This window comes from Cavia porcellus, unplaced genomic scaffold (assembly GCF_034190915.1).
Source record: "Cavia porcellus strain 051 isolate PalLab524CR breed Dunkin Hartley unplaced genomic scaffold, mCavPor4.1 scaffold_19, whole genome shotgun sequence".
Taxonomy (NCBI): Eukaryota; Metazoa; Chordata; class Mammalia; order Rodentia; family Caviidae; genus Cavia; species Cavia porcellus.
The window spans coordinates 13,325,889-13,397,977 of NW_026947502.1; positions in this window are offsets into that span (position 1 = coordinate 13,325,889).

Genomic DNA, 72,089 nt, shown 5'->3' on the forward strand with positions numbered 1-72,089 from the left:
GCACAGAGCTCATGTGCTGAAGCTAAGAATGCTCCATGGTAGAGTTACAGGTAAAAGTCTGCTGAAATCTGACCTGGAACTAAATGGAGGCTCTCCAGGGACCGCTTAGTGGTTCCTGATGACAAAATGTTCTACTCTGGGCAGTAAAGAAAGAATACTTAGCACATTTTTTTTTTCTAATGGGAATTTTGGAATCTAGAAGGCAGTGTCCAATTCCTCATACAGCTTGGATCTGACTCTGACCTGATCATGTCATATTCTCCTGCAAAGCACTGCTTTTAATCTTCTAAGCACCTAGCATATTTCCATGTGTATGTAAGATACCAGTACACACATTGTGGAGTAAATACACATAGGAATGGAAACATCCTGTCTGCGTGTATTTCTGCATGTCCTACTATGTTGCCATAAGCTATAGGGTCAATTGCAGGTACATTTTCCTATATTTCTAGAGCACTATGTTCATGCCACTTACATTGCTAAGAACTCAAATTCCATAGTTTGATTTGTTATGTGAGAATCATGCCTCTTGTTTTTAGAGTAAATCCACTCAAAGACATGGACTCTATCTTAAAATTCTTGTGATCCCCTGAGAACATACCGCGGAATTGTGTTAGAAGGTGCCTAGTGGACACTGGTTAAACTGAAACGCCTAAGAAGCAGAAGAGGCAGAACACAGCGGTAAACACAGGGCTTTAGAGAGAAAGACTGTATTAGAACCTCATTCTGCCCACTTACTAGTCTTGAAAAAAGTTATTTCTGTGAATCACATCTTCCTCTTCTGTAAACTGTGGACAACATCAGAAGCTGTGTTGGATGTCAGTGTTAACTGCTAAATGATAGAGAGCCACCCTAAAAACTGTGCTCAACATATGGTCAAACCTCCACTAAGTGGTATGAAAAGAAAAGGGAATGTAGACAATCAGGAGGCTGACCTCAAGTTTCTGACAACAGCAAGGGATGTGGGATGGGGAAGAGAGGATGCAGGGAATCACTTAACTGGATCCAGTAGTAATAGCTTCTGTAAGCAGGGGTCTATTGCAAAAGATGTAGGCAGTACCATTTACACTCTTCCCATAACTTTGATATTCTGTCAGTCCCTCTGCTTCTAGCCCTCATTTGAGGACAATAGGTCAAACCCATACCTGGGTACCTCTGCTGTACTAAAGTCTCTAAGAAACTACAATTCTTCCCTACAGTAAATAAGAAATCCTATTTAAGGATATCCCCCAAAGCCAGTCCTCCCCAAAATGAAGAAAAACACTGTAAGATGGAAGAAGAAAGGAGGGAGACCAAAAATATATGCATCTGGTATCATAAGTGTTTACTGAGGTGTGTACCATACTGCATTTTGTGAAGAAGTGGGATGTTCTAGTCCCACTTTTTCACAAAATGGATTAAGGCAACATTTGAGCAGAGCGATGTAGTCCTGTGGCTGGTAGTGCCCAATGGATCCTTTAAAGTTAGAATTCTTTTTCTTGAGAGACAAGTGTCTCTGAACTTCTTCAGGCCTAGGGCATAACTATTACCCTTTCCTCTTCTCAGCCCAGATTGAGCCCACATGAGTGGACAGAATATGCAGATCTTGGCTCCAGGAAGAAGCTGGGGTCCAATTTTGTTAACACAGGAAGGAGAGAGTGTGGAAAACTACCAGAAGCTGCTTGCTGTCCTATCTCATCACGTTCCCTCTTCTGTCTGCTCCCTTGGACACAATGGCATGCAAGTTGTGGCAAGAGAGGCATCCGTTTCTCTTTGGAGATAGCTTTGAGTAAAGCTTTTTCCTTTTCATCCAACATGGCCACTGGATTTGTTGAGAATAGTGAGAGAATGGATCTGAGCAGTCAGTTACAGTCCTGAGGCAGTGACTCACGCTAGAATCAGGAAGAAGACATTCCAAACAGAGGAGACAGCAAATCCACTGCAGTGACCCACATGGCTGTTGTGACTGAGAAAGTGTAAGGAGGCAGATCTCAGACCAGCAGATAGAGGGAGGGAGTGACAGGAGATGGATGGGACGGGGAGGTCCCCAGGAGCCAGATTATATAGGACATTGTTGATAGTATTGACTTTAGACCAAAGCAAGACTCTTTTAAGTTCTTACCACAGAGGGCATAAGTTTTACAAACAAACTCCTTATGCAGGACTTGCGACTCAGTGCTCTGTGTTAACACAGAAACCCATACCTCTGAACTCTGCTCTTGTGACTGTTCAGACCCTGAGGAACACTTCTCTGTTTCCTGGCCCTGGTTCTCAAAGCAAATGCTGTAAAGGTTTTATTGAGGGTTGTGATGCTGCTGACCCTGGAAACAGGAGACTTCCTAGAGTACTGGAAGGATTTGAGTGGATGAAGGGAAGTGGAAAGACAAAGTGGCTTCATAAATGTTTCCTTTCATATCTCATATATCAAAAAAGTTTGGCATAACGAGCTATTACTTTATAATGGTATTGTTACAGTTTAGATCTCAGATGTCCCCCAAGTGTCTCATGTATTCAGAGGTGGGACTTTTTGGAAGGTGACTGGCATATGAGGGCTCTAACTTTATCAATGAATTAATCCTTTGCAGAGATCATAATTGGATACCATTATTGGGAGCTGTTGGAACCTGGGGCCTAATTAAAAGGAATGGGCATGGAATAAGGTAGTGACCTGGAGAATTATGTCTTCTCACTGGCCCCTTCCTCTGGGCTCTTTCCTTTCCTCTTTGCTTCTGGATGTCACAAGATGAGTGGCTTTCTCTCTCTTACTCTTCTGCAATGATCTTTCTGGCCATCATGAAGCAGTGGAGCATGCTGGTCATGGAATAAACCCTCCAAAACTGTCAGCTGAAATAAATGTGTCCTCAGGTGTCTCATCACAGTGGTGGGAAAATGACTAGTACCAGTGCCAACCACTCATTTTCTCGCTTTGCTCCATATACCAAATATGATTCTGAAAGTTCTCGTGAATTAATGCACATATGGTAACTGAGGAAAATTTGCAATAGTACACTTCATATTATTCTTAAATTTGTGTATGTGTTTTAAATGCTATTTATCTAATGATAAAAAGTGTGAAATGTGGTACTAAATTCTTTTCATTTGCAACTGGATTATCTTTCAAGCCAGGATTATGAATAGCTTCATTTTTATAAAATTATTTAATGTTTTAATTAAAAAATAAATTTAAACTTTATTTAAATAATTGATCTAAAATTTTGGCATGCACTGAGATAATCATCTGTCTTTTAATAGATAATTTGAATAAAAAATTTTTATTTGTAAGAACAAAATAATTTTGTGTCTTGATTTTATAGTTTCATTAATTAAAACCTTTGATGATAATTGATTCAAATATTACATAAAATTGATAAAATTACCTTGTAATGTTTTATATCATTACTGTCACTATAATGTAAATCATGTAAATATCTTGTTTATAATAGCATAATTATTGACTTTGTTAAAATTGAGGCAAGAAAAAATTTGTAGACTAAATAGGTAATAATTTATATCTACACATTTATTTTACCACTCATTCAAATATTGCTGCTCCATCAACAGAATATCCAAGCATGCATAATAATGATTATTAGCTTAATTAGTCATTGATATTTTGCCAATCCTCACACATTTAAAGTTACACTTTTATGTTTTTTGCCATTTGATTCCTGGTTACCCCCCCCAAAAAAACCCCAAAAATCATGAATTGGCACATATTTTTATATTTTGCCACTAGATTTTTGTCAAGTAGATACAGTAAATATTTTTAAACCAGTTTTTAAAAATCTTGATTTAAAATTTAAATGACAATCACAACAGAAAAAATTTAGAGTGCATGGACCTTAATTTGAACTCTTGCCCAATACCCTGCAAGTGTTACCAGCATCTCTCCTGTAGGCTAGGGTCAAAACTGGGTTTTATTATGTGTGTGCAGAGCAGTTATTGCAGAGTTTGGGCAGGAAATAGATGACTCCTTCTCTCTCTCTCTCTCTCTCTCTCTATATATATATATATATATATATATATATATATATTTTTTTTTTTTTTTTGGTACCAGGAATTGGACTCACCACCTCATGCTTGCAAGGCAGGCACTTATGCCACTGAGCTAAATCCCTGGCCTTCTTATGTATATTCTTAAAATGATTTCTCAGGCTGCTGTTGGAGAATCAGTGAGACTAGGGTGAGAGACTAGTTAATGAGTTATGACAGGGTCCAGGCAGGTTGAAGGACTAGGGTGCTTGGAGTTTAATTGATAAGAAGAGTCAGGATCAACTTTTGGAAGATAGAATAAAAAATATTTGCTTATGGGCTGGGTGTGGAACATCATAGATTCCATCAGATTCCAAGGGGTGAACAATCGGCAGGTGATGAGGTCCTTTACCTTTTATCTGTTAGGATATCATGTGTTTTATTTAACTGGAATGACATGTGAAACACTTAGTATAGTGCCTCGTATTATATAATAGTTGCTCAATAAATAGGTGTGAATAGTTTACTATTTCCTTATTTGTTCATCTCTAGAACCTCGGTAGATACTGACATTATACTGTCCCTTCCCACACAAAGGAAATTGGCTAAGTAGTTGAATAACTTGGTTGTGGAGCTGACAGATTGCAAAAGACAGCCCAGTGCTTGTGAAAGGAGTATCTCTCTGTGAGAGGAGTGTTCAGAAGCCTTTGGAGAGCAGCTAACCTGGGACAGGAGCTGGTGTTTGCTAAGTTGGTTTGAGTACCTGAGATTTAATCTTTTTATCTGTAGGTATGTTTTTATGAGGGGTAGGCAAAAAATGCCACTTCCTGGAGGCTGGGGTCAGGATGCTGAGTCACTGGAGGACTGAATCAGTGATGAGGCTCAGTCATCAGGAACTCAGGAGCCTTTTGCTGGAATTCGGCTCAGATAGCGGCTTCCTGTGCTTGCTGGCTTCCTTGAGTTACAGTTGTTTTACCTCGGTAGCACCAGTGTGTGTGAGGTATCATTTTCTATGCATTCGAGGCCACTTACACTTCTATGATTTTTTTTTTATTTCCCCCAAAGTCTTTAGAGGTAAGTGTAGTTATCCTTAGTCCCCATGTCAGTGAATTGAGGCACACCCCAGATAAGTGACTTCCTTAAGGTTATACAGCCATAAAGTAGCAGAGCCAGGTTCAAATTCAAGCATTGCAGCTAACTTACCTTCAGGCTCAGCCATATTGTTTTATAGATACCCAAACTGAAGCTCAGAGAGGTTAAATATCTTGCCTAAGACCACACAGCTGGTTCAGGGTAGAATCCAGAACCCTGGGACCCCGTCTCCAGTCTCTCCCCCTGTACTGGGCTAAAAGAATTTTTTCTTGCCATCAGAAGCTTGTCTTGTTCAGGCAGTGGACTACAAATTTGGCACAGGGCTTGGTTTTGTCTTGCTGTTTAGACACGATGAGTTCTTTTATGTTTTCAATCTGTTTTATGGACCTTGTTGGGGGAATTTGTTTGCAGTTCTCTGCTTGGTTTCCCTATGTAATCAACAGCAGACTTGCAAACAAATGAATTCTAAAAGTTCCCTTTTAAACACTGGAATTGCAAAGTAGTTTGATGGAGTTAGAACTCCCCTTTCTTTCTCTTCACTTAAAAACTACAAGAGAAGGAGATTCCCAGCATAAGGACACAGTAAACCAATTTCCAATTTGCTTCTCCTCAAAATGAACTGCCAAAATGAGAGACTCACAATTTAGCCCCGCCCCTACAGGCCAGGGCTCCACTTCCGCCGCTCCAGAGAATGGAAGAAGAGATTCCAAGGTAACTGGGAGCAGGGCTTGAGGGCTATAGAAAACTCCGAAAGACACAGTCCATAACTTGCAGCAAATATGCAAATTTCCATGCCTTTGTTTCCTAACATGCAAAGGTCTGCTTGCAAGAGCCAATGAGTTTTTTCTTACAAACACGACCTAAATAATTTGTTTAGAAGGAAAACAACACACACTTACCTATTATCACTACTGTAGTATTTTATTGAACTCTCTTGTCAATTTTTGTTTTAACCATGGTGAGATTGAGGAAGCTAATATTTGGTATGGATTCTTTATGTCTACAAAATATTTTCATTTGTTTTTAGATTTCTAGAACACCAGGGAGGATTAAAAACAAAGTATCTATGTTTCAGACAGAATAATCAGCCCCAGCTAGGGCTTCTGGGAGATAAGGGAAAGTACCTTAAGGAAAGTGGTCACTCTTACAGCCTTGTTCTCTGTGATGCTACTGCGTCTTATCTAAGTAAGTAAATGGCAAGTGGTGTCTGATCAGAGATTTAATTTTAAATACAAATATCCAAACTTCAAATTTGGTATTTTAAAGCCTGGTGGATGTGATTGCATCCTGGGGACATAAGATGGGGCTAAAAACTTTCTGAAGTCTCTGTTTGGTGTGTCTAAACTCACAAGCTAGGATCACAGCAGGGACTGCAGACGTCACACCTGGAATCTGGAATGAGCATTATAAAATTGGCAAGGCTGAAAAGGCATTAGTAAACATTATTAAGAATTCCTTGCAGGCAATTAGACTCTAACAATATCTTTGGAGAATGTCCCCCCCCCCTTTTCTTTTCTTTTTTTTTGCATCTTTATTTCTATCTTGCTAATGAGAGAGTAATGAGCCACATACTTGTTACCTAGAAGGAATATCTCTGCAAGGCTCTAGTGAACTTAAAAACAGTATTTACAAACTGATTATTGTTCGCATTCATTATAAATTTTAAATTAGAAGGAATTGTAATAAAAGGCGCCAGGAAACTAGCTGTGTCTCACTCAGAAGTTTCATGGTTCCTTAAATGGTGAACTCCTAGGATTTCTGCCACCAGTAACTGGCTAGGAGATAGGCTTGGACTCTGAAAGAATGTGTCTCCGAGCTCTGTTTCTTTCCCTTGTTTATTTTATAAAATATGATTGGCCTGACCCACATGCAAGGCGATGATGTATGGAATACAGCATGAAAATTTTTTCCTGTGGAAACAGCAGACTTTTGTGGATGTTTCACTAACACACACACCTCCATTCCTTCCTGTTTCTACTTCCACATTCCTTTTTGAGTCCCCTTCTCCGAAAGAAGGAGAACATATGTTACTAACGCCGGCATGATGGCCTTGACTGAGACTTCCCCTTTCCTGCATCTAGGGATCTTCATGAACAGAGACACAAATAAGCTAACTCAGTGACTTGGCCCCTTCCCAGAAGCTCTATCCTGAGCTCCAGCACCTTTAGGGTCAGGAGGAGATGAGTTTCTTCTCTGCTCTCCCTTTTCTACCTTTTAGTTTCCCATATTATTTTCCTTTAGCATGATGGAAGTGTAAGTTTCTGACCATTACCACTTTTGCCTAATCCTTGGCTTACCTTACACACACACACACACACACACACACACACACACATGCGCGTGCGCGCGCGCGCGCGCACACACACACACACACACACACACATGCGCGTGCGTGCGCACACACACATGCTTCATTTTGTGTTTTATTTTGGTTTAGCGTCTGGGTGTTCCTCTCATCTACCCGAGGAAGCCAGTCTTTGTTGGATAAGTAATTTCTGTACTCTCACATCTAAGCCAGCCACAGAGACAGGAGGACCATAGGACTATGGTCACCTGTCCAACTTCCCCTGGGGCTCCTGACTTACGGAATTATAATTCTTACCAGTGCTCCCTGTCAGTCACGTGTGTGCTTAGTTTGGATGATATATAATGTCAGTTTTCTTGTCCAGTGGCCTGAGACAAGTGTGCAGCCTCAGAACCAGGAACTTTGGGACCACTTGGGGATTTGCTAACCTCAGGCCTCATGCCAACCCTACTGAACCAGGAAGTTTAGCGATAGGGCCCATCCAGTGGTGCTTTAACAAGTCCTTCAGGTGTTTAGGATGTATGCTAAAGTCTGTAAACCACAGGCCTACCCTAGGACTTGGCTAGATATTTTACTCATTATCTCATTAGATACTTGTGATAGTGAAGGAAACTGAGGCTTAGTGAAGTTAAAAACGCTGATGAAGCAGAGGTCTTCATGCAGGCCAACTGGAAAGCACCCACTCAAGTGTTAGTTGAATTGATGCAACTCCGAAATGCAAATGCTGGGCATCACCACCATACTGCCAGTGGATTTTGTTCAACTGCTTTTTAAAGGGACTCCACTGGGGGGCAGAAGTAGTGAAAGGTGCATGAAACTCTCGAAAGGGAGCTATCTGGGGTCTGATTATTGAATTTATCCAGAAAGCAGATGAACCCTGTTGACTGAATAGTAGAACAAACAGAAGCAAAACAAAAACCCTGACAGTGTGACTTCTGTGTGCAGAGTGGCGTGCTTCACCCCTATCTGCAAGATTGTGCAGAGTCTTTCCATTCTATAATGTCTGACACTCCCTGCATGGGAATGTGCATGGGGTTTTACCAGTTCTTTTGTGGGACATTAAATCGAGTCACCAGGTGGCACAAAAGTAGGCATCAGCTGTTCTTATATAGTTTCCCACGGGGAATATGCTTGACTTGGGAGTCCAGAGTCCAAAATTTATAGGAGATGCCTGGTAAATCTGTAAGAGTTGGAAAGCCTTCATTCATTTCAGAGAATAAAGTCAGGACTAATGATTCCTTGTAGTATGGAGAACAAGCACACTAGCTAAGAGTATAATGTTTAGGAAACACATAAGATCTGATTTAAATTTTGGCTTGGCCTCTGAGCACGTGCTATGTTGGGTATATTCTTGACCTTGGTTGTACCAACCACCAAATGGAGATTGCATTTCTGTATATATATCACAGAGATATTTGTGAGGATTGAATGAGTAATAAAATGTAAGCTGTTTAGTGCAGTGCCAGGATTATGACAAATGCTCAAATAGGTGGCTGTTTTCCTAGGACTCAGTAGAAATGTTTATTGGTGAGGCAAGTGATAGGAAAGGCTGTTTCAAGTTTTAAAGGATAGGTATGAGACCAATTTGAAGAGCAATGGAAATCATTGGAAAGGACATGGGCAAAAGAAGAGCCACAGGGTCCTGGGTGAAAGGATGTTTCATAAAGATTTTTATCAGTAAGGCAGCACAGTCACCCCTGAGTCTAGCACAGCGGTGGCCTCAGGTCATTTCTAAATTTGAAAGGAACTAGGACCGAAAGCTTCAGGGCATATTGTGAATGTACGGGCCGTCCTGGAAAGGAGTCTGGATTTCAGGTAAAATTGAGGAAAGAGAGAAAGTAAAAGAGAAACCAGACAGAAGGAGAAATTCATGCCTCAAGTAAGACTTCTCATTTGTCTGGGTTGTTACAGGGTTATGAAGTACTTTTATGCTCATTACCATTTTTTTGGTACATAAGAGAGCGGCTAGGTGATAGACACTGGGCAGGCTAAAGAGAAAGCCTCGGCTATTGCAGCTAGAAGATCTGTGAGGAAGAAGTGCATGCAAGGACAACAGAGGACCAGCTGTGAACTAGTAGCATCAACAAAGTGAATTGTGATCAGATGTACTTTTTGAGTCTGTTTCCTCATCTGCTCATTGAGAATAATTGTGTTGTCTGCTTCAGTAGGTTGTCATTAGGATTGGGTAACACAATGCATGCTAAATGTTTCATGGCAAGTATGTGCATAGTTGTGAGCTCCTCAGTGGTGCAAAGGGGTGTTGGATACTTAGTGAGGAAAGGTCCCTGGAAAGAGTCTAAGAACAGTGATTAGAGAAACAGTGAGAGTGGAGCTGAACAAAAACAATTGTGCAATTTGGTATTTTGGGCTTAATTTTGGAATTAGCAAATCTGAAAGTTGGACTTGTCTACCATTCTTTACTCTACATCAAATCCATTCTCTAATTACTGGTTCTCATAACAGACCTCTTTTCCCCTGCAGACAGCCCTCTGGCTTCCATATTGTCTAGGAGTTGTGCTGCAAAACATCGCAGTCTTAAGATGAGGTCCCAGGCTTCTTCAGGGAACTAAACACATCCCTCTGGCTCAGACAGAAGGAGATCTTTCTGCTTATTTCTGAAGTTGGTACTTGTTATAAATACTCTTGAATGGCTGAAGGTTTGGCCAGATCTAGGAGCTGTCCCTGGAAAGCTTCCTTGGAGAATAAGGGCTTATTTATAATTCTGGGCCTTACCAGATTTCTGGTAAATCATTACTGTCCCTTAGCTAGGGGACAGTAATCAGTAGCAATGTTCTCAGCTTCTTTTCATTACACCTTTGAGAAGCCCTTTATTATTCTTGACTGTAGAGCACTTGTTCTTGAGTTCAGATTCATCAACTGTTATAACTGACTTCTCTTCCGTCTACCATCCATCCATCCATCATCCTTATTCCACATGAACATTTACTTTTATTAGACTTTTTTCCATGTTCTGAGTAATTTTCACTCGTGGCTTTCATCACCAATCTATATGGCTTTTTGTGACCATTAGTTCTGATATTTCAGCTTCATTGGGTTAAAAAATACCTAACAGATTAGTAAAGCAAGCTCCTGGGTGTGTCTGGGTGGGTCACGAAGGCATGGCCGTAGATACTATCCGTAGCCCCTTGACCATCCCTCTCTGGCACTATTCTCAATTTCCTAGTTGCCATGTACTAAGCAGCCTTTTATCACCCTGCCTTCTGTCCAGAGATTTCTACCTTGGAGCCTGATGACCATAAACTGAATCTTTTAAAACCATGAGCAAAGTTAAATTTCTGCTCCTTTAAATTGTAGGTGCTGGTATTGTGTTTAGCCATGGGAATGCTGACTGATACAACTTACCAAGTTGCCTTATACTTTAATATTTTCCAGCCCCCGGATTTAGTAGATTTCTGGGTGTCATTAACTCTGTCTCCTATCTCATGGTTATCCAGGCTTATGAGCTAACACAGGTATGCTTAATTTGTAGGAGTGGGGCTTCTTGAGTCTTGAATAAATTATTGAGTTTTGGAAGAAGAATCATTTTAAGTGATGACAGATAGCTTAGTGGTCCATTTGAGAATGATTTTTGACAACTAGGTCTTGATTGTCCTAATCCTGCTATTAATTAGGATTAAGGAAAGAAAATATGCTGGTAATCTTACTGCATATTTCTAGATTCTTTGCCACAATCATGACATTTTAGAACCTCCTTCAAAAAGACGAATTTCCTTTTGAAAGGAAAGCAAGATGATTGACCAAAAGAATGAAAGCCCAATGGCTTGTGGATCACTTTTTTCACCTTCTGTGGAATAGATGGTAAAGACCTTTTCCAACCGTGACTCTCATAGTGCCAGACCCTGTCATGAGGTGCTAAAGAAGACACTTGATTCCTTCGTAACCAAATCATTTTTATTTGGGAGGTTGTAAGCTTCGATCTTTATTTGTGTCTAGGAATCTATTAATACATAGCAAGATGTAAGATTGTTAGCAACAACACAAAAAATTACATGGTCACCACAAGAGCATGTCTGGTTTTGTGAATGCCTTCTTTTTAATACCCATGATGACCACCATGACTCTTGGTAGCATCCAGACCTTCATGGAGACTCAGGTCTCTTACAGCACCAAGTCGTCCAGTTCTCTTTCGGTCACCATCTCTTGACAGTGTTCGGCGGCAAACCCAAGTGTGGCCTTCCCACCTGTTCCCTGGTTTTCCTGCTCCATTTGCGGTTCTCATAAAGACTTTAAGCAATTAGGCTGTTCAGTTGTAGCACATGTTAGTGTAAAATTATGGAATTTAGGATTTTAATGAGTTCAGGTGCTTTACAAAAGAACTCCCTACAATCTTGTCCCACCCCTTGTCCATAAAATTATATGACTTTAGAATTGGGACTGTTTGCAGCCTGGACTAAGCCATTTTATTTAAAGAAAAAAAATTGACCAAAGAGGGGGGGAAAGCCCAACACAATTATATGCAGATTTGTTCATAAATCAGGCACTGCAGCAGCTGTGCTGCACATGTTGGCAATCCGGAGTTTGTTGCTGGAACTTGAAAGATAAACATGAACCTGCTTCCACAGAGGAAAATCTGTTCACAGCAAGGAGCTGACCCTGTCTTTTAAACAGCGCTCATGGTGTGGAAGCCTGCTGTGTCCTGCTCTGTGTTGCTGCTTGCTGGTGAGGGTCACATAAAGAAGAGCCAGGAGCGATTTACCCAGGGCACGAAGGTGGCAGGAACAGACCCTGAACAGTGGGCAGAACTTGACTCTCCCACTCAACATTCCAAGATCCAATTAGTGAGGTCAGTGGAGCAGGCAGATTTTTGACATGCATTTTCCGAGGTGAAAGACCCTGGAGCTAAGTAATGTAGAAAGAACTATGCAATTTATGTGAAAAAGTAGTCCTGAGTCTTGTGTTCTTTTTAATATATTTGTGTCCTCAGATCTTCTGCCGAGCCCCGTGTTTGCCCTAGGTATGAGGAGAAGGGAAGGACAGGAGGAGGGTCCATATGTCGCAGGATTCACTGCTTGAGCTCTGGCCTAGTGTCAACGGTAACTCACTGAAGCACCAGCTGTTTCCTAGGTGCAGGTATCCCTTGTAGAACAGAGTATATTTCTTAGCTGACTTTTTGTGGGAATGGGAATCCTGGGTCAATCTGCTCCTGTGTCCAGAAGGAGAGACACTGTAAGTAATTGTGAGAACTACTGTGTGGCAGTATGGGAGATGCTGATATAATAGTGGGATTAGTTAATTAGCCAGGACTCATGGTGATAGAAACTTTTCCATAACAGACATGGTTTACTTCCTTTCTCTTGCTAAATAGAAGAAGAGGGGTTTTGAAAGCATATGATTATCTTCTTTTCCATATAGAAATCTTACCTGGCTTGGTGCTCCACTGAGAAGAATTCACTGTATGTAGCCATAGGGTACAGGTCTATAATCCTGGGCTGAGCCTAGACAGTTGCAAATTTGAGCCCAGCCTAGGTAACTTGTAGTTAGGCTTTACAAGGGAAACACTTTTATACAGGACACATAATTTATAACATTATTTTATAATAGTTACCCAAAGAGTCAAATGCAAAAGAGTGCAGGAAGTCTGTCCACACACTTAGAGACCCAAAGATCCAGCTGAGAGTCTGGAGCCCACAGCAGTGTCCTGCATGAATTCACATGAAGACCTGAGCCCATGGCAATGTTCTCCACAAGTCCAGCTAGAGGTCTAGAGCCCGTGACAATGTCTTATGAAAGTGTGTGTCAAGGATCTGCACTGAGAAAGCCCAAAGGTCAGTGGCAGAAGCTAGAAAGGCTGCACCAGCAGGATGAAGAATCTGTGCCAGCAGGCTGAGGGATCTGCCCTTGAGCCAGGAAGTGACACTCAAGGTCAGGACCAGAGCTCCTCGCAAAAGAATCATAGCCATCGTTAGCAACAGCAAGATCCTGAGTTCCTCTGATGATGAGAACAACCGAATTCATATCAAGAAAACCAGCACAGCAAGCTTCTCCAGGAGAATCAATGGCTTAATATCTTCCTTTCCAGTTTTTCTTTTATCCTGTTGGCAACAACCCCTACATGGGCCTCCCACACCCAGTACCATGCTGATTCAGTTCAGCTGGGTGTTACAAGTTGACCCTTAGTTAATCTAACACAATAATTGAGCAACTTAGCAAGACCTTGTCTCAAACAAATTAATAAAAGGGCTGGAAATGTAGCTCAGTGTGAAGGCCCTGGGCTCCTTCCCCAATACCACCAAAGGGAAGAAAATGTTAATTGTATGGAGAGGGAGGGCAGCCCTTTAGTGAATCTTGGTTAAATACATTAGACATGTCTGTCTTTCAAGAATGTGTAGTCCTCAGAATACGGGGAGAGGTCTTTTTAGCACTAGATGATTTCCTTAACTTGGTAAAATGTTAACAAGCCAAGAAGAATGACTTTTGGTACTATTTCTGGTGACTTCTGTTCATTCTGTCACCCACAAGAGACTAAAAGAAAACTCATCCTTAAGACACACATATACACATGCACACACACATGCACACACGTGCACTCACACAAGTGATATATCATGATTAATAAATGAATGGAGCTATTTGTTATTTATTATTTAAGCTTTCAATACTGGCTGGCCTGAGTGATACATGAAATATGGGCAAGTAATTTATTTATTAGAAAAATAATGATTTTTTTCCCTATAGCATAACCTCCTCTGACCCAAAACGGCAAGAGCTTTATCAAATACAAATACGATGGCTTGTAATTTTAGAGTCTTCTAGAGTATTGTAACTGACAACCTTTTTAACATAAGTACATTGAGCGAATAATTTATAGGCATATTCTGGGAATATTTTAGGGTGTTTTATTACTACTTCTGAAAGCTATGGCATGTTATCGATTTGGGGATATTAATATAACCTAAAAGGGAGGGCATGTGCTCAACTTCTAATCCGCATCAGCTTTGATGGCAAACAATATATTTTAGTGAAGGGAGCCTTGAACCAAAACAGCAGAGGTTAACAATTACACATCGCAGCCAAAAGTTTAAGATAATGAATTTCACTCATTGGCGAACTCCCGCGTTGGGCACTGAACAAGCTTTCTGTACTTGGGGTTTTGTCTGAATTTCTCAGCTACCATTTATCAGTGTGGGCGTCTCTTTCTCCTGAGCCCGTTTGTCTCCTGCCACTTCCTTGGGATTCATGAAGCTTGCTTTCTGCTGAAAGGATTACTATTATCCCTTTCCCCAAAGCACATTTAAAAGTAGGTTTTGGGGGTCATTTAAATGAGTTGTTAAGTTCTTGCTTCTATTTGCTATTTCAGGTAGTTTCTAGATGATTAATGCTTAAGTTATCATCTTATTCCTAGTTGATATTTTTAACCCTGCCCATCTCTTTGTTTAGACCGAAAGTTTTTTTTTTCTAAACAAGGACATCATTGTTCAAATTCTTGATTTCAGCATTTAAAATCCTCCCTAAGTTGCCCTCACTATCTGAGGCCACCTGCAAGAACTCAGTGCTTAAGCCAAGCGGGCTCTGAAACTCACCCGCCTCACTCCTGCCTTGCCCCTCCCTGCCTTGCCCCTACCATGCTGTTTTGTGTGTGATTTCCTGACCCTCCAACACATAATTATCTTTTCCTTCTCTGAAGCTCTGTACCCCTCAGCAGCTTTCCCTCATGATTTAGCACTTTTACATGAGTGGCCTTGAAATAGTCCTGGTTTCTCTTTCATATGTGTCATAGTCCTATTTCATTTAGGAAGCAGCTGAACAGATATTAGCAAGTCAGTGTATACTAAATGCAGCAGGTATCACATTTAAAGTATGTTGAAATGCAAGCAAAATTGACAACAGCTGGAGTGTAGTTTAGCCTTTCTTCCTCTAATGATTAAGAAATAGCATGTTCAAAAATTTTACATAATTTTGTTGGGATAAATTATTGGGGATTATTTCTCTTTACCTTTATTATTTGTAATTTACATTTTATAATTATAAGTACTTCTCTTAGAAAGATTTGAAAATTTGAGGAAAACACTTAAACAAAGAAATAAATATTCCATAATCCCTTCACTTAGGACAAGCACTCGTATCATGGTGTACACATTTCCATACTATTTTCTGTCTTAGGTGTTGCTCTACGTATGTACACGTACATATTTTTACATATTTCACTACTACCATTCATTAATTCCATGGAATAACTTACCAGAAAAAAAATAGCAGGGACAAAAGCACAGATGTAACAGAGAGATGAGATGTCTACATGAGTGTATCAGTATAAGTACTGTAAAAAAGTATCACACACCATGTGCTCTTTACTAAACGTTTTCTACATGTTAAGAATATGGCATAGTAAGTCTTATATTTGAATGTACTTAATAAATTATTATTGGGTACTTAGGGTTTTAACCTTTGCATTTTTACAAATGGTACTGAAAATGAGCTTTCTCATAGGTAAATATTCTGCAGTTTTCATGATTTCCTCAGGATAGGTTCCTAAAAGTGGAATTTCTAGGGTGAAAGACTAGACATATTTTAAGACATCTAAAGCCTTCTGACAAATTGCTTTTCAGAAAGACAGCATTGGTTTATAGGACTACGGACGGCCATTGAGTTGGGTGTTGCTGGAGCACTGTGAAGTTATTCCTCTTGAACTTGAAAAAACAAGTGTGGGAGAGAGAGCAAAATATGGTTTATAATGGGGTGAGATGGGGGAGAGAGGGCCTGAGTGAGGGGGAGATGGAAAGAGAAAGGGAAAGAGAGAGAAGAGAAAGAGAGACAGACAGACAGACAGACAACAGGGCAGAGAGAGATGACGGAGAGAAAGAGGGAGAGAGAATGCCTAATATACTATCCAAGTGTGCTTGTGCTTCTTCAAAGACAGACTTGATATGCTGCTTACCTGCTAGAAGGCTGTATTGATTTCTAAGGAACCAAGTTTCAGCTCCTCAGCCAGACTTTTTGTAATCTGTTCTCAGGCTATTCTTGAGCCTCACAGCCCACCCTTGTCCTACACTGAGTCGCGTTAAGCATCTGACTGGGCCAGGGCACACCTGATTCCTTTTGCTTCTCTTGTATCCAGCACTGCACTTGGGGCTGTGCTCACCTCCACCAAAGCAAATGAATATGGCTGTGGGCTACTCATAGTTCATGTGCTAGTAACAGTGCCTTTGTCAGAAATAAAGCAACACAACTATAACTATGATAAAGCTTCCATTGCTTATTGTACCCTACATAAGAGGATAACTACTATGCTAAGTAGTTTGTTGTGCACTACTTTGAACTGACTAGACACTTTTCTTTTTTATTTATTTATTTTTTGTCTTTTTCCTTTTTTATCGGTACCAGGGATCGAACTCACGACTGCCTGCTCGCAAGGCAGGCGCTTATGCCACTGAGCTAAATCCCCAGCCCCAAGACTAGACACTTTTCAAAAGAAGTACAAATGGCCAATGATCACATGAAAAAAAAGATCATCATCTTCAGGCGCTAGGAAAATGCAGAGCAAGACTACCTTGAGATTCTACCTTACCTCAGTATCCCATCGAGAATACAGAAGGTAACTAGTGCCGGTGAGGTTGTGGGGAAAAAGGAGCCCTTCAAGTTGTCAGTGGGAATGTAAACTTGTACAACTACTATGGCAATCGGTGTGAAAATTCCTCAAAAATCTAAAAGTGCAAATTTTATTTGACTCAGTTATACCTCTCTTGGATATCTTTCTGGAAGAGTATAGATTTAAAAAGCATGTATAGTGACACATGGAAATCCACATTTATAGCAATGCAATCCACAATAACTAAGCCCTAGAAACAGCCTGAGTGGCCATTAAAAGTGAATAGATAAAGAAAATGTGACATATATACACAATGGAATATTATTCCTCCATAAAGAAGAATAAAATCATTTTTGTTTTCAGGAAAATGGATGGATCTTGACAGTATAATATTAAGTAAAGTAAGTCAAACAAAGAGTTAACTATTGTATGAGTTCTCTTAAGTGAGGAATACAAAATATAAATAAATTAAAGAGCAAAATAAGAGACAGTATGAAACAGAGAGGTAGACTTTTTGGAGATTTGGAAGGGAAAGATGAGAAGATAGAGACTATGGGGATTGAAAATGATCAAGATACGATTTGTGTACCAGTTCCGTGAAATAAACACAGCTATTACATATTTTAAACATATAAAATGTGCTACACACGGAAAATAGGGCTTGTATAGTGTTGGGAACACAGTAAGTACTTAGAAAAGGATAAAAACTAGCTATTTTATAAAGATAGTACATGTAGTATTTCTAGAGCCTGGAATATGATAAATGATGTTACTAGCTTTTATGTAGAATGAACTCTTATTGTGAATGAGCTTGAAATCTACACTAGAAGTTTAAGTAAATGGGAAAGAAGATTTAGTGCATTTTGAATAAAAACATGACACAAAGAAAATATGATTCTGGAAAGATGAGTTTCTTATGAGGCAGATTCAAGTGGGAAGAGACTTGAAGTAAATTATTCAGGAAGAGGATGCAGCACGTAAGGTGTGAAGAAGGGAGGATTGGATAAGATCTTTTGCTTCTGTCTTTGCTGAACTTTAGAATCACAAATCAATGGCATATGCATTCCTGAAACAAACATGTGAACAACAGAGGGCCAATATTCATATTACCAAGCCCCAGTTCTCACAGACATGTGATAAAAAGAATTCAAAGATGTAGATTTTAAATTTCTTTTAGGTTTGTTACTTAGTTTTTGTTGGACACACTTTGATTTCTTTGGATCTTGAGAACAGGAGTCCATTTCATGCCTGTGTGGCTGTGTTTGTGTTGGCCTGCCACGTTTCTTATATCTGGGGGTAATAGATCTTGTCCTCTCTGCTACACAAGATCTAAGCTAAACCTATCATAATGCTTCATCTTTTCAGTGATTTGTGACCTCCAGGCCAGTCAAATTTTTCCTTGAGATTTCACATCTGCAAATGAGAGAGAGAAATCTTAATTTTTTCCTCTGATCATAAGGTGATAAGAATATGAGACTGGAGATGGTTTTTAAATTTTCATTTTGGTTTATTAGTACATGTGTGTGGTACATAATATTTGCATTCCTTATGAGAAGTTGGTCCATGTACATGGTACAACTTAATTCCTTTTTTCATTTTTATTTTAAAGAGATTAAGAGAAAGCAAAACAATAAAAACAAAAAATAAAACCCATTAGAAATGATATAGGATTTCAAAACCAATTGATAGGAAATTAACAATGGTCCTTATATTGCATATTGTTATCTTCAAAATAGTGGCTCAGATTACAAGATACAGGCATGCAAAACAGATCAAGTAATATAACTAATTTTTCTTTCCCCAAACTAATAGAATCAAGAGTACAATTATCTTAGCTACCTTCTGTGTGTGTATATATATATATTTTTTCCTTTTTTCTTTTCTCTTTTTCCCCATCCCAGTTGTTTCCTTTTTGAGCAGAGTCATTCCCTTACACAATATCTATGATATATTTTGGACCTTATTTAATCTTTCAGTTTCTTATATGAGGGAGACAACACGATGTTTACACATGTGACTCTGAATTATTTCACTTATGGGTATGGCCTGTAGTTGTATCCATTTACCCATAAAAACCTCAAGTCTACCCTTCTTTATAGCCAAGTAGTACTCTATTGTATAAAAATGTCACATTTTAAAAATCCATTCCTCAGTTGATGGGCATTTGGGTTGTTTCCAAGATTTAGCTATTACAAATTATGCTACTATAAATGTAGGTGCATGTATGTCACCGTCGTATGATGTTTTAAATTCTTTTGGGAAAATACTCAGAAAGGGAATAGTTGGGTTGAATGGGACATCTAATCTTAGTTTCTTGAGGAATCTCCACACTGATTTCTACAGTGGTTGCATCAGTTTTCACTCCCATTGACAATGGGGAAAGTCTCTTTTCCCCCACAGCCCTGCCAGTATTTGTTATTGGTCTTTCTTGATGATAGCTATTCTTTCTGGAATGAGATGGAATCTCAGTATCAATTTGCATTTCTCAAATAACCAATGATGTTGAATATTTTTTCATATATTTATTTCACATATTTCATATATTTGTATTTATTCATCTGAGAAGTGTGAATTCACCTCAGATGCCCATTTTTGGATTGAGTATTTGAATTTTGGGGGCCTGATTTTAAAAATTCTTTATATGTTCTATTTCGGAGTCCTTTGTCTGAGGGATTTTTTTCCCAATTCATGGATTTTCTTTTCACTCTGTTAGAGATTTCTTTTGACATGCAAAAATTTTTTAATAAGATGAGATCTCAATTGTTGATTCTGGGAAGCATTTCCCATGTAGTTTGATTTTTGTTCATGAACTCTCTGAACTCTCATGAACTCTCACCTCTATGTCTTCAAGATTTCTACCTACTTTGTCTTCCAGCAGATTTAGTGTTTCTGTTTTAATACTTAGATCTTTGATACATTTTGACTATAGTGCATGGAGATAGACATAGGTCTAGTTTTCTAGATCTAATAACCAAATTCAGTAATGCAGCTGGATACAAAGTCAGCACTCAAAAATCAGTAGCATTTCTGTACACAAACAACAAACTCACTGAGAGAGAAATAAGGGAAACCATATCTTCACAATAGAACACCCTAAAATCGAATACTTAAGAATCAATCTAACAAAGGAAATAAAAGGTCTATACATTGAAAATTACAGTACCCTGGGGGAGAAAAAAGAAATCGAAGAGGATTTTAGAAAATGGAAAGACATTTCTTGCTCATGGATAGGAAGAACAAACATGAAAATGGCCATTCTCCCAAAACTGTTATACACATTTAATGTAATTCCAATCAAAATACCATTATCATACCTTATGGATACAGAGAAATCATTCCTAAAATTCATCTGGAACCAGAAGAGAGCTAGAATATCCAAGGCAATCTTGGGCAACAAAGGCAAGTCAGGGAGCATCACAATTGCTGGCTTGAATTATACCACAGAACTACTGTAATAAAATCAGCATGGTACTGGCAAAAAACCAGACCTAGGATCACTGGAATAGATTAAAAGATATAGCCACAACTAAAAACATACTTAGCCATCTTGTCTTTGATAAAAGGGCCAAACTTGTTCACTGGAAGAAAGACAGCCTTTTTAGTAAGTGGTGTTGGAAAAACTGGCTTTCCATATTTTGAAAACTAAAACTAGACCCATGTCTATCACCATAGAGATGGTTTTTAAATTTAAGAGAATGGTTTGAGCATGGTTTAAGAGAATTTGGAAGGTTTTAAACCGAAAAGGGCTCAGTTTTGCCTGTGTAGTAAGAGACTCACTGGGCCATGTCACTGTTGACACTTACCCCCAGGTCTCTGAGTGAAAGTTGTCCTTGCCTCTTCTCTAATTAACTGTTTTGAAAGCACTTTTCACTTCAAGTCAATGAGCAGATTTTTGCCCATTTATTCCTGGGAAATAGAGTCTCATCTGTCTCATCCTCTACTCATCTGCCCAGAAATAGGTAAGTCCCCAGAGACGGCTTCCTGCGGCAGAGCAGGACCCACCTCTGTAAGAATACTCCTGGGAAAACTAGGAAATGAAAAATCTGGTTCCTTCTTTTGGCTTCAGGCTTTTTCCATACAGCAACTCCACAAGTCAAAACCATTTCAAACTGGGATGAAGCCATATGGTTTCCAGAATCATGCATTGTTTTACCAAATTCAATAGCTAAGACTGCCTTTCTCTCCGGGTGGAAATGAACCAGACTTTTTCCATTCGCTCTGGCTCATCACCACATGGAGGTTAATGCATTTGCTACCTATGTAGGCAGCATGCACAGTGTTACAGGGGGGTTGGGACAGCAAAGATGACATGCCATTCTCTTGTCTGGAGTCATCTTGAGACCTCAGGTTTTACTCCAAAACCGTGTTTACGAATCTCCTGGCGGGAGGAATTTGTTGTTGCTGTGGCCTTGGTATTCTAAAGTGTGGTATATTGCATACGCTAAATTAGGCCTCAAAACTATTTCTGATTAAAAATTTATACAGCTCATGACAGCCTGTTTCTAGAGCATAACCCCTAACTAATTCATGTTCACTTACCCTGCAGTTTTCTATTTATGATATTTCACAATTTCTGTGTATTTGTATTATAAATTATTAAATGACATCAAGGTTTTTATTTTGATGAGAGAATTTTTGATGAATTTGACAGTGTAATTACTTCAGATCCTGCTCTGGATTGCTGAGAAAATATTTAATTTTATTTACCTCGATGAATAATTAAAGCGTGCAAGTGGTGGGCTCCCTTGCTGTGCCTTCTAGCTCTGTACTCCTGTTTGCTTCTTGCTAATTAAAATAGTGGCGCTGATATGCATAGCGGCTTGGAGAAATAAAATTACCAGTGTGGTGGGAGGGGGAGCATTGTGGGACAAAACTAGAAAACTAAAAGGAATACGAGAGGAAGGAGGGCGGTGAGGGAAACTTGGCTTTGCTTTCTTTTTTCTTTTTCAAACAGAAAGGGAAAAGCCATCTCCTTATTTATTCAATAAACTACCTTTTCAAATTCCAAGAATTTTTAACTCCTTGACTCAAACAGCAGAAAGCATGCATAGTAACAGCCACTGGCTTTGGGAAGAACACACTGTGTCCACTAAGCCAGGTAATGCTTGTCATGTATGCCTTCCTCCTGGGTCCATAGATCACACCTTGATGAGACCTTCCGTTGGACCCTGTAAGGGTGGCACAAGGCCAACTTGGTAGACTTGAGGATGAGCAAGTTAAGGTTCACTTTGATGCATGGCCTAGTCTTACAATTCATACAAGTATGAGTTTAGAGTTCCTTACACCTCTCCCACTGGGATTAAGGAATCGAGGAATTCTTCCTCACCATCTGATCCTAAGCCGTTCCAAAAAATTAAGCATTTATATCTTCTGCCAATAAATTGTACATATGCATATATATATATATATATATATATATATATATAGCCTGACTATTGGTCAGCATTAGCTGATGGAAAAGGTAATTGTCTGCCTTTTGCTCTAGCTTCTTTACCCAAAAACTGAAACACTGGCAAAACCATCTCATTCCATTCTAAACATTTCATGAGACAGTAGAGCGGACTTCAGCTAAGCCCTAGGTATTCCTGTTGTTAGGTAGCACACAGTTAAATATGGGTCCTGAGGTCCTTGAGGACAGGTAGAGACCTGTCCTCATTTCCGCATTCAGTTTAATGCTTGAATACAGACACTGCTAACATACAGGAAAAGCCTGCTGGGTTTTAGTGAAATGGAATATTTGGTATCATTCACACAGGGATGCAAAGGTTTGGCAGAAGCTTTTCCCAGAGTGTTGCCTGAGGCAGGGGCTGTAAAAATCCTGGAAGGATTTTTAAGGTGGCTGAGGCCACCTTAGTAAAGAACAGAGCATTGTTTGGGAGGAGAACCCCTGGTGAGGGAGGTCTTTCCCAATCAAAGGCCTAGTCACTGGCTTGTGTTCCAGGAGCCCCTTGGGTCCAGCTCTCATTGTGTGGTGGAGCCACAAGGGGCTGGACGCCTGCCTCCCAGACAGCATCGATCAGCTGCTCCATCTGCCACTTTGCAAACAAGCTGCACAGTCCCTCATTGGAGGAAAATGTCACCCATGGTAACGGATCCTCACAGCTGGTGTCTGACCACAGGACCCTTGGGGAGAAAATAATCAGATCCTGAAAACCAGTCAGCCACACGAAGCTAACTGAAAAATGAAAAATAAATAAATGTCTATTCTAATCTCCCTCCCTGCTCCTCCATAACTCCAGTGAGACAACTCAGAGCACCAGACATTATTTGCAATTTGCACTATCACAGAAGGGTGGCGACCCCCAAGGCAGGTTGCTTGAAGGTGCTAAATATGGTCTGTGAGCAACACAACGCAGACACCTCCTCCACAGGTCCCTGAAGCTGCAGAGAACGTACCTAACCAGGTTCAGGTTCTTTCCTTGGGTATCTCAGGACCTCTCTTTCCCTCTCCTATCTCTCTATCTCTTTCTCTCTCCTTCCCTCTCTCCTACTTCTCCTCCTCCATCTGCCTCTTTCAGATTTTTTCTCTGTCCAGGGCATTCTTCCTCACCTCTTCACTTAAATTATTCCTTCTTTTTAGCCTCAAGCTTAAAGATTCTTTATTTGAATATTCTGACCTGGACACTCCCTCAAATCAAGTCAGATGGCCCTGATAGTATTTCCCATTACACTCAGCTTCCCTCTCATACTTAGTCCTACTGGGCTAAAACCACCTGAAGGGCAGGCATCTTGTCTGTCAACTTTTATTCTCAGCAACTAGCATGGTACCTGACAAACAGCAGGTGATCAATAACTATTATATAATGAACCAACATTCCCAGGTGCAGAGCAATCTTTACAGGGCTTCTGTCTTTGTAAGATTCCAAAAATGTTCATACCTTAAGTTTCTTCATCAGATTGAACTAGGCTAAATCAGAAGAAATTATCAGAAGGGCACTTGAGCAGCTTATAAAACAAGAAAAAGCCTTGAGAACAAGACATTTCCAGAGAACTCTTGAGTGGGGAACTCTGCAGACCTCTGTGTTCTCCTAGGCTGTCCTCTCCCCTTGGCTCTCCCCTCACTTTTCCCAACTCCCTTCTTCTTTTGCTTAGGGTGCAGTCAAACTCCTCTAATAAACATTTGAAGGGCCCAGAGTTTCTGTTCCGGTCTGTTTCCCCAGGGTAGTATCTCCTCCCTCTCTGCTCCCAGGTCCTGGTTCTCTCTGCCCTTCCGTCCTCCTTGAAGGAGAGGCACATTCTGTTCCATTTCCTTGCTGCTCTGTTTCTTGTCTTTCAGGGTCAAATTTAGATGTCTTCTCTTCCAGGATGCCTTCCTTCATCACAGATGTCATAAGTTGTCTTGATAACCCCCCCTGACATCTTGTACCTCTCTTTTATAAAACTGCCAGCGCTTCTGGATTTACAGTAAACTGCCCACAATATTGTACTTACCTGTTTCTGTGATGACTAGACTCTCAGTGAAGGGGAAAATCATATATGTTAGGGATCCTTCTCTTGGTCCCACAGTGAGACCTTTTGTGATCTCATCTGTAGCACATACTCTCACGCTTACCTCTCTTCTCCATTCTCTGAACTCTGTATTCCTCAATTTATCCATTGCAATTGAGGTCTTCACCACACCTGACCAGCTTCCTTGCCCACTGGGGTCTGTCTCTGCAAGTCTGTCTCCACAGATGTCTGCAGGGCATGTCCTTCCTCTCTCTCTTAGCATCACCTTCACCTTTACCTTCTTTAGATTTCATTTTCCAGGAGAAGTCTTCCCTTTTGTGAACTCTAATCCATTCCCACCCACCCACACTCTGATTTCTCTTTCATACTTTTGTTTTCATTCTCCTTAGCGTTAAGCACCACTATATATTTTATTTGTTTACCTTATTTATTATCTGTCTTTTTCCTCAGATGCAAACTCAATGAGGCAGGGATTTTTGTCTGTATTATCTGTTGCTATGTCATCAGTGCATAGAGGATGACCTGGTACATAGCAGACGGTAGGTATTTGTTGTAAAAATGAAATAACTTATCATTATATGCAGGAGAACACATGAAGGACTCTTATCTTCACCCTGTTCTGAAAATGTTGGGGCTTGGAGAAGATGCTGTGGTGGCTGGGGTACTGGGGTTGGGGATCTCAGAGACAGAGACCAATTGGGCTCCTCATAACTTTCCAGGGTAGGAGGCCCAAGCCTGTGTGAGGTCTCAATGCCTATAGCTTTGTCTGAGAAAGACTCAGGGTTGGTGGGATAAAGTTGATCCTACAAAAAAGTTATCTTTGGGCAGGAAATGACCATGTGTTATTATAGACCAACGATGACAAATGGACTTAAATACCAGTGCCAGTTCCAATTGATTGGTAGTGGTTTCTGGCAAGGCTGTGTTAAGAAGGATTCGGAGGCTATTTCTATGTTTAGTGGAAGAGTATTGTGATTAATTGATGATATATTGAGCTTGGAAGGGGTATGTGGCAGCAAGTATATTATGCTCAGACTAACTCAGTCATTACCAAGGGCTATGAATCCATCTGATTGGCTTTGATCTGGTACGATTCATTCCCTCTGGGAATGGCCATTCATTCTTTTTCTGAAATTATGGTTGTTTAGCAAGTGATTGCCCAGCTAAAACAGAGGCTTTGTCATCAAGGAAGAAGATGTTGGAACTAATACTTGATCTGTTTCAGTGACTTTATGGCAGTATATTTCCTTTTTGGGCTCTAGTTTTCCCATTGATAAACTAAGGATGTCAGGTAGGATGGCTTCTAATAAAGAGATTATTGTCATAGAACTTGTGGACATTGTTCTCTGATGGGATGAAGTTGAGATTTCCTTCCAGGGCCTGAGTTGGGACCAAGTTATTATCTGTGCTCTAGGGTGCCACTGGCTTAGGTCACCAAAAACCTTATTTCTTCAGTTTCCTGACAGGCAGATCCATTATAGGTTCTGACTCCCGTAAAACTTCAGGTCTTGAATTTTACATGCCCGGAGTGAATGTGGTCTAGGTGAGGGATATATGTGTGCAGCTTCGTTAGCTTTTGGTTACATATCAGATTGACTTTAAAAGTGCTTTCAAGACTTATAAAGTACTATATGCTTGGAGGTTTTCCCAATAGCTCCCTCTTCTCGCATGCACCATGGTCCCAAATCTCTGCATCCCCTCACAATTTGCCTTGACTCAAGAAACTTTATTGGCCAATTTAAAGAAAGCTAGTCTCAAGGGCTCTTGGGCCATGAACTTCAAGCATAATTTATTATCCTCATTATTAAAAATAATAGAAATGATGTGGAATTAGGAGTTACAAAGCCAACTGTGTAGACCGTGAGGGACTGATGCTGAGGTCGCCTCTTCTTTTGAGGCCCCAGTTTTCTTCTGTGTAAGCACTGGTTGCAGACTGCCTAGCAGTGAGACGCGCTCATCTGAGGAAAGTGCTGGGAATCTTATTTTACTAGGCCAGGGAGACACATATGTAGTCAAGGTCTGCACAGGCAATGGAGGGAGGCAGGGCAGGGATCTGTAAAAATTGATACAGTTGAAGTCAACCTACATTCCTTGTCTATTGGGATCCCCTTAACAACAATCTCCTCTGCTCTGCTACGTGCCCTCGAAGGGTTTTATGAATGATTTGTAGCTTTTCCTTTTGCTTATGACTAAACAGAGGAATCCTAAGTGGTGTGGGATTTCTTGCTTGGCTTTGATGAGACCTTTTTTTAATCTTAATAATGTGCTGGGTTGCTGAAGTCATCTTCCTGTTCCTAACAGCCACACAGCTACCATCCTCTCTCTCTTCAGAAGGAAAGACTATTAAAGGGAATAAGTTTAGCTTTCACACTACTATGTTCCAGAGTTGGGTTTATATTCCTGAAAGGCTTTTTTAGAAACATTGTTTTGGAAAAAAGTGGTCCCTAAAGATATTAAGGGTAGAACCCAAATCATCAAGTTAAAGTGGATACAGGCTGAGCTGCTATGAAGTATCTTGCCATTTGGTAGTGTTAGAATGATTGGTAGAATCTGCCATACAATGCAGGAAATCCTCCCTAGCGTCTTGTACCAAAGCAAAGCAAAGCAAAGCAAACTGAACCAAACCAAACCAAACCAAACCAAACTAAACCAAAAAGAATAGATCGCTTATTCTGCATAATTTTGATTGTTAAATCAAACAGATATTTTAAAAGTACACTGAATATCTCTACAATTTAATGAGTTATAAGTTAACACCCTTATAACCACCACTGAGACAGATAAAAGTCCAGAAGGCTCTCCACATCCCATCCCACCTTACCCTGTGTCTTCTCCCAGAGCAGCCATTATCCTGGCTTTCTTAGAAATCACTTCCTTGCATCCAGGTGTACATCTCGGTATATGCTAGTTGACTCTTGTCCATTAAAGAATGAATATATCATTATTCTATGATAGATACATTCCTCAGATAGCTCCTCTCCCAATCTTTCTTTCTTTCTTTCTTTCTTTCTTTCTTTCTTTCTTTCTTTCTTTCTTTCTTTCCTTCTCTCTCTCTCTCTCTCTCTCTCTCTCTCTCTCTCTCTCTCTCTCTCTCTCTTTCTTTTTTTCAGAACAAGTGGTTTAACCCAGGCCTTCACTCTGAGCCACATCCCCATCCATTTTTAAAAAGTTTTTATTTTGAGATAGGGTCTAGGTAAATTGCTAAGTTCCCCAAGCTAAAGTTGAACTGGAGTTCTTCCTGCCTCAGTCTCTCCAGAGTGCTGGGATTACACATATTCACTACCTTGCCAGGCTCTCATCTAGCTCCTGCCTTTTTCTAACAGTTTCTCTTTTGACCTATAGAGTTTTCCTTTAATATGGATATCACTGATTGCACACTGACTACATAGTTCAACAGGCTCTCTGTCCTCTATATTTTTGGCAGTTTGGGAGATGTATTCAGAAGTTTAGTAAATTCATTTCAGTCTATTGAGTAGGTGGCATTGAATTCTTTTACTAGGAGGCACACAGTGTCTGGAGTTTGCTTTTTATTTTGAAGCTAACATCACCCAATGCTCAATATCTGGGTCCATTAATTCATTGGACATTGCTATCTGGTGATATTTGATTCTATTATTTCCCTTTAATTTATTATCTGGAAGAATTTTCAACAGATGTTTCCATTCATCTATGCTTTGATTACCCAGTGGTATGGTTCATATAGGAGCTACATGATACGTGTTTGATTTTCTTCTTTAATAGCTTTCAAATTAATGAATTAATTTCTATTATCCTCTGAAGGCAACTAATTGTTTTTTAAAAAGTTATTATAAATTCAAAGACTTGCATATAAATTAATGATTTTCTTGAGTGTACGTTTAGTCTATGCCTCAGGTATCTATAATGGTCTGGATGCATGGGTCAGCATTTGTACTTGTGAACATGGGTAGTTCTTCTTCCAAATTACCCAGAAAGAAAGCAGTGGGAGTCTGCGAACTGCTCAAAGACCAGTGGTGGAGGCTTGGTTCTGATTTCATGTCTCTATTTTTTGTCTAGTATAAAGATAGGGTTAGTACGGTCACGAGTATAAGGTGTTCTAGCTGGAGGTCTCTGAACATTTGTGGTTCCATTGTCAAGATTTTGTGTCTGTGTGGTGGATACTGTTGAATATCCTGTTTCTCCCATTTTCCTGTCCGGATTCCATATGTATCTACCCCCTGTCTGAGTTTCCCTGACAGTACGGAGAGTGTCCTCATCATACTTGTACAGTTATTTTCTTTTAGCCCAATGGTGAGAATTTTCAGTAGAAATGAGTAAATCGACATTTTTCATCAAAATGATATTTTATATTCTTAATATTTTTCCTTGTAAACTGGTTCTGTCCAGTTTGTGGATAATCCTACACTTGACTGTCTTTTTTTTTAGGTTTAATCCAAGAGATCATTTTATGGATTTGAGTTAAATGAAGAAAAGCACACTCTTTTCAAGTCGACTGTACTCACCCACATGCCTCCAAGCCAGGCAATTGATTCTTCATTCTCTTCCCACAGCCAGCAATGAGATACCACTGTTAGAAACCAGGTACCTGTCCTTAGCAACAGCAGCTGCTAATGAACAAGTGGGTCACTAAGTAAAAATAATGTTGGTTATGATCAATTGCTTTCTAATCTTAAAAAAATCACTTCACCAAAATTTCCACTTCCAGAATGATAAAGAATACCTTTCTGATTTTTGAATCTGTAAATAAACATTTAGAATCCACAGATGACTTAAAATATGCTTTTATTTCATCTCCTTATAGGTGATAGAAACCAAAACTTTTGTTTCACACTTACGCTATTTCTTAGCTTGCCCTGGATATACCTAGACTTTAGTTACAAAATTGCTTACCACCAATAATAAATCTAACTTTTCTGTTATCTATGGGGAATTAGTTCATAACATTTCAAAGCCCTGTTTTCCTTGACTGGGTGAGTCATGAGAAAAATAAAAATTAATGAAAATAGTAATAAATGCTGATTTTCTATAGCCCAGTAGGAAAAAAATCTAAATTAAATGCCTTTACTTTGGTGGTAGAGACTTGATTAATTGAAAACACCAGGGAGAAACAATTGACCATCCATCTTTAAGTATAAGGATAGAGTCCATATGACATTCCACTGAGAAAGAAAAATGAACAATTGCATGGATCCTAGATGATCCTGATTTGACAAGGCACCCTGGAGACTTTTAAAAAATCCCCCTTTTCTTGAGACATATGGACTCTACACCATTGTCATACTTAATCTGAGAAACTGGTTCCCATGCATTCTATTTGTTTATTTCCTTGCTTGAGGCCTGTGGCTGGGTGTTTGTGTGTCTGTAGCAATTGAAATCAGCTTTTGTTTAGCTTTAACATGAAGTAAGACAAAAATCATAAACATGCTACCAAACACCAGAATAAAAAAGGGGGATTATTGGAGCCATAATTAGAGAACTAGGGGGTTGTTATTCCCCTTGTCCTTTCTCTCTCCAACTACATGCTTCTTTTAGTCCAGAAGAAAAGACATCTAAAACTCAGAAAGCCCTCAGTTTATTTTAATTGGAAATTTCTTTATATTGAGCATGATTGGAGAGCATTTAATTGGTAAATGAAGAATGTCTTGGGGTTTTAAAGTTCAGAGAAGCATTAAAATAAACCAATCTCAGATAACTAAACTCTTAATATCATGTTATGCAAACTTGTAAATTATTTGAGAAAATATATCTGCCTTTATGTATATATAATCCTAAATACCTTAATGTGCAGGACCCCTACAAACCCCATTACAGAACAGTGCAGCTACAGGGAACTAGTTTCTCCAGAAGTTAATTGTCTATCACTAGAGATACTTAACCAGAGATTCAAGAGTCATCTATCTGGGATAGTATACCAAGGATTCATTTACACCTGAGGCAGATGTTTGTATGAGACTAATCTTAAGATGTTCTCCAACTCAGACATTCTGTGTTAAAATGCAAACATTCTGTGTTAAAATGGAAAAAGAAATTAAGGAAGTCATAGCAAGCTCTTCTAAGAAATATGTTCCCAGGGGTGTACCAAATAATTGCTTTTGGAAACAAGAATAGAAACAAAACTAGAAGCAAGTGTAGTTCTATTTAGATTCCATTGGACACTAAATCATCTAAGTTTTAATATTTCTGTGTAACTCTTGTTCTGCTACTGTCTCTCATGCTGTGTTGTGGCCAATTGATAACGTGTTGGCATCTGACCTTCAGTAGAAGCAGAATACCAGAACAAAAGAGACACACATATTGAAATCTGAGTTATCTAGTCTTGGCTCTAGGGAAAACGGAAATGGGAAGAGGAAGTGTGATTGCACAGCCAGATGCTGATTTTTCTACCCATTGCTCGAGAATTTATCTGGAAGAGAAATGCAGTATCTTTCTAAGACATCCAGAATCCTTTCAGGATGCTGCAGTTTACCATAAATTACTTTAAAAGGTACACTGAAAATTGATTTAAAACTGGCTAGTTAGAGTACAGAGTTTAATTTTTAAAAAGTCCTTTCCCTCTGAAGTATATCACAATATTAAAAAATCATGAGTTTACTGAAACAATGTCATTTGCATTGATAACACGAAGAGGTGTATTAAGAATCTAGAATGAATCATAATATTTTCAAGCAAGAATGGTAAATGTGTTACATATGCTATTATTTCTCTATCTATACTCAGGATAGACATCACTAATTTAAGACAGCTATCTTTAAATTTGGTTAACTTCAGAATGTTTTCAGCACAGATCTCCAGGCAATCTTGTCATTTAACTAATCTTCTCTTGCCATCTTTCAAATGAATTCATTCAGGCTTTCATTCCCTCAGAGACAAAACCAATTCTTATCCAGATTGCCAATGATTTCATTCCATGTTTCCAAGTTCAAGCACCAATTATTAGGAGGCATCTTAGTTAATTTATTAGCAGTTGGTTTTTCCCTTTTTCTTATCATAGTTTATTCATTTGGTTTCCAGAACACTAGATTCACATGGCTTCCTCCTATTTCATGTATGTTTCTTCTCATAATTGAACAGAATAAAACCAATGAAAAAAAACCAGTGTAAAAGACACAGGATTTCAAAACATTACAAAATTAACAATAGTTACCATAATGCCTTTTGATGTCTTTAAAATAGCTACAGATAACTTCAGACATAGTAAAAATCAAACAAAACAGAATAGAATAGAAACAATAAAAGCAAAACAATGAATGCAATAAAGGACTTCAAAACAAGCCTTTAGTAAATCCAAAACTGCTAACATAAATATCTTGCCATCCTCAAAATAGCTGCTCCTGTCATCGGATTTGACATAATCAAACAAAACAAAAGAGAATAAAACCCAACCCAACAAAACAATGGAAACAATATAGGATTTCCAAAACAAGACCATAGGGAATCAACAATGGCTGCCACCCTCAGAAGGAGATCCCGCCCCCCAGATGTCACACTGCCTACTGCTATCCTCTGAACCTGTGATCAGACCATTGGCCCTAGGCGTACAGTGTTAGTGAAACACCAAAGCACCACAGGCATCCAATTGTATTTCACCTCCATAGCTATCATTACAGCCTGTGTTTCTATGGATAAGCCTGTTGCTTATGGTATGTGGGTAGGGGGAGGTTGGTACTTCTTATTTGCCAGCCCACGCACTGCAAGGGGCTGGCATCTGGCTGTTCCAGGCTGGCGGCCCGCATGGGGGCACTGGTTCCCAGACTGGCCTTGCTTGCTGGTGTGGCTTTGTTTTCTCTACCCCTGGTCCACCTGATTTGTGGTTTCTTATCATCATGATTTCTAAATCCTTAGAGGGTCTAAGGTCCTGTCTCTTTGTCTGTTTTTATACTCTTTAGGCTTTCATCATTGCCCTTGTTGAAATGCTTTAAATCAAAAGCAGGAGTACAGTCCTGGACAGTTTATTTCCTGGCCTCTCTCCTTCTCTTCTTTCCCTCCCGCCTCTATGCCTTCCATCTTTTCTTCCTTCCTCTCTCCCTTCCTCCCTTCTGCTTTCTTGTTCCTTTTCTCTCCATCTACATAGCTAACCCAGTAGTAAATCTTCCTGCCACTACCTTAAATATGTACCTGGAATATAGCTACAGGGCCTCCTACTACCTTGATGGCATAATTTGAGTCTCAGGTTAAATATGTCTCATGGTGAACAGTTCAGTTCCTGAGAAAACAGTGTTGGATGGAGACTTGAACATTCAAGTTAGTGTGTATGTGCTGGGAGGCGGTGGAGGATAAGCATGTAAGTCGGTATGTTTTCTTACATAATATAGATTTGCATAATGGACCAGTCACTTCTAGAGATGGACAGATGGACAGTTCACTTCTGAGAAGATAGCACCCTCCAGCGGTCAATATTCTGAAATTAGAGTTGAAAGGGGACACGGGCATTGATGTATGTTTATGGACAGTGGGGAAGGTGGTAGCTAGGTGGGTATGGTTTCTTCGGTAGCATAGATTTGCGTGACAAAATGCTCAGGTTCTCTGGCTGTCTGGTGCTTATCCCATCTGATTATGTCTTCCCAACTGGTTTTCACGCTGCCTCCTTTGCCTACTGTCCAAATGTAGCAGCTAGAATAATAATTTAAAAGAAGATTAAATGCAACTTACGTCTCCTTTCTTTTCCTCTGTCTACCCCTCTCTGACTCTTCACTATTTTGAAAATTCACCACACAAGGCTTTTCCTCAGGCCTTCCCTCTTGTTCTTTCCTTTGCCTAAAGTATCTTTGCTTGGTGTTGTCAGTGTCACTCACTTCATTCAGATTTCTGCTCACCTTCCTTTGTCAAAGTGACCTGTCTGGATGAGACTATTGAAAATAGCACCCCTTTATTTTCTATCCTCCTTAATTTGTTGTATTTGTCTTTGTAGCATTTATTGCCACCTAACATACTATATCTTTAATCTAACCCTGCACTACTAGATTGTGAATTCCATGTGCATTGTTTCATTCATTGCTATGTCTACAACACCTAAAATGATGCTATCTTAGTCAGATGTCCCGAAAATAGATATTGCAGGACAGGAGGTTTACTGGACTTGTCTGCTGGAGAAACTCCTGTGAGGAAGTGCCGACGAAGAATTTGGCAGAAGTAGACAGTAAACTGAGTGGTAATTGCAATACAATCTGCAGATTTATAACAGGGAATAGCCCTGGAGTTACCTTGAATGGAGACAAGAGGAGAACTCTGTATTCCAAGAATGAGCAATCCCTAGGTGTGAATGGCTACCAGAGAAGGAGGATAACCTTCTACAGCTTCTTTCTGCTAAGAGTGATCCTGAAGAGGACCTCAATTTAAAACTTTGGTATCCTGTGCTCCCAGTGCATGGGGCGGGGGGTAAGTGTGCTAGTCTTAAGTAGGGTCATGGGTGATGTTCCCTGGCACCCTTTATGAGGGTTTGGCATGTGAATGGCATTCAGAAATATTTGTTGAGTGCCTGGAGATTAAAAGCCTGAATACTGCCCTGGTTCTGACATTACCCCGTGGGTTGAGGTGTTTTGCTCTCCTATCCCCTTCTCCGACCTTAATGCCTGTTGCATTCTGTGATCCTTGCTCTCTATAAACCAAGAATTTTCAATGATTTTCAAGTGGGGATGGGGGAATAATCTGCAGAGAACAGAGGCCAGGTCAGAGATCAGAGTGGGTCTTTCAAATCTCGAAAGCTCATGAAAGTGAGAGGCATCTCTGTTTTGCATCCTGGGATCAAGAAGGGAATGTTTTCTGGGAAAGTAGCGCATTTCTTTGGGGCAAATGTTACACTTAAAGAGTCTTACACATGGAGGAGGAATCATTAGTCTTAATATGGAGAAGCTGAAAAGTTTGTAAAGCATGCAATGCTAGAAGTTATATCAGACCTCAGGAATAGCTCATTTTGGGAGCCTTAAGCCTTACATTTCCTGAAATTCCCAAAGCATTGTAAAGTTGTTATTCATTAATTCTTTTGTTCTAAAATTCATCTGGTTTTTGTTAAATGTCGGATGTGTTCAGGTAAGTGGTAAGTATACAAAATAATTGCCTTTAAAGGAATTCTTATCAAGTTGTGTGTGGTGGCACATGCCTGTATTTCCAATATTCTTGGAGACTGAGGCAGGAGGATCATAAGGTTGAGCCCAGTGTAGATAACTTAGTGAGGTAGCAAGATCCTGTGTTAAAGTAAAAAAAAATGATGGAGATCTAGGGAAGTGTGAAGAGCCTGGATTCAGTTCCCATCACAGCAAAACAAAATGAAACAAGACAAAATCATTTACAATATGCCAGCACACTGTGCTAAGTAATTTAGTTTTATGAGTTCATTTCACTACAATTCCTTAAAGTAGGTGCTGTTTCCCACACAACTAGTAAGTGGCAAAAGCTTGATTCAGTCAGGATGTTTGAGTTGGTAAAAGACTAATTTTTTTATACATTTTGTATAAAAGAACAATTTCACATGTGTCCTGTCCTCAGAAAGTCACAGTGCGTTTGGGAGACAAATAGAAACAGCTGAGCTACTGTCAGGGGAAGGAGCACATCTTGGTCCAAATCTGCAGATTTACTTTTTCCTATATACTTTGAGGGTGGCAGATTCTAATATCCTAGTGATTCCATCAGGATGCTTTCACCTGCAAGTAACACTATCTGTTAGAAATTGATTTACACAATACCAAGAGTTCTGTTGATGAGGGTATCCGGTTTGGTCGGTGCAATTGGGCATTGAGGTCAGGGCTCTGGATCAGATTCCCCATGACACTTGCCCCAACTCTGTATTCAACCACCTTGAAGGACAGGCTCACACTTCCTTGAGGGGCAGTACAGAGGATCCCATTCCCAGACCCTAAGAGGGCTGGTGTGAAGCTGCATCCAGGAGCTGAGTGGGACCAGTTACCTCAGTTACTTTACTTTTTACCAAAAACCTTCCCTCAGAAAGCCACAGTCCTGGAGCTACCAGTACATGTTCAGGTTCCATACGGTTCCATATGGACAGATTTGGGGTGGCACAAGGGCTGCAGAGTGGCCGGAGTGAGGGACAAGCAGAGAAGCTGACCAGAACTGCAACTAGGGGCCAAAAGTGGTTGACTTTGTCTATGTTGGTGTGGGACTTCTTTGATTAAGGCCCCTTTCAACAGCTAGGAAAAGGAGCTGAAATAATCCAGGCACAAATAGAAGAAGGAAATAAAAATAAGAACAACTAATAAGCACGTTCTCCCTTTCCTGCTCCAAATAGTTGCCTTCAACAACTCTCCCTTCCCATCTTCAAATAACTGTCCTCAGAATACTTGAATTTTGTTCTTAAAATGTTTGGAATTGTAACACAGATTGTCCACTAAAACATAATATTTTTAATGGAAAATAGTTTTTGGCAAAATCTGTGGGGTTAGGTAACACGACAGAAGTCTGCTTTGTTTTTGTATGGTCCTTATTTTATTAGTACATGCTTGCAGTGCATAATGATACCATTCATTGTGTGGAGTCTGTGTGTGCACATCACACAGGTCTTGATGGAGTAAGTGAGCACTAGCCCATTAGTTCTGTAATTACACTGCACTCAGATTCTTGTACTTAACGGAGAAAGTTGCCTTGTATTTCTTCTTCCTGGAATAAAGTGTTACTTACCACTGTGAACATCTTTCACTGGGTTCATGAACAATGTAGCAGAACTGAGTAATAAACAGAATGCTGTCAAATATATATCTTCCTATAATAGATCCTATACCTTAAAATGCCTACAGGGAATCACTTTTTAAAGTCTATAACGCACAGTAGTTTTGATACGATTGGTTGAGCCATGCAGAAATGATTAAAAAAAGAGTAATAAATTCAGACTTTACACCAGGCACCAAGCATTAAGCCAAAATGAAACTACCATACTCAAATCTTCTACAGCTTAGAGCTAATTAGACCTACATTTCCAAATGGCATGAGCATCATGCAATGCAGCAATTGTTATAATAACTATATTCTCATCTAGTGCCACGTGGTGATTTATACCAGTTATGCCTGCCGGGGTAATGGACGTTCTAGGGGGAAATCTCTGGGGTTTTGGGACAAGAATAAGAGTTTTGCCCCAGGGCATCTCTCCTCAGTAGACTCTTGGTGACTGTACTGATTGTTGGCAGGGCAAGGATACAGCACAGGGGTTAGTCATGACCCTGTGAATTATAATTACTAGTGAACACAGTGCTTCAGGTAATGACTGAGTTTTACAGATTTAAGGAGAAGGTATAATTTGTATTATCTCTGGGGTTATTGGGAGGATCAAGTATTAAGTTCTTGCTGTGGTACCTAGCACATAGCAAAAGCTCAGTAAATGGTAGCTCTCTTAAAAAAATTTTTTTAAAAAAATAATACTCCATCTAGGATTGGAATATATGGTTGGTCATACACTGACTTTTGGTACTACAAGGAAGCCCTATTTCAACTGATGGAGTGGCTAATGATTTTAATGTTCTGGATTTCCCTAAAAGATTACATAAGCAAAAGTAATCCAGAGCCTTTGTTGATCCTGGCTGATGTTTCTCATGTGTAAATATGCTCAGCTCTCACCTGAGAAATATACTGTACAGGCTCTCAATTCAGTGGTAATTGTGTCTAAATTCTCTAGGTCTCCTCTCTTTTCTTGAAGAGAGCCTAGTGTGCTAGTGGGAAGAGGTCCAAATTATCTACAAACGGGGTGTTGGGAGTGCAGAGTATTTTATAGTAGGGTGGGCATGTTGGAGGCCAAATGGGATTCCTGGTAAATGCCTCCAAATATATGATCCAGGGGAGATGTAGTATAGACTGTCTGTGTTGAGAAACCAGATTTCTACATGATGATGTCAATAACAGTAGCAACATTATTAGGACTTTGTAAATTCTTCTTAAATTCACTACTAACATCTTAAAATGAATCCAGAATCAATGAATATTTCTTTTCTGTCAAGTTTAGTGGTAAGCCTTTCATAGGTGTGATTTTTCCTGTCAAGTTTCATGGTAAGCCTTTCATAGGTGTGATTTTTTGTTTCTCTCAACAACCCTGTAACAAGGATATTATTAGTCCCACGTTTGGCGTGTGACACAGTGCAGCCATTAAGTCACCTGGCTAATAGGTATACAGGAGTCTAATTCAGTTTGTCTCACATCAAAAATCCTCATCTTGCCCCCGTTCCCATGTTGCTTGCTGTGAAGATTGTGGGGTTGCATTTGTTCCTCATCCATAGATGCTCTTGCGTTTGTAGTACATGACCTCATGCTTTTTGGCTACCAGTCAAGGAATGAATCAATCCTTCCACCAGCCTTGATTGATCCCTTGTTTTGTGCTTAACACCACACTAGTTAGAATGGGCATAAATAAAAATCATGAAACATGGTCCTTGGTTTCAAGGAAAGAACTCATTTGAAGCATGTAGTGACTAATACAAGGTACCACAGAGTCAGACCCTAAAACAAGAAGATCAGGTGGCTGCAACAGCAGCACCTTCCTGCACTCCATACCCAGCATCTTTCCTTCTGTCTGGCACTCTTTCTTGACTGCTCTGGATACAGTCTCAGAATTTTTCTCAGCATAGCACCCCATTGAGTCATAACTATTGGATTTAGTTACACTTTCTCCTCTAAGGTTGTTGTGACTCAGAAAATCATGAGATTAGGGGAACCTCCAGAGATCAGTGATGGCTTTGTTGGAATGTTGGGTCTAAGTCCAGCCCTGAAGGAGGACAGTTTGGTTGTAGGGCTGCACAAAAGGATGGTAATGCAGGCAGAGAGAAGTGCACTAGTAAAGCCTCTGAGATGAGAGTGAAACTGTGGTCTCCTGGGTAGGGAGAACTGAGTAACTTTCCTGATGTGAATACTCTTGGGGGCAGGAATAAGCATTTTTGATTTGCTTTTGACCTATTTGTGAACAACATAGCCTATCTCAGAGATAATAGAAGAATAGCAATATTCACTTTTGTTTATTGAGGTTATTGTGCTAGTTCTACTGTTTGCTGTATGCTTGTATTGCTTTCCTTTATCCTCAGAACAACCCTAAAAGGTAGGTTTGGATACCTATTTTTACAAATAAGAATAACTAACACCTAAAGGGAAGAAGTTATATAACTAGTTACGCAGTTGATAGGGAAGGTTGGCACAATTTGAAATCATCTCAGTGACCTTACCAAAAAATACCTGATACTGTGGAATTTGTCTTCCTAAAATGCTGCTCCCTTGCATATGGGCACAAATATGTGGACTTGGAAACTCACAGTGCCCATACATCTTCAAGTACAATCTCACAATATAGACTCCCATGTATATAAAGCACAGGTGGATGCTTCCATACACAGTGCACATGTGGTACACACATATATTTTCATGCATACATATATAGGCATGTACCATATACCCAGCGTTCTTCTGGGCAGAGTCATGCTCTGGGATTCTAGGGGTAAATACAATGACCCAGAACAGGCTCTTCAAGGTTCTTTCAGTGTTTGGATTTGAAACAGAGATACATAGAGTAAAAGGAATCAGAGTCTTCCAGTAGGAATACTCTTGAGAAAATACCACAAGTCACTGATAGCCCTCAGCCATCCCTTGCTATTATTCTTTTTGTGCTTGGTTAACTAACTTTTTTTAAAAAACTTCTTCAGCTGGTATGGAGGATTTCTGGTAATTGCTTTACCACCTTGAGTCAGTATCTGATGCTTATCCCCCAAAGCTCTAATTGATATAAATGATTTCTTTATTATAACAGTACAAAGTTGTTGTAGGGATGAATCCATTCCAGTGAGAATTGTGGCCAGTGATATGGTGAAGTCAAGGAAGGAAACTGTGACTTTGTTTAAACCATCCATGGAGTGGGGTCACAAGGTACTGGGGATTCGTGTATGAGGGTTTTCTAGAATTTACAGTGATATTTGCAGAAGGGAACTGGGACAGATTGCCCTTATTCTAAATCCAGTAGTTATGAAATCTGGTCTGATGTTAATTTTCTTGGTTGTAGCTTTCCTTATGTTTTTATTTTTCCTCACTGCTCTTTCTTTCTGGGATTAATATGGTGGCAAGATATATTGCTCTTTCTCCCTTCAATTCTTCAGAAGATATTTACTGGAGCACTCCATGTAATAGCAGATACTCTGGGGAATACAGAAGTAGTTCAAAATACAGAGACTGATTAAGAGCTGGAAGACAGATTTAAAACAGTATGGTTCAACACTTCTTATTTGAGGGTTGAAACAGTTTGGGGACTTATGTAGGATCATAGAGCAGGGTGCTAAGTCTGTGATCACTTAAGTCTTGAATTCTTAGGTCAGTGCTATTTACGGTTCCCCATTAGATGCTTGGAATCCAGACGAGGAGATAAAGCATGCAAACAGAAATTAGCTGGCAAACCCAGCCATGCAACAAGTGTAGGGCAGTGCTTTCTCAATAGAGTGGTTGGGCAGAAACCAAAAGACCCCAACACAAAATCAATAGTCTCAAGCCTAAGCTGGAAACTGGATGCTTCTCAAAGTCCTTCTGTAACCTCATGCATGCTATTTCCACTATTAAGTTGAAATTTTGAAGGTGAAAATCACACAAGAAGAGGTTGAGGACAGTTGAACTATGTATGCAGACCTTCTCACACTTGTAGGCGTGGACAACACAAACAGATAAGAAAAAGAGATGAATTCTGTGAACACAGTGTCTTTTAATACACTAATTCTGCCCAACAAAGAAGTGAGATGTCATACTCTTGCCAACTTTTCAATCAGATATAAATCTTAGCTTTTAATTACTACTGAGAGTTTCATTGATCCTGCAGCATGACATAATGGATCATTTCTTCTTTCCAGAAAGTTAATTTTTTTTCTTGACTTCTGTGACACCACAATGACTTGATTATCATATTTCTAGTTTTTCCTTCTCAGTAAGTACTCTGCATATTCTTCTTCATTTACATTTCCTTGAAATGTGGTGTCCCATAAGATTTTATCTTTGACATATCTTTCTTCTTGGTTTATGAGTTTTATACTTAACTTATTATGGTGTCCATCTGATGTCTTACTCTATCATTCTATCCTTTTCCTTTGCTTTCCTCTTCTCTCCTCTTCTCCTTCTTTCTTTCCTCTCCTTCCCTTACTTCTTTCCTTCCTTCTTTGTCAGTATTGAGAACTGAACTCAGGACCTTTACACTGACCTCCATCTCTAGCTGTTTTTTATCTTGAAACAGAGTCTTACCATGTAGCTAAATTATTCAGGCTGGTCTCAAACTTGTGATGCTTCTACTTCTCCCTCACAGTGTACTGGGTTTGCAAGCATGTGCCATGCCTTCTTTTAATAAGTGTAAATTAATTTGCCTTGGTGGAATCAACAAGGCCTGTGCCACTCCTAGTATATGTGATTCTGGTGTATTAGTAAGTATTTAGCAGCAAGTTTCAGGTGCAGGTGAAAAAGTCATGATTTGTAGCACTTCATTGCTAAACATACTCCTATTATAGTCAAAGCCTATTCAGTAACTATTTGCTGTGTGTCTAATACATATCTGCTGGCATATACTGTATCAGACATCAGGAATCCATAAGATAAACAGAACCATAGGTTTCAGATATTCATGGATTTTGTATTTTAATTTTTAAAATTATATGCTCCCAAATTTTGCATTCTAGGTATAGAGATAAATAATGAGCAAATAATTGAATACATAAGTTAATAACAAGATAAATTCAGATAATAAGAAGTACTATAGAAATGCAATAGGATAAAGGTGACATGAATGAGGTAGAGAATTATCTCAGTGTCTTCACTGACAAATGGGCCTTTGGGCCAAGACCCAGATAAGATGTGAACCATGTAAGAGCTGGGAACAGCCCAAACACTATTTAAAATGGGGAGTCTTTTTTTTTCCCAGGAGTTTGTTATATTTGTAGGATGTTAGTGTAAAGATACTAGTGTCTAGTGTATTTGTCCACCTTGAAGGGAAGGAAATGCTCAGAGAGGAGATGGAGAGAGGCTGATTCCCACTGATGACATCTCAGCCTTTGGACTTTCTCCATTTCTATCTAAAGCCAGAACATTCTTGTATCTTTATATAGATGAGGCAGTAAACATCATCTCCCTCTTCTTTTGGTTAGGAGAGTTTATATTTTAACTAGTGTTTTAACTAATACACAAGGGACACACAGAGGCACAGATGCGTTGTATATGTGAGTGACTCCAAAATCTCTTTAGCTACTTTATCTCTGATTCTTAAATCCAAACACATATATAGAGTAACCTATTAGGCTCTGTGTCTTCATGTTTTTATGCAAATACCACAAATATAATATGTATGAATTTTAATTAATCATCTTTCTACCCCAAACTCCTCATTCTTTGTTTTATTTCTATTCATCAAGCCAAGGCAAAACCCTGGGTGTCTTCTACAGTCCTTTGTCACTTCCAAACTTCTTAAAATTTAACCACTAATTCTTATGGAATATGGCTCATCAATACCTTGGGAACATACCTTTCTTTCCCATTCCTACTGTCCAAGTTTAGGTACTAGCTTGTCATCTGGATTACCATAGTATCCTACCCCCTGAGTCTTGTCTTCCTTCCCTTTAATTTTATTTTCTACTGTATGACCAGAATGAACATTTTATTCTTATATTAAGAAGTTTAATTAACATTAAACTTGACTCTACACCTCGTATTAGTCAGGATTTTCTAGACAAACAGAATATTGTGTGTGTCCATTCACTTGTACATACATATAAAAACAAATTTTTATAAAAAAAGAATTAACTCATGCAATTATAGGGTCTGGGAAGTTTTTCAAGTTGGCTAGCAGGATGGAATTTCAGGCAGTATATCTACATTTATGGTGTTGTAGTACAATTTTTTCTTTTTATGTAGTCTTTGCTCTTAGGACCTTTAACTGGTTGAATGAACCCCACTTATATTATGGGAGATAATCTGTTTTGCTTAAAGTCCACTGATTATACATGTCCATCATATCTATAAAATGCTTCATAGCCACTGAATTAGAGTTTGACGAAACAGCTTGGCTCCATGTTCAAGCCAAGTTGACACAGCAGTTGACTGTCTTGGACTTATAGCAGACATCCTGCAGATGGCTACCTCTAACACTGAGAGTTCTTGAATGATTTAAGTAATTCCTCTGAAGACAGGTGCTGAGGGTCCATGCATAGTGTAATATGCAAGAGAATCAGTTGAGTGTTTATAGTTATAATTGTTGGTTTCTAGACTTTATTCAGGGGGGATCCTAACTCCCAAAACCCAAAATGAGCAATGAAGTTAATTTGGTGGGTCTCTACCATGATTAAAAAGTAGATGGTAGAAAACATCAAAGGGCATCCCATGTGGCAGAAGTGAGTACGGTTTGAGTGATTTTTTTTGTATCAATTATGTGTATGTTCAGGGCATATTCTACAATGTATTTCCAGCTGTGAGTCAGAGTTAAGGTAAAAAACTTGAAAGCTCTGGTGAAGCACATGGTCAGTTTTGACTGGTGATATAGTGTGGCAAGTCATTCTTTCCTCTTTTTTATTACCACTGAGAGTGCCAACTGGACATCTCTTCATCATCTGGTCTCCTCGAGTCCAGTGGTTATTGAATAATGAAAAGAAAAGACAGAGTTCAAATGAGGATATTAATCCCCATTTCACAGTGTCCTCCTGCTGCCCACCAGTTTCTCCTCACCCATCCCTGGAGTCCCTCTTTGCAATTTGTTGGATCTCTGTTGCTTGTTCTGCAGGGACAGCAGAAGCCTGAAGTCAGATGTAGGGTCAAGCACCCCACAGAGCAGATGGCAACAGCAAAGTGTACTTTAATAACTCTCAGCTCTCGAACCAAACTCAAGATTTCTAGTGCCATTTCTTTTTGGCTTCCTGTCCTGAGGGGAGATCTGACTGATGACTTTGAATATCCATCAACAAATAATAAATAATAATAATAATAACCTGCCTGCCTCGGGGTTGTTGGAGCCAGCGAGGCTGGAGTTGCTGATGCTTTCCTGCTTCTTAATATAGCCTCAAAGTCAATTTTAAGCTGAAACCAAAGCAGCTGTGCACGGCATGAATTTCTCCTTGCTACAATCTGTAAATCTGTTTCTCAGGGTTGGAACCCATTGTGGTGCTGTTGTGACATGAATGGTTTGTCCATGGTCACCCTGGATTCCAAGGTCTGGATTCCTGAGGTCTTTCCTCCTCAGGGACACCTGTCTCAAGCATGTTTCATGCTCTCAAATGTATTCTTGTCCCTCTTCTCTCTCACATTATGACTTGAAAGAGACCCATGAGTGCCAGAGGACATCCTTTCAGGGACACCCTCCTTAGTGATTGGGCTCTGAGGTCAGAGCCCCTGGATTTGAATTTGAATTTTGCTCTTCCATGTGTCTGGGCACCGGCCTGTAAGCATATTACTTAACTCGGAGTTTCAGTCCCTCATACGTGAAGAAAGAATAGCATCAACAGTGGTTGTTATAGTTGATGACATACATTTAGTACTTATTATGTTCCAGGCAGTGTTCTAAGCCTTATCTGCCTTATCTCCTTATCTCCTTACCTGCCTTATCTCCTTAAACCCCATAACACTTCCCTAGGAGGCAATACAGGTATCTTCAGTTTACAGAGTTGGGCATCACTGAAGTGAGAGATTAAGGATTATGCTGCAAGCCACATAATTCGTAGAACAGGACCAGGATTACATACAGGGCTGTCCCTAGTTTCGTCCAAGCTTCTGTACCAGATCACCCGGACACTAAATGGCAGTAATCATGGGGATTATTCCACCTAGGCTGAGAGATAGAGAAAATTTCTTTCTAAGATTTTGATTAGCCCAAAGTAAATACTTTTAATTCCAAGTTTCGCAGGTAATTAGCTTAACACTGCCCGGAGCTACCTGGACAGCTCTCTCCTACTGTGCTCCCCTGCAAACCAACTCCATACCTCAGAGGCAGCTATGGGGTTTGCCTCTCCCAAATGTCAGCTCATTGAAGAAAGCCTGCATTCCAATGGTCTTTATAGCATTCAGCATGTTGAAAAGCGTAGGGAGTTTCAAAGCCCCCTCCTAGGAATAAACTACGTGAGGGACCTGGCACCCAAGCCCCTCTCCCTGCCATCTCTGCGAGGTGAGATTTACACCTTGAAATTCTCTTTTCAGTTGGCAATCCTCTTGACTGGGGAAACTCTGAGATACCAACTTAGAGAACTTTCCCTCTCCAGGCTGGAATTAGATGACTTGGGTCACTACCCTGGGCTGTCCTGCAGCAGGGATCCATGTGGAGAATTGCTCTGGCAATTGTGGCTAGGAGAGGTGTTTCTTTCTCACCCCTGGTCTGTGATTGAGCGCTTTCTCCTGTACGTTGTACAAGAGGGGATCCAGCTTGAGCAGATTGCCTTTGCAGTTTCCACAAACTGTCTGCCACCCTATTGCTTGTTTCTGAGCTTCCAAGAGATGAATAATTTAGCTGGAATGGAGTAAAAGTACCAGCACTCCCATCTCACTTCGTTTAGGCTTCACATTTGGCAGCAGAGTGAGCAGGGACAGGGAGAGTGACTGAGAGAGACCGTAAACTCACGATATGTCACAGCTTTTATGGCTTCCCTTGTGAAGGAAGTTTGCTGGTGCCAGACATAAAATGGCCAAAGCCCCAACCGTGGGAAGCACATTCCAGTAGGACTCCTGGAGAATGATTCAGCCACACTTACTCTTAATCCAATTTAATGGTCCTATTTTGATAACGTTACATATTAATTTGCTGATTAGGAGAAAAACCACCGCACATGGTTTCCTTGCAGGTGTGCTCAAAACAACAAGGCTACCAATGAAGCTGCCCCCCCCCCTTCCTGCTCAGGTCTTTCATGTGAGAATGGAGCCTCAGACCTGCTGGGCTATTTGAAAGACCTGGGACCAGGGATCCGGGTGGCAGGGCTCAAAGTTCTAAACAGGGCAGCTGGGGCGAGAGTGTGGCACATTATCTGGTGTGAATCTTTGTTTTCACGGCATGGCCTCCTATTTCTCAGACCAGCAGAATTGCCAAGCTGTAAACGGCACACCTTACAAATCAGCGTCCCCCAACGTGGCTGGAGCGTTCATTACCAGCTGTAAAGGTGCCCCAGCAAGAGAGGTTGCTGTTCTGTAGCCCAATTTTCCATCGCAATAACCCAATTAACTGGTGTGTGTGTTTGTTTTACAAAGCTCCAAGCTACCATAAACCATACAGATACGCGGGCTGCAGAAAGCTCTGTAATTAGGACAAGGTGTACAAATTAAACTACTCTTTTTAAACTTCAAACCAGCTAACTTCTGACATACTGTACTGCTGGGGCTTCTGGGACTGAACCCAATTAACATTTTAGTATTTTATAAGCATCATTTTAATTGCATTTGTACGCAATCTTCTCTCCAAGTGCCTTTCAAGGTGCTAGTCCTTGTGCAGCCTTTATTACTTTGGTGATTTAAATCTTCTCTCTTGGAGGTTCCCGTTAATAATGACTGCTGCTACTTCAAATGCTGGTCCAACATAAAACTCGTCTCTCAGAAAAATTATGCTTTAAAACAGTTACATTTAACTTTATTATTAAATTTTAAATTTTTTGTCTGTTTGAACATTAAGCCCTTACACGTTTTATCAACCTGCCAGCTTTGGTAATGGCTGGAAAGAGAGATTCTCTTTAGGAGTCAGGATGATAGTTTAATTTTTCCTCTCCTCTGCTCACCTTTCTTGTGGATTAAAGATATTTGGTGCCATTTTATATCATGGTGGTGAGGCTGGATTTGAAGAATAGAGTTGGTGTTTTTTACTTTCTCAGTGAGTTTTGGGCCATTTCACAGCTGAGACTGGCTTCTTCTCTCCTGTGTAAATTTTACAGGGCACTGAAAATACATAACTCAAGATCAAGCATATTTATGTACTTATTTAATTTTTTTGGTGGTCCTTGAACCAAGAGTCTTTTCACAAACCTACATACCCTGTCCTTTCTATAGTTTTTATTTTGAGACAGAGCACTGAGTTACTAAATTGCCCAGGTGAGTCTCAAAATTTTAATGCTTCTGCCTCATCTTCTCCAACTACTGGGATCACAACTATTCATCATCATACCTGGCAAGATAAAAAAATATTTTAATGTAACACTTAAAAGACATGAATAAAATCCATGCACTATGTTCCACAGGCCAATTGCCGTTTTTTTCAGTAAAATCATTTTGGAACCATAAGTAGATCTGAGTAGGTACAGGGAGAGCAGAGTGCACAAATTAGAGTTAGTTCTCGTGTTTATTTGTGATGTTCTACTCATCATGGGTTTTTGAAACACATTTCTATTTTAAAAATTTTGCATTAGAATATTATTTGTGTTGATTGCTGAGGTTTTGGCAATCGCTTGAATTTTTCACCCAAGTGAGTGCCTCATTTGGTTCTCTTGTCTGGGCCCCACTACCTAAGAATAAGGAAGACTTTAAAGGGAATTGAAACATGTGGGGAAGCCCTGAAGGAAAACTTTCACTCAGGGAATATAAGTCTGGGGACTTCCAGTTCTGCATGTGCTGTGTCTAAGTACAGTGTGTACAGAACCCTCGCTGGCTGCTGTGAAGCACCTGGCGTGGTCTGAGCGTATGGGACATCCAGCTATGACTCTTCCTTCATCGCCCTGCACCACAAAGTATTTTCATCACTTTTCTTTAATAGTGCTTGTTGCAAGAAGAAGTTAGGAAAAATGACGACTAATGTTGTATGCAATTAGGATCTCTGTTATCTGGATAAAAATACACAGTCTCGAGTAGGCAGTGAGATCCTCCTGGAATATTTTAAACCTTTTTGCTTGATTGAGTGTCTTGTCAAACAAAACTGGCAGCCTCTCTCCCAGAGCTGCCTGAATCTATGCAGATATGATTTCTATCATGCCTTTATTATGTGTAGTCTGTAATAAGGATGAGCACATATAAATCATCACTGGATGGCAGTTAGGATGCAATACTCAAAGGAGAAAGACATTTCTGCTTTCAAATGTCTAGCGATCTTGGAAATTATATAGCAAGTCCCCCCCCTGAACTGCAGAATCTTCAATTCTACTGAATCCCTTCTGTGGGAGAATAAGACTTTCATATCTTTCTTTCCAAGAATCACTAGCAAGATAAGAATTGTGTTACTAAAACCAGGGCACCAAATCTTTTTGGCTGGTCTGAAATCAACATTGCAACAGAAAAGAGGAGCTTTCTGTAATTTGATTCAAAAGGCTGACATTGAAAAATGGTGAGTCACTCATAAATATCTCATCCTCTTCTCTATGACAGAAGTGTGGTTTGGTAGGAAAACAAGAAAAACAAGACAATACTGAAAATCCTATTTGAGAACTTCATGCCTGGCTATTAATATTAATAAATTGTACTAAACACTTATGGGCCATGCAATGTACATTTAATACTCAATAGAATCCAACCATGTATATATTACTAAAATACCCACTGTATAAATAAGAAAAAGTGAACACGTCAGTGAGTCCATGGTCACAGATTTAGTAGTCAGTATCTAAACCCAGGCACAGTGATGCTGATCTCACTTCTCATCTACTCGATTTGCACTTACTGCCTAACCTTGGGTGGCATCGTGTCTCTGATCTCAGGAGGACTCAAACAGGAATGGAGTGGGTGATATCAAAGTAAGCAAGTGCTCAGATGATCTCAGAAACTCACTTCAGTCATGGGTGAGATAGAGTCATGGAACTTTTTTTGGCTGGGTTGTGGTTGGCAGAATGGTGGTGGGAGGGCAGTGGGAGTGAATCCCAGAGGATTGTGAGCTACCATTTGTTTTTGGTTTGAGTGTTTGCTTTCCTTCAATACCTCCCCTTCCTTTCTCAAAAGCCTTGGATTTGACAGATGCAGGTCTGTTAGAGCAGCGTGCAAGCTGTCATGATACAGCACATATAAAATTGACAACTGAAAGCTTCACTGATGGGTCAGAATCCTCAGGGTCCAGTTAACCTGAGGGCTGAGGGGTCTGCATGATGCACTCCTTCAGCAGAGTTTGAGAAGCTCTGTATCTGCCCATGGGTGCCATGAAGCTTGGGGCTACGTCTCCCTAAGCCTAGCACAGTTATTGGTTGGATAAATCACTAGATCCACTGGTAGTACAAGAGAAAACATTCTGATAAAATACTTCCCACCAAGCCTGAGTCAGTATGGACATGTGAGACTGTTCTTCTTTTGGGGTGTTTTTGTCTTTGAAAATGGGAGATCTTTTGGGGCAAGGAACTTTTCTCGCTATCTGTCATCATTCCAAGCAGCTTATTTGCTCTGACAGTGAGAGGTGAGAGGTGAAGCTTGGCATGCCCAAAGGAGAGGCAGCAGAAGATAAGGGAGGAGGCTTGGAGTGGGACAAAGAACAGCAGAAGACAAAAAGGCAGGAAAAGAGGAGCCTTTCATGACTGGAGCCTTTTTAAACGGGACTGAGGGGGAATGGCTGGCTGAGCACAAACCCAGGAAGTTGCTGCAGAATGCACTATCTTCCGCCTTATCCACAGGCAACTCCTGCTAGATAAGACTGTCACTGTGATTTGTCACTTTTGGCTGCCGTGGCCTGAGTGTCTGTGTATGGACTTCCCTGGGCTTTCTCAGAAATCCAAATGGCTGGCGCTGGAATTCTCAGAACTGGGAGCTGAGTTTCTAAGAGTTGGGATCAAGCCAGTAACATGCATGAAGATTGTAGTTCAAATCCTGTCTCACTCGGTTACTGGCTTTGAGGCATTGACTTTACTTTTCACCTGGAGTTGGACTGGTCGTGGTGGCGCACACCTATAATCCCAACCCTCGAGAGGCTGAGACAGTCAGAAGTGCATAATGAAACCCTGTCTCAAGAAAGAATACAATACAAAAAATCTGAATTTCTTCTTGAACTCCTTTCCAGGATTGTCAAAAGTGATCCAACCCTTGTAAAAATCCTTGAAGGCTGTAAAGAAGATTCAGGGCTCACACATTACTATTTTTCAAGATAGTAACATAATGGAGAAGGGGAGGCTGAGTAGAGGTTCACTTGTCTTCTCTTTGTTCCCAGCAAGATTATATGACCTTTAGCAGTTGACATTATGTCTTTCAGTTCCTACCATGAAGCCCTCTAGGGGTAGACATGCCACAGCCTCATTCTATCTTGTAGTCAGGATATCCTTATTCACACTTGGCCTAAAATTTTCTTGTTGCAGTGGGATCTCTTACTTTTCTTTACTTTTGATACAGATAGAAAACCACAAGTCTGAATGGTCAGCATCAGTACATCCCTTTATACACCTCTACCTTCTTTTCCATAGGAGTAGAGGCTCCTGCCTCCAAGAAGTCCTTTCACCCACCCCTCACATCTTTTTTCCTTCAGTCATTTGAGCTCTTTGTGGATGGGGATAAATGTTTCAGGTCCTCGTCTCTTGCCATGCGCCACAGTTTAGGGATGAGGACGTAGCTTGCCCTCTCTTGAGAGAGACAAGATGTGGTTGACAAAATCCCATGGCCAGTACTTGGCGACAGAGGAGGGTTGGTTCATTTGTAGCTGTTAGGTAATCATATTGCTAACTATTGACATTCGAGAGTCCTAGTGGCAGTCCTAGACCATGTTTAGCTCTATCTTGGTAGGTGGAAGCCCATGGCAGGTGATATTTGCTGAGTTGATTAACTTCTGGTTTGATGCAGACAGACCCAAGAGCATGGTCTACATAGGCTAAACTTGGAGTGCGCTGATGTCTGCATGTAGCAGGCCTTTAACGTGATTCTGTAATTGCCTCAATTGCAGCCTGACATCAGTAAAACCATACTAGGGAAGCAGATTGAATTTTAGGATGCTAGCGTTGGACAAACATTGTGACTTACGCAATTTTTTTGACCTCACTGAGCATTCATTTTTCAATATAAACTGAATATAGTATCTTATCTCCATGAATTTCTTTTGAGGATGAGAAGAAATCATGTATATGAAGATGGGAAGGACAGTTAAATTTGCAAATCATTCAAGACTATTTATTATTTTATTACAGTATTATCACATTGCAAACAAATTTATCTACTCCTTGGACAGCAGGAATGGGTAGGATACATTCTTAGGACTGCAGATGCTCATAAAAGTCATTGCGTCAGGTCTTCCGTTCAGCCTCTCCTACCCTCGACTGAGCAGGGTTATTGCTTTTCTATAGTGTGGACTATGGAGTCCAGAGAAGTTTCTTGTACAGTTGAGAAATACTTATGAATTAGAATTTTGTGTGCTATCCCGGGCTGGCTGAGGGCCCATCCTCTTGGAAACTGTGTTCATGAACCTTCCATTAGTTGGGTGAGGTGATGCACACCTATAATCCCAGTACTCAGGAGGCTGAGGCAGGAGGATTGCCATAAGTTTAAGGACAGCCTGGGCTACAAAATGGGAACAAGTCCAACCTGAAATGCACAGCAAAACTCTGTCTCAAAAAGACAAAAAACGAAACACAACAAAAGACTTCCGTGGTTATTTCTTTATTTAACAAACAGCTTTTGTGCCATGGATTTCCTGAAGCTGGATACCAAATTGTATGTGCTTGAGTAATTTTTCCATGTGAAAAGTGTGACTTCGATTGTATTTTCAAAGGGGCCTGGGATCTCTCCAAAACATAGCCTTGTGGGAAAGACAGTTCATTCACATGAAAAAGGCAGGAGTGTATTGTAGAGAGGGCACAAGAGAGACAGAAAAGTGGCAGTGATTCTTGTCAGCTGAGGTGTTTAGGGAAAGCTTCCTGGAGGAGGACATGTTTGACCTGATCCTAAGCAGATGAGGAAATTCAGGCCAGTGTCTCCTTATTGTATTAGTGTATTAGTGCATAGTATTGTACTAATGTATTATTGTATAGAGGACCATTCACAGCACAGTTCATGTGACTAGTGTTGCTTGGGGTTGCACACACAGTGTGCCGTTTAGGAGGCCGTACACAGTGATCTTGATGTAGTTAGAGGGAAAGAAACCATACTGTCTTTGTGAGTTATGGGTCACTTGCACAAGTGTTCTCAGCTGCTTGTTGGTAATACTGTGCCAAGGGAATAGAAAGACAAGTAGTAATACCAGGGAGAAATTCAGTACATTACTGCTCTTGGAGTAGCCTCAGTGTGCAGATAGGGTTTGCCTTCTTATTTTTCCTCTTAATTGCCTGGAATCTTCACATACCTGATTAAACAAAGCTCAGACTCTTCTGACACCCTTTGGAGTATTCCAACTTGAGGTGCGTGCTTAAACCAAAGGATAGCTAGTGCTTACTCGATACCCACTAAGAGAGATTTGCAGTACCCTGGGGGAGGGGGCCATAAGCTTAGAGTAAGATCTTGGGATTGGCTAGTGTGCCAGACCTTGGTGAGTTTGTTTAACTTTTGTTGAACTTCAGTTTCTTTCTTCCTACTATCTTTATAATTGTCTCGTAAAATAATTACACAGATTAAATAAGGTGATGCATGTAAAGCACTTAGCCTATGCTCAGCGTAAATGTAGCTTCAATAAATTTTATCTAGAAGTAGAAGAGAAAGAAGAAGAGAAAAGAGGAAAAATCAAATTGGACAGAGGGAAGGGAGCTGTAGCCAAGCCAGGTGAATAGCCAGCCCCACCATCACCTTGCAATCCTCGTTTCATGCAACAGTACTCCTTACCCTTCAAAGCAAAAGAAATTGGGATGAGGGCTTTCCCCTATCTGAAGGCCATTCATTTTTACTGGAAGCTTTGAGATTTCTTAATAGGTAAGTCTTTGAATGCCCTGAGCTAACTCTGACTAGCTGAGAGCTCCATTATCCCCAGGCTCTAGACACATCCCTGTCTTCCTCCCACCTGGGCCTTCTCTGGGAGTCTCCCACTCAGCTTCTTACAAGTAGACTCTTCTACCTATGCCTTGGAGGCACTGATGGCCCTGGAATTTCTTTCCCTTAACACTGTTCTGACAATGCTCCTTGAATGGGATGGGGGAGCTCTTCCTAGGAGCTTCCTAGGAGCCAGGTACAATCTAATAAAACTTGACACTTGCATATTAAGCTCTTTTTGGCACCCACTGAGCAAAGAGTCATGGACTGTGTCATAATCACCCTGGTGAAAGACACAGGAACGCTCTCTAAATTTCTAGAGTTGGAGAGCTGGACTGAAGCAGGCCACACCCTGCATTCTTTCTTTAGCTCAAATGTCATCCTCTGCTTCCTCAGTTTCTCATCTGTACAGTGAGGAAATTAGTCTATTGAAACCTAATCATAAATAGAAAGCAGCTCCAGCAGCTCTGGGGTGCACTGTCCCTTATCTTCACTTATACCCCAACAGGTATGCTATCATCTACTAGCTGTTTTCATTTGAGCAAATTTGTTCTCTTCTGGAGCAGGCTTCCTCACCAGTGAAACGGCAATAGTCATGGTTGCTGTGCTGAGAAAATGCTTGGAAACCCATGATGCAATGCCTGCAAGGATCAGGAACTCTGTTCCAAAGCTTTTGTGTACTATTATTTAAAATTTTAAGCTTCATAGACCCTCTTCACAGGGAAGTCAGTCTCATTTAACAGTTGAAGAAACTGAGGCACTGAGAAATGGGGTGCTTGGCCTGAGGTGACACCTAAAGCCAGAGTCAGATTAAATCTTCTGACTCTTGGCTGCTCCTTCTTGGAAACAGGGACTGTGCCTCAGAACAAATCCAGGGGCTTCTTCAACCCCTGGTCTGCTCCCCTGCTCAAAGTTTCCACAGTGAAGGAAGCTTTGTTCCTCTTGGGCTCATGTTGACCCTTTGATGAAGACTTGTGGTAGCATCTTATTCTTTCTGGGTCTCACTCAAGTGTTAGGATGTTATAAAAGGAACTTGCCCAGGTACCCAGCCTGAATTATTCTTTTTTTTCTGTGTTTTAGTCATGTACTTCATTTGACACTTGATGTCATATTGACTGAATTGTTATTGACTATGGGTTTTGTAAAGTGAAGGACATACATATCTTTGTATCCCAGCCAGCTTATACTAAATGTGCCCTGAATAGCTCTTGAATTAATACTAATAGTAGCTAATACTAATAGGGCTGATAGTCCTTACCATATCCCTGGGAGGTAGGTATTACTATTCTCCCCACTGCTTTTAGTGGAAAAACTGCAGTTCAGAGGAGTTAAATAATTTGTTTGAGAGCCATATAGCTACAAAAGTAGAAAGACAACTATCTCAACCTCTATTTGATCAGCTCCACAGCTGAGTTTTAAACCAGCTCTCCCATCTTCTTATATTAATCCACATGGAACTTATTCTTCCAGGTGACAAACACATGCTCTTGATGTTCCCCGGAAGCCGTTCCAGGTAGGGTGGCCCACAGGGAAGAGTGAGCAACTGATTGGGACACATGAACCTGAACAAGGCTCATTGCCTTTGTTCCACCGCCTGTGTTCCATTGCAGACATATCCAGCTTCTCAAGTGTATCTGTCCTGTGTGTCATCCATATGCAAGGTGGGGCATGTTGGAGAGATTTTGAGAGATATTGTCTCTTCTCTTGTATTTAAGCTCTTCTAACATCCATGGGCCAGCTGAACTTTACATGTTCCCTCACTTGCAATGGCCGAGAAAGACTTGGTAAATGCTTGATTCCTATTATTTATGTCGAATAAATGAAAGTTGCCAGGGCTATGCAAGACTTTGAGTCCGAATCTTGCCTGGCTCCAGAGAGGACCCTTATATCTGGGGAAATTCCCCTGATAACTTCACTGGGCCTGCATCTATGGGTCCATGTGAAACTGGGAACTGAAACTTATGGGTTAGGAAGCTGCAAAGAAAGAGATTGTACCTAAAGTTCATGGAACAGATCACATAACTGTGATCATCAGGATTATCATAATGTATTCTCAAACTTGATTTTCTGCCTTAATTTTAAGAAAGAAACTGGTAACTTCTGTCCAACGGACACACTACAAAGTCTTAGAATTGGAAGGCAACTAATCCAATAAATATAGAATATTTTTCCACTCTCCAATTCTGTGTCCATAATAGTGGTGGTCATTACTCATTAATGGCAGTGTTCTCTCTGGAAAGGCCCAGTGCAGCCTCAGGATTGTCTGGTTCCTAGTAATCCAAGTTGGCCATATAACCTTTAGCTTAGCTACATGCACATGTGGGAGTGGGGGATTTTGAGTATCTTGTTTGGGCAATATGGGAACTTCTGTCTCTACTGATTGTCACTGGGGCAATCTCAACCTGAGGTCTTGGAAAGAACCATAGATCAGGAGAGATACAAAGTCAGGTTCTTAGGTTAATGTCACAAAGAAGGCAACTGATCCTAGGCAAGATATAATCTCCTTGGATCTTAGGTTGCCTCATGTGTGAACCAAAAGGACTGGGAAGACCGTGGGATTTCTGTGTAGACCTTCTTTCAAAGTGTGGCCTCGGAATGTTTTTGTCATGTTGAGATCTGTCCTTGCTTCTAGAAGGAATCGTTTACATTGCACAAATTCAGCTAGGGCATATATACAGTAACCATGCTGCTATTCTACACATCCAAACCCACAAGCAGTGGTTCACAGCAGTCTTCCAGACCCCTGATGGACTTGATCTTAGACTCTGTTTACCTTTTCCAAAGGGATCCAAATAGTCACTACCAATTAAAAAGGTTTTACCAAAGGAAAAACAAAATATTTGCCACCTGGTGTAGGATGAGATGCATTTGGGGTAGGAGCTTGGCAGAGATGGTGAGAAATAGTGTATAGAATGGAGGAAAAGAATGGTAGAAAAAGAAGTGAGCAGAGATTGCCACATAACTTCCAGCAGAGGCTAAGTCGTCCTCAGACAGTTTTAACGTTTTCCTTTTTCGTTTTGCCTTGGGAAAGAAGCCTCTTTGAATGCTCCAGAATCAGGCTAATCCTGAAACTTTGGCTCATCTAGAACTTCCTTGCCTCTTCTAGGAGCTAAAGTCACAAATGAAATCTAGATCAGATACAAGAGAGAGAGAGGGGTATTAGAAATGGGCTTAGATCTCCCATAAAGCCAAAGGTTATGTAGTCATTTCAGAACAGTTGGGGTTTTTCTGGCTGAGAGCGAAAAAAGTGAAATTGGCAGCCCAGAAGCCTGGGTTTTCTTCCAGACGCAGAGATTTGGGTTTGCTTTACCTGCTAGATGGCGCTGTCCTCTAAGGAAAGGTCCAGGCTCCAGCAGAATAGGGGCCCAGTGACAGGAACAGAACAACTGAGGTTGAAAAGCACGGATGGGCAGGAGACAGACCTGACCTTTCCCTAGCTGTAACATCTCCTCCATGGAGGCACTTCTCACTCCCTTTCTAGTTTTTATTTTGCCGTGTGGGAGTTTTGTACACTACATCTAAAAAGTTACAGTGCCTTTTATTTTGAACAAAAGTAAAATGTGTGTGTGTGTGTGTGTGTGTGTGTGTGTGAGAGAGAGAGAGAGAGAGAGAGAGAGAGAGAGAGAGAGAGAGAAAATGTTGTGGAGGGGTCAAGAATCGGGGCTGGTCATTAGGACACCTCTAAAGGATGCAACTTAAAAGTAACGAGTCCCAGCCTGGTCATGACTTATGAGATCAGTGAGACAGAGACAGTCAGCCCATCTTGCTGAGCTGGGTGCTGAGACTCTTGCTAGCTTTACTCTGCAACCTCCTAACTCACCTCCATTCAGGAGCATGCTGCACGTAGGCACTGAGATCTTTTCTGTGCAATTTTAGTATTAGGCTGACAGGCTGGCTCCTGGTCTGCATGGGAAATCAGGGATACAGCCGGCAAGGACTCCCACTGTATCAGCAGCCAGAAGGAAGGAAAACAAAGATAAGAGGGAGGGAGTAGACCGGAAAGGGGCCCCATGGGAAGGGAAAGGAGGAGGGAGAGCTGAAGGAAGAGAGGCTATAGGGGGGCAAAGATTCACAGTGAAGGGGGAATGGGAGCAGGAAGGAAGAAAGAGACCAGGGGGACCAGGTGTCCAGGAAGAAAGGGCGAAGCAAGGGGGTGAGCCAGGGGAGGCGGGAGAAGGAGGAGGAGGAGTGGAGGGCGGAAGAGGAGGGCAAGGAGAAGGAGGAAGGGGAGGAGGAGTGGGGGAGAAGGGGAAGCCTCCAGGAAGTGGAAAGAAGTGGGAACTGGAGTGGAGCCTTCTAATGTGTGCTAAAGCTTAGCAACTGAGTGAAAATCCAGAGAAAGGACACACTGGGAAGCAAAAAGAAGGGCACAAGTGAAGAAGTCTTGTAACGAGAGAAAAGCTCACCAAGTACCACAGAGAGGGGACAGCCACTGTGATAAGGCAGTTGCAGCATAGCCAGGAAGGAGTTGGGCGAGGAAGCTTTAATGTAGGAAGTTGTAGAAAGAAGAGGGACAGAGAGCAGAGCTCAACTCAGGACAGAAAATGGGGAGAAAGAACAAGCAAAACACAGCACAAAGGAGAGCAAAAGCATAGGGAGAGAGCAATTAATAGAGTGCTTACTCCATGGTCATAAACATTGGAATGTGTGTATTTTGGCCTGCAGCCATTGTGCAGGAAACACAGTGTGGCTTTTAAGCAAGTTGTGGAGTGGTAGGGTCCACACCAGTTAGTAGATCACACTGGTCTGCTTCTTTTAAAGGTGCTGCTCTGAGTTGCCTTCTTGTTGGCTGGCGGTCCATCTGGGGTGGATGACACCCAGGGGGGTCTATGGTCTGAACAGGGTAATGCTTACTCTGTTTATGGTGTTCCATGTTCAGAAGCACCAGCTTTTGTTGCAGGACAAGCCTTGAGAGATGGTCCTTTTGGGGATGTTTTTGGTGAGACTGGGATAGAGGCTTTGAGACGCTTGTAAGGGTGTATGTGTGTGTGTCTGGGGGTTATAATCAAAAGCAATGTAGGGTGGAGGCTAAGGAACAGGTCCCAGGAGTCAGATGGCCACATTTCCATTCTAAGTTTGACCACAGAACTATGTAAACTAGCATATGTCGCTTCTATTCCCTGAGCCTCTGCAAGTCATTTATAAAACTGAGATCTTAATCAGACCTCACAAACAGTGTTCTGGTGAGGCTTGGATGAGATGATCTACATGTCTAGCAGAGTGACTGCTATAATTAATGTCCATCCAGTGTTAGCTGTCTTTCAGCATGATTATTAAGGACCAGACAACTTGTGGGTGTGTGTGTGTGATCCAGAGGGTCACTCCTTGAAGACAGAAGAAGAGGGACTTAGATTTGAAGATATTTTAGCAGTGGTATCGACTGTACAAAGCCTCATTTAGGACAATGAATGTAGGCTGCTTGAGGTAGTAAGGGAATAGAATATACAAAAGAGAATTGCATGCTGGACTAAGGGTACAGCATGCTTAAAAATGCAAAAGGAGGGGCTGGGGATTTAGCTCAGCAGCATAAGCACCTGCCTTGTAAGCAGGCAGTCGTGAGTTCGATCCCAGGTACCGATAAAAAGGAAAAAGACAAAAAAAAAAAAAAAATGCAAAAGGTGGTTCATGAGAGACCTCTGAAACCCAAGGAAGCTGGTGACTAGATAGTTGGATGATAGGAGAGGGAAGTTTCAAGCATGACTCCAAAGTTTTGGGACCAGAAACTGGAGTCAGATGGAATTCTCAAGCTAAGAAAGTGTTTTATATTTTAACGGACTGAACAAGCCAAACACAGAAACAAAGAAGAATAGGTAACAAAGGCTATTATGTGATCTACTCTGCCTAAAACATGTATTATTTGGTCCTTTATAGGAAGTGCTACTCACTGCCTCTTGACCTGACCTAAGGACTCAGAAGAAAGCTGTGCTCTGTTTGGCATGCTGGAGAGGCAGAGTGTGGCATCACAGAAAATGAGAGTCATGACGCTACACCTCGAGTGAGGTTTGGGTGAATAATGTCCCACTTGATGAGTTACACATTCATGTCACATGTAATTTTTGAGTGTGGACACAGGAGATAAACAGATCTGTTTTAAATCCTGGTTATCTGCAATCGCAGCCAACTTACCAATTTCTGTGGGTCTCAGTTTTCCCATTTTTAAAATGAAGATACTAATAATACCTACTTTGAGGATTAAATACAGTGAGACATGTAAGATGTTTAAGCTGTGTCTGGCAACAACACACAGTAAACACAGCTATTATCATTGTTACTGAGGACCTAGAAGCCCACAGAGGAACATGAGCATTGCGTATGCTGAACAACAGCAAAGGATGCATTGATCTGCTAACAGTAGACAAATATCAGTTGTCATTATCATCATCATGTTTATGCTACTCTTGTACTTTTTGAAACTTGGTCTTGGAACCATACTGCTCACACTGTAAAGAACTAGGTTTGTTTTGACTCCTTCCAAATATATTTTTAAAAATTAAAAGAATTGGTTCTCTGCTTTTCCTTTCTCTTTTTTCCCGTCCTCCTTCCCTTCCTCTCTTCCCTCTATACAGTTAGAAACACTTTGAATATTCCTTGACACTTCTAACTGGGGTGTCTCTCTCCCATCCTCTTTAAAAGTCCTGACCCATGAGAGGGGATTCTGTGCTCTCCCTCACCTCCTAGAAATTCGGCTTCTCTTGCAGCCCCTCCCTGCTGAGCGGTGCTTCCCAGCAGAGTCCAGGCATCTTTCATTCAGTGTCAGCCCACCGACAAGCTCCCAGGCATCTGTCCTGTTTCTCTAAGTGTCGGAAGTTCTGTCTTCCCACTAGGACTTTCTGACAGCATGGAGTGGACCCCAGAATCGCTAACCTTCCTGCTGCAACTTAGCCTCTTCCCACACTCTGTTGGAGAAACAGAAGGGGCGGGGGTGGGGGAGTTGGGAGGGGTGGGGTGAGAGCCAGGTGCCCCCAGAGGCCTGGGCCAGGCACAGCCCAGCTAGTTTGCTCTGCAAGAGGAGGATGACACAGTCGCCCCTCTGGTGACTTATCACTTCCTTGAGAGGCCAGGAGGGGAGACAGATTAGGGTCATCCAGATAAGGCCGTGAATATTCAAACTGGAATCAGAAAAGCGCTGTTTTTCCAATAGTAAGTAAGTAATCAGGGACTGGGAGGATGTAATTTGCAGATTAGGGAAGTGAACAAAGAACATAAAATTAACTTTATAGCAAAGAAGAGCACAGGCCCTTTGAAGAAATAAACCTCCAAAAGCATTATTGTTGATACGATCAGACTGTTGATTTAAACTAAATAGGAAATATGACCAAATCAGTGAGAGGAGGGGGGCTCAGTGGAAGTTGAGCTTGAAACTTCAGCGGGGTGTGGAAGGCTGGGATGGGCCTGAGAGAACTCAGGGGCTGTGGGGCATTTGAAAAGTTACATTTACTTTGGTAAATAGCAAATATGCTCTTGTGCATGCACAGTGCTTTGCCTGCTTGCTCCCCACCCCATATTTTAAAATCTCAAATGCCCATAAAAACTCACCCTAAACACCAACAATCTTCCCTCAAGCTCAGTGCTGACTTTGGTTCCAAAGCAGAAGAATCCTGAATGATGCTTTGAATCTGGAGGCAATCAAGGCAGAGCTTCTGTCCTCTGACCCCTTTTACCAAGATAGGTTGACCAGATTAGGATAACAGGGCCTGCAGTAGACAGTGAGAATTCAGCTTTATACTATGAGAAGCTCTTTATTTCCCAATGCAGACCAGGGTGGAAATTCTGAGAGGGTTCCTATGCAATAGTCCATCCCACAGACTTTGTTATCTGCCTCAGCATCCTGTCCTTTTGCTATTGTTCAGGACCCTCTGGAGACTGCAACATGGGAATCTTTTACCTTCTGACTTTTTGTGGGATTTAAGTGATAGAAGCACTTGCTGTAGGGGGCACAAGGAGGGAGGGATCAGGGGTTTGTTTCTTCCTTTCTTCCCTGCTAGGCTGTAGGTTAGCTTGACTTTCTCACCAAAATTCATAACTTTCCTATAACTACAGCTACATTTTCCCTGGAATCAGAGCCCTGGCTGTGTCCCTTCAGGTGCAGGGATGTTTTGCCATCCTTTGTTGCTTCCTAAAATGTTTTGCATCTAAGCAGTCTCCATTAAATTCTCCTCAGCGCTTCCATCCAATGTATATTTCATACAGGTCCCAAGTGGACACCAGTGAGGATACCTCCTACCTGGAAACCAGAAGGCCTGAGCTACAGCTGTGGGCCTGGTACAAGCAACCATGAGCCCTTGGGCAGGTTGTTTATCTTTTGTGGATTCAGATTCTTCACCAGTGGAAAGAAGATGAATGATGACAGTATGACTCTTCAGCTAAAACATGCTATGATTTGGTTTCTGCTAGTGGTGTAAAGGGAATGGCCTTGGAAGAAGCTAAACATGGATTTGAATCCTAGTTTTGACAGTGACTGGGTACATGCACTTGGCTAAATCATTTAATCTCTCTGAATCTTGGTTTTCATAATCAGTAAAAACAGGAATGAAAACCATTTCCTTGGAAGTTAAGGAAGGGGATTAAATGAAATGCCATGTATGGCAGCAGCTAGAATAGTTCCCATGACATAGGAGGCATGCAGTCGAGATCAGAGTCTACCACTGTAGTTCTAGTTTTCCTGGAGAGGAGATCATTTAGCACGACAGACATGAATTTCATTTCTCTGAAGATACTATGCTTCCCATCTCTAGTACTGTTTGTTTATTTATGTTGGTGATGCCTCAATTAACATATTCCCTTTCATTTATTGTTTCCAATCTATCTGGTCCTTTCGAGCTTCCCCCAGAAGTCAAAAGGATGCAGGCCTGTGGTTAGCTGGAGGAGAGAGCCAGAATATTGCTACTCAGCTGGCACTCAGCTGTAAAGAGCTTGGATCAGGCTGGGCATTTCTTCCAACCCAGAGCTCCTGGACCAGTTGGCACATCTGAGGGACTCTAACTTTATTCTTTATACAAATGTCACCTTCATAACTGAGTGAAAGGGCCTCAGATTTTTCATGGTATTTGTTCATAATACTTCGATTTTCAATCTCTCATCCACCTAGTCCTGTTTGGCACTAAACTTGCCATAATTGATTTGGTATAAGTTTTAAGTACATAGAATGGAATTTTTAAAAAATTTTTGCTTGAAGTTTCAAAATTTAAATGTATGATCTGTTGATAGGTTCAGGTATTGACAAACCTATGAATGAAAGGAAGTTTTATCAGTAGCAGTCTTTGACTCATGATCAGAGTCCTCTTTTGTTACTGCAATAACTCAACCTCCAAATGCTCAGCATTTGTATCTGCCCATAGTTGGCCAGAGATTCTCTTGCAGTGACTTTACCAGAGTCAAAGTGGAGGCTTACAATTCTGCTGTTATTGACTATATACATGCCTTTTTGTCTCTCAGTACCCACCAAATACCCTCAATTATGTGATAATTTATTTCATTTATCCATCCACCCATCCATCCATCCATCCATTCAAATCCACTTGTGGAAAACTATCGCAGTAATCTTTCCTTAAAATTTCAGAAAAATGTCAGCCACAACTTCAGACTAAAGAAATATAAAATATGCATATGGACCCAAAACAAACATGCAATGTTCCCTCAAAATGCCATTGAGATATATGTGTCCAGTAGTGATGATAGACATTATTGAAGTTCAAAGAAAGAGAAAGCACATAGAGGCAGTATAATATAGACTGATTTTAGAGAAGAAAGGGGAAGAGTCATACCTAAAAGGATGAATGAAGTTGATCTGAGTAGAAAGAAAAGGAAAAGCCCACAGGAGAAATCATGGGTAGGGGAAATGAGAAAAGATAACAAAGAGGAAGCCAGAAGCAGACCTGCTTGGCAGGTATGGAATGTACGTGAAAGTAGCCAACTGGAAAAATTGGAGAAGTTGCTTCATTATAGCGATGGGGAAGAGACAGGAAAGCTCAGAGTTTTATAAGTACTAGTAATGTGAAAGTGAGGAGCATAAGGTTTTATTATAGGTAAGAGAGACCTCCCAAAGATTTGCCAAGCCAGGAAGAGGCATTTTGTAAAACAAGTGACTTAATATATGGCAAGCTTGGATTATTCAATGACTAATTCACAGATTCACTCAAGGAGAGTTTAGTGCACTCTCCTATATGCTTGATTCAGTAGACATGGTTGGCCCACACTTACAATGTCCTGGTTTTTCCAGAAAGACACGGAGACTTTGCTTTGGGGGCAGCATCCTAGTGAAGACCAAGGGGCTGGGGATTTAGCTCAGCGGCATAAGTGTCTGCCTTGCAAAGTTAATCTAACGATAGAAAGCTATTGAGTAATTATTGGAATGAAGACTTTAAAAATATGTTATTGTAAAATTAATATAGAAAAAACAATACAAATGCTTAGCTTAATGAGTTAGTATACAGTAAATATTATTATTAATAGCACACAAAGCAATAACTAGGATTACTGGCCACTCAGGAAATTTCTACACAGGTCCTATGCTAACACATCCCTTTCTCCCTCTAAAAGAAACCCCTGTTCTTTCATAGTTACCATTTCCTTACATTGATCTGTGGCTTTACTACTCCAGAATATATCTCTAAACTCTTTAGTCTTAATCATATGTGTACTTTTACATTTGTTAAACATTTTACGACTCTTATTCTGTTTTCCTCATAACTGCTTTCTTTTTCTCAGTTTATCTATTGACAGGTCTGAGCCTTTTGACTTGTCAAGTTTCCTATGGTTGGATTTTTGACTGCTCATTCACAGAGAAGTTCAACACATTCATTCCTCTCTCTGCAATATTTCCTGCAGATTGAAAACTGAATCCAGAGGTTTGATCAGACACAAGTTTGATCCCTCATCAAATGATGTGTGTCTTGTGCCTTTCATCAGGTGGCATATAATATCTAGTTTGTGTTCTTTTCTGACATTAGCCAGAATAGATACTCTGTGAACTCTGGGACCTGAAAAACAGGAACGTTTTAATTCTGTAATCTGCTTTTATTGCCTGCAATAGTTTCATAAAGACACTCTTTTGTGTACTATATTGTTATCTTGCATATAGAATAAGTAGGATATTTATTAATTTATCTAATCGCAAGAAAAATTATGCTATTGTTTCTTCAAGAAGGCACTAAGTATTGTTGTTATGGACTCTTGGATTTATGTATACTTGATGCATTTCAATCAATCACAAAGCTCAAATCTCCTATCAATGGAAACCTGTTTAAGGTCCTTCCTGACTCCTTTTTACATGATCCTTGTAGCTTTTGAGAGCTTCCTTGTACTTCATGTCAACATATTCCAAGCCCACCATGAAGAAATTTTGTCTCAGCCCTATAATCAGCCATTTGTCCAAGAAATTCAAATTAACTCAATAAATGTCATATGAAAATCAAGTCCGATGCAGCAATGCTCATTGCCATAGAACTGGCCTTTGTTTTTGAGTACTTTTAATGGAAAGAGCTAAAACATAAAAGTATCTTAAGGGTTCATACTAGTATTTGCAGTTCAGATTCAGATACAGTTACTTAGAACCTTCTATATTTTTTCAGTATCTCCTTTCTTTCACCTGAGAATTCACAGAGCCACAGGAAAAGACAGAGAATGGAGGTTGAGAGAATTAACCTATCTCAGAGCCAGAATTTACTATTCCTACTCTACAAATACCACATTCTCAGAGTAGTAACACTAGTATTGTCAGAGGCATTATTATTATTGAACGCAAATAACCCAACCCTATTTTGTATATGATTCTATTTTTTATAGTTGTACTATATTTTCATTTAAATAATATAACCATTATATATTAGAGTCTTTTTCTTTTACCCCTTTGTTTGTTACTTACAAGTAATTATATATCTAAATTTACCAGCAATATGTATCTGAAACTTAGTCTTTAGTAGATGCTTTGAGAAGGACTCATGGGAACCATATTCTCAGAGTCTTTGCACGTTATTAACAGTTTACGATTTTCTGGCTATAAAAATCCTTAGTTCACATTTTCTTTCTTTAAATATTTTAAATATATTACTCTAATTTCTTCTGGCATAAAAGCTTGCTGTCAAAAACCCTGAAGATTATCTAATATAATTTCCCTCAAAAGTTATGTTCTTTTTTTTCCTAACTCCAAGTTTTTCTTTTTAAAGATATATTAATTTCTCTAGATTGTCTAGGTTTCGGTTATTCTGGGTCACTGTTCTCAGGTACATCCTATGAGATATCTATATCTATCTATATTTTCCAATCTTTTTTTATATCAGGAAAATTTTCTTGAATTGTATTTTTTGGTACTTTTCTGGACCCCTGGTGCATCCCTTTTCCCTAGTTTTCTCCTGTTGGTTGTGTATTGGATCTTCTTTGCCTATCCTCTAGATGATTTTTAAAATTTAAGTTCTTATGCAGACTTCTTTAATTATTCATCAATATTCTGGGACCATGTGTACCAGTTTCCAAAGTACATTTATAATTTGGAGTAATAACTGACTGGCTTTTTTTTTGTATTATTTTCATCTTATTAAGAGGCACTGGAAGGGGCTAGGGGTGTAGCTCTGGGGCACAAATGCCTGCCTGGCAAGTGCAAGGTCTTGAGTTTGATCCTTGGTTAAAAACAAACAAACAAACAACCCCAAGAGGCTCCAGAGAAGCTGAGCTATGATTTCCAATGAACATGATATATTTAGAGTAACAGAGGAGAACAGTAGAAAAGACAGTTTGGTGCATCTCAGATTATCTGGAGGCAAGAATCTCCTGCTTTTATGGGATTAAAAATGCTTTAATTTCATTTTCTAATTAGTAAATTTTAGCAGAGACAGAAAACCTAGCTTTCATGAAGCATATAAAGTTAAGGAGAGTTCATTTATTTGTTCTGCCATAGAACCTAAAATAGTGTGGATGAAAAGACATTTCTAGGTAGGACATGAGTGAATATTCAGAAGATGGTCTGAGGAATTTGTGGAATACTTTTTAATAGTGAGGGGATAAATAATTATCCCCAAACATCTTTGCTCTATGCTCTTGGTGGCTCAAAGTAAAATGACTTGTATTTCAATAGATGAAGTCTTTGATGCCCGCTGTGACCTGGGCTCTTATTTCTGAAATGTGTATGTTTTCTGGTGCTGCTATAATGAATCACCACAAATTCAGTGGCTTAAAACAGCACAAATCTATTTTCTTTATGGTTATCATGGTCAAAAGGGCAAAATAAATGTCTTATTCCACTTTGTGTTGCCATAATGAAATGCTTGAAGCTGTGTACTTCATATACAAAAGAGGTTTAACTGGTTCATGATTCTGCCATCAGGAAAGTTCAAATACCATCACTCCTGCTTCTGGCTGCGTCACAACATGGTGGACAGGCAGAAGGAAATGTGACTATGGAAGGGACAAAGCATGTGTGGCAGCCTCGTTACAATAATCTTTTTTTTTTAAACTAAGCTGGCTTCAACAACTTCAAGACAGCCATATTAATTCCTTCTGACTGTGGTGCTTCCATCGCTTAGTCACCTCTTTTAAGCCCTATCTTTTGAATATAGTCCATGTATGGATACCATCACCCTGGTATCTAAGCTGTTAGCACATGACTCTTTGGGGGACATATTCAAACTATATCTGAGCCATACAGCGGTAGGTTTCCTTATGCTGCTGAAACTGGGGCATTAGAAACTTGCTTCTTTGTCCTTTTCACCTTTTAGTGTCCGCCTATATTTCTTTGCTTGTGGTCCTTCTAGTTTCAAATGGTATCACTCCAATCTCTGCCTTGTCAGCACATCACCTTCTCTTTGTAGTCAAATCTCCACCGGTGATCTCTTTATGAATGAGCATATCTAGGTGGGGGCTACCTAGATAATACACGAAAACCTTTCCATCTCAAAATCTCTAATAATCAAATCTGTAAAGCTCTCTCTCTTTTTTTTCTATGTAAGTTAAGGTTTACAGGTCTGGTATTTGGGACATGGTTATCTTGGAAGGGACACTATTTACCCTACCACATGTATTATTTTTTTCACCAAAAAATTCTGAGTAAGTATAGGGGAATAAATTCATTTCCAGGGAGGTTACAGAGATGACTCTCAAAATAGTCTCCTTTGAAGACTGTGATTTCTTTAAATACTACAGTTTTATCTTAAAAATCCATTCAAATTTCCTGGTTTGCATTCAAATTTTTCTGTTTGCTTCCTAATAATAAGAATAACTTCCTATCCTACTTCCCAAGACCAAAAGAAAAATTGAGCCTGTGAGTATAGATCAGTGTAGAGGGTAATAGTTAGGAAGCACAAGGTATTGGATATGATTCCCAGAACAAAAACAAAAATGAGAAGAGTGAGGGATGGGAGGGAGAAACAGAGAAAGAGAGAGAGAGAGAGAGAGAGAGAGAGAGAGAGAGAGAGAGAGAGAGAAGAGGAGAGTAGAGGAAAGCAGAGAGGAGAAAGAGCGTGAGAGCACAAGCTGGGAAAATGTGCTATAATTCTCCATGGTTGTCAGGATTCTAGAACACTTTGGAGGTAACAGTATATAATGTAGATGGTGTGGTATTGCAGCATAAGAAAGAATGTCATTTAGAAGGTGCCATTAGTCCCAAATGTAGCTTGCTCAGCCCTCATTTAATAACATGGGGGAGAGGGAGAGCCCCAAGATCATTCCCCAACCCTAATTGCCTCTTACTTGGAATTCCCCATTTAGGTCAGAGTCCCATGAGTGAGACAGGACGTCTTGGTGGGCCTAGAAGTGAAGAACCAGTAAGACTTGCTCTTCAGTCTTACAAGAGGTCCCCAGAGATCATGTATTCCAACCCCTCCATGATGCTGAGAAGAAAGCTGACCCTCATGGAATACTTAGCTATGGACTGAATCTTAGAATGAACCTGCCTTGCTTTCCTGACCCTGGTCCATGGATGAACAAGTTTTCCATTAGGGATCTGCTGGGCATAAAGTCAGCATCCTGGGTTTGCTTTCTACTGGAGGACTGAGGAGCTCTTATTTCTGCCCTGGAACTTTCTGCTTGAGACGCCATGAAACATTTTGCTTGCTTTCTCTGAATCTCTCTCTCCCTGCTCCCGCCAGCCCTTTCTTCTCTGTAGCTGCTTAGGGTCCCCAGGACAGCTGAAATCTGACCAGCCACAGTTCTATTTTTATTGTCGTCACGCATCACAGCTAAGGGTTTGGCTCAAGCACACAGGTGCACCCCTGGGCGCTGTTTCTTCCTCTCTAAGTAAGCAGGCGAAAACCAATGTCTGTGCCTGGTGAGGAGGGGCCCCGGGAGTGGGGAGCTGTGTTGTCTCTCAACCTCCAGGTATACAGGGCTCTCTTCACTGCAGCACTAGCAAAGCAATGCGGCAGTCCATCAAATGTGACATTCATGTGTGAGGCACGCTGCTGTGAGCCTGTCTTACTTCATGATGGCCTTATCTGCTCATGTTCAGGCCAGGAGGAGAATCCTGTCTCCCAGCTTTGCTAGCTGCTTCTGACTTATTAGAGGTGGTTTCTCCTCCTTCCTTTTCAGAGCTGTTGGAAGGTCCTCTCCCCGGCTGCAGATCCAGAGTGCATTTCCCAGTTTTAGCAAAAGAATGAATCACCTTCAAATTATTTCTCTTTTAGGGGACTTGCCCTAGAATGCTGCAAATTTCTGTGACCTATTAAACAACTAGTCCATTATATTTTTTGTAAAAAATATATAAATTATTACATGTATATGTAGGTATTGTATGTATCTATTGAAAAAAATTTTTAAACTGACTTTGTTTTGAAACTTTTCAGCCAGCATTTTTGTTTCAGTTAGTCACGTTTCTATTGCAGCCTGGGGACTTTTAAAATACTTTGAGAGACCCCTATCTTGTTCCCAAAGGCTTAAGCATTATTTGATAATTAGCCTTCACAATTATGTTATACGTTTTGGAGAGAAGTGTGGGCTGGAGAAGGGTGGGAGGAGGAAAGTTGTGTGTGTTAGTTAATGTGGGAGGAATGAGGGGAATTATCTGGGGATTGGAAGAATGCTTATGAGAGAAAGAAGTTCATTCTGTCAAAATCGTGTGACTTGCCAGTTCTCTGTGAAACCTTGCTTAGGACACAAGGAAGGGGGGACATTGGAAACTTTCTCGCCTTTCCTAATTAAAATGATGCCAGAAAAAAAAAGGATGTACATAGAGGCCAGCTACGTGCCATTTAAAATGAAATATGCGTTGCTACATTTTCCTTCCATTTCCCAGAACTCACAATGGAAACCCAAGACAGAACACTGTTAACATTTTCGGTGCTGTATTTTGGTATTCGCCCCATTAGGACTTTGGTAGCCCGACAAAGTGGTTCTTGCTAACATGACAGTTTCTCTCCTTTCTTTCTGCCCCACACTCATACTTTCTGCCTCTTGGTATCCAAACATTCACTGAAGTGGCAAGCAGTAACCCATGTTCTCAGAGCCTTTTCCTGTGCTCTATGCGCTTCCTGACTTGCTACAGTAAACTGTAATCTCATTTTCAAGGACATAGATTTGCTTTGCTTTCATTTTCTGAAAATTTTCTGCTGCTTTAAAAATTTTTGATTTTGTGTTTTGAGTTAGATTTTTTGAGGGGGAATTGAATTAGATTTTAATCAAGCTGAATGTGTACCAGATTTTGAAAGAGAAAATGAGAGCAGAGTGTGCATGTTGTGTTGTGTTTTATACTCTCTGTGTGTGTGCATGTGTTTGTGTGCATGTGTGCATGTGTGTGTGTGTGCGTGTGCGTGTGTGTGTGTGTGTGTGTGTTTGGAGGATCTGAGGGCCTTTACCAGCAAGAATACTGGTAAAGAATGCTTCAAAACATTAAGTAGGTACAGTGACTTCCCGTACCATTTTTTCCTTCTCAATTCTCTTCCACTCAAGATGTTGGAAGACCACAGTACTTCCCTAAGATACAGTGGAGTTTCAGGCAGGACCAGACAATGGGAAAGGTTTTATCTTTGTTTTCTTGCTATTTATTACTTGGAAGTGGTGGATTTCTGAATTTCCTTGGTCCTTCTGGATCCCTGTCACACCCAGAGCTGCTTAAGGTTAAGCATGCTAAGGTTTTTTGTTTTTTTTTTTGGCAGGAGCAGGAAGGTAGTAAAGGACTGTGGAGGCCATAACTGTAATGGAGATGAGTTTCTCAGGACTGAGTGTGAGGCAGGAAGGGAGTCAGGGGCCTTGTAAACTGGGACCTGCAGCTACACAGCCCCGCTCCATTGCTGCTGAGCAGGTGTGTGAAAGCACTATTGGCAGATCTTTGATTTTTCTGCATTAGATAAACTTTCATCTTTAAAATTGTTGCTCAGTCATTCAGATAAAGGGAAAAAAAGAAATGAAAATCCCAACACTGAATAGAGCAAAGAAAATACACCAGTGGTCTGGATTCCTGTGCCATGCAAGGAAGAACGTTGGATGCTTATGACCGACTCACTTGCACATGCTAAAAGGAAAAGAAGTTGCGTTGGCTTAAATGTGTCCTTTGAAGTCCACGTGTTAGAAACGTGATCCAGACTGTGGCAGGGTTGGGTGATGGGTGGGTTCTTTATGAGGTGGGTAGGCCAGGAGGGCCCTGCACTTATGAATAGAAGGCTTTTTACCAGATGCTTTGACCTGGGACTCCCATTCTCCAAAATTGTGGGAAATAAATTTCTATTTTTCTACATTACCAGATGCCAGTGCCTCGACTTGGGATTCCCACTCTGCAGAGTTGTGTGGTGTTTTGTACATGGTGTAGACTAACAAACATGTAGATGGGGGTAGAAAAGATCTGGGCAGTGGGAGACCCTGCCTGCCCTATGTCACTACATTCTTTTGGAGAAAAGTCTGTCTTTTTCAAATTCTTTACAAGAATAATCTTTCACTCTCCCATAGTCGTCCCCCTCCCCAACTTTGTCATTCAACAAATAGGATCATTATTTGTGTGATTATTAATTGCCTGTCTGTGGCCAGGGATATTGGTGTGATTTCATCCCTTTCTCAGTGATGTGATAGATATTCGAGTGAAGGCAGGAGAAAAGTTTATTCCCCCGATTTCCAAGAGAGCAAGGAAAGGGCACCAGTCTGCTTGAGTTTCTTGCTACGTGAAGAGGGGGATGAGGTGAGTGGAGCAGGTTTTCACTTTTCAGAGAAAAGAGACAGTGAGGCCCCTCTCAGATAGCTCAGACCCGGATCCAGTGTAGTGTGAAGTGGAGAGCCTGCAGATGACAGGAGTCTGTGGTGTGTGATATGGTTCCTCTTTGTTTTCAGTTCTTCAGCAAAGTTATCTAACGCATGAGGTGCTGGTGCCCAACCTGAGTAGCAGTCTCAGATGCAGCAGCAAAGGAGGAATCTCGGGAGTTTGCCCAAGTCACAGGAGAAACGTGAATTCAAAAAAGCTGTGAAATGGCCTGTGATGCTGTGAGGTTTCTGAGCTACATCTAGGTCCATCTGGGCTCAACCAGACACTGTGAGCAGTCTGAGATTAGGAGCCTTGTCAAAATCATCCTGGCCAGGTGTGACAGTGTACCCCTGTATTCCCAGCTGCTTGCGAGGCTGAAGTAGGAGGATTGCGAGTTCGAGATCAGCTTGGGAAATTTAGCGAGACTCTCAAAATCAAAATGACAAGAACCGGAAACAGAGCTTAGGAGTCAAGCATCTTTTGCTTCAATCCCTAGTATTGTGAAGAAAAAAAAAGACAAAAAATAAAGAAAGGTCTCCGTAGTTTACACAGAGTGAGTGCACTCAGTGTTTTTTGCATAGAGCAAATGCTCAGTAAACACTGAGTGAATGAATGAATGGGCAAAAAAGCTGTTAACTACACACCCGTTAACACATGGTGCAGGTGGTGGGGACACGTGGACTACTGCCTAGAAATAACCAGTCTGGAGAGAGTTAATTTCTGCCTTCAGCATTTGCAGGAAGGATAATGTATGCTAGGGAGGGGAAGCATTAGCCTTTCCCTTTTGAAACCCCAAAAAGATTTGTCTGAAGCATGTATTTAAATGGGCAGTTTACAGGTGTTTTCAGAGCTGCTCCAGCCCCGGAGAAGGCCTCAGGGCAAACCAGAGAAGCTGGTGCTTAGTAATGAGAAACACTCCTCAGCTACTCTGCATGCTTCAGTGGGAAAATGCAAATCAACTCATTTCTGCTTTTGAGGACAACTTCAGATAAAGGGGTCCCCGGGCAAAGTAACCCCTCAATGTGCCTGGCTGTCTTTTCCCATTGCTATCTTTTCCTTAGCTACCTGCAGTGCTGGTGGGGGTAGCAGGGGTGGGGGAGACAGGGAGGGCCTTGTTGATGGGCGGCACAGATGAGACAGGAGTTGTAGAGCAGTGAGGGACAGGGGGAGCAGAGGAGAGGGCGTTTGTGAGTTTGCGTGTGGGGGCGACTCGGTGGAAAGGGGCGGGGCTACTTCTAGTTGGGTCTCTGTCAGCCACTGACTGCTCCTTACCTTGAACAAGGGGTGACCTTCATAGGGTGCCAAAGCTAAAGGGAATAATTCTGGAGACGTCTCGATTCCACCATCTAGCTTTTAACAGTTGGGAGGCAGATCCGAACAGAGTTATCAATAAAAAGGAGCGAAAGGCTAGGACTGGAATCTAGGTCCTTAGCTTCTAGATTGAGTGAGGCTTTCTACTTTCCCAAGTGTCATGCTGAGTACTAGCAGGCAAGAGTTTCCTTATTTCATAATTTGAATGTAAATGTTAGGATAAGACTCAGTTAAGATTTTAAAGACTTGAACATCTCAGAAAGTTGCAAGACCTCTCTAGGTTCTTAATGTAGGTAATTAAAAATAAAAATACAATTGCAAAACTGTAACATATGCCTAAGGAAGTAGGATAAAGAATTTTTCTCGTGATTATTACACTTACGATTTTCAAGTAAGTGTATTTTATTTTATTTTTGGTGTTTCTGTTTTATAGGGAATGCTTTTATCCTTATGTGGGAAATCCAGTTTATGAACTTGAGTGTCATGATGTACTTATTTTTGAGTAAATGCAGGAGAGAGCTTTGTCAACATATATTTTCACAATTGTCTTTGGTTATTTTTGTGGGATA